Here is a 72,089-nt window from a genome sequence, read left to right as displayed (position 1 = left end):
TCCCAAAAATAAATCCGTGTAGCAAAGGGACTTGGTGCATGGTATACGCGCATATCGCATGGGTCAAAATATGTATATCGCATGGTATACTCTGAAGTAATGCTAAACCCCAACGTGCGAAGATGTGTCCAGGATAAGACTTCCCGATATAACTTGAGTTAGCACAACGCAAGTTACCCACTCTTCAACTCAGCAACAGGGATGGAAGTAAAACGCTGCACAAAATATAAGAAGAAGAAGAAGAAGAAAAATAGACCTAGAGATAGTCGCTGCTTGTGTGTTTTTAAAACATAATTTCGAGTCATATTTATAGGATGAGATACTTGCAAATCAAGTTAGGTTTTTTGTTTTCTTCAAAAACAAGTAAAACTCGTAAAAGGAATTTCCCACAAATAAAACTCTTAAAAAATAATTTTGGAATTAAATTCCTAAAGAAAAAATTCTCCCAAAAATAAATCCGTGTAGCAAAGGGACTTGGTGCATGGTATACGCGCATATCGCATGGGTCAAAATACGTATATCGCATGGTATACTCTGAAGTAATGCTAAACCCCAACGTGCGAAGATGTGTCCAGGATAAAACTGCCCGATATAACTTGAGTTAGCACAACGCAAGTTACCCACTCTTGAACTCAGCAACAGGGATGGAAGTAAAACGCCGCACAAAATATAAGAAGAAGAAGAAAAATAGACCTAGAGATAGTCGCTGCTTGTGTGTTTTTAAAACATAATTTCGAGTCATATTTATAGGATGAGATACTTGCAAATCAAGTTAGGTTTTTTGTTTTCTTCAAAAACAAGTAAAACTCGTAAAAGGAATTTCCCACAAATAAAAATCTTAAAAAATAATTTTGGAATTAAATTCCTAAAGAAAAAATTCTCCCAAAAATAAATCCGTGTAGCAAAGGGAATTGGTGCATGGTATACCCGCATATCGCATGGGTCAAAATATGTATATCGCATGGTATACTCTGAAGTAATCCTAAACCCCAACGTGCGAAGATGTGTCCAGGATAAGACTGCCCGATATAACTTGAGTTAGCACAACGCAAGTTACCCACTCTTGAACTCAGCAGCGGGGATGGAAGTAAAACACCGCACAAAATATAAGAAGAAGAAGAAAAATAGACCTAGAGATAGTCGCTGCTTGTGTGTTTTTAAAACATAATTTCGAGTCATATTTATAGGATGAGATACTTGCAAATCAAGTTAGGTTTTTTGTTTTCTTCAAAAACAAGTAAAACTCGTAAAAGGAATTTCCCACAAATAAAAATCTTAAAAAATAATTTTGGAATTAAATTCCTAAAGAAAAAATTCTCCCAAAAATAAATCCGTGTAGCAAAGGGAATTGGTGCATGGTATACCCGCATATCGCATGGGTCAAAATATGTATATCGCATGGTATACTCTGAAGTAATCCTAAACCCCAACGTGCGAAGATGTGTCCAGGATAAGACTGCCCGATATAACTTGAGTTAGCACAACGCAAGTTACCCACTCTTGAACTCAGCAGCGGGGATGGAAGTAAAACACCGCACAAAATATAAGAAGAAGAAGAAAAATAGACCTAGAGATAGTCGCTGCTTGTGTGTTTTTAAAACAGAATTTCGAGTCATATTTATAGGATGAGATACTTGCAAATCAAGTTAGGTTTTTTGTTTTCTTCAAAAACAAGTAAAACTCGTAAAAGGAATTTCCCACAAATAAAAATCTTAAAAAATAATTTTGGAATTAAATTCCTAAAGAAAAAATTCTCCCAAAAATAAATCCGTGTAGCAAAGGGACTTGGTGCATGGTATACGCGCATATCGCATGGGTCAAAATATGTATATCGCATGGTATACTCTGAAGTAATGCTAAACCCCAACGTGCGAAGATGTGTCCAGGATAAGACTGCCCGATATAACTTGAGTTAGCACAACGCAAGTTACCCACTCTTGAACTCAGCAACAGGGATGGAAGTAAAACGCCGCACAAAATATAAGAAGAAGAAGAAGAAAAATAGACCTAGAGATAGTCGCTGCTTGTGTGTTTTTAAAACAGAATTTCGAGTCATATTTATAGGATGAGATACTTGCAAATCAAGTTAGGTTTTTTGTTTTCTTCAAAAACAAGTAAAACTCGTAAAAGGAATTTCCCACAAATAAAACTCTTAAAAAATAATTTTGGAATTAAATTCCTAAAGAAAAAATTCTCCCAAAAATAAATCCGTGTAGCAAAGGGACTTGGTGCATGGTATACGCGCATATCGCATGGGTCAAAATATGTATATCGCATGGTATACTCTGAAGTAATGTTAAACCCCAACGTGCGAAGATGTGTCCAGGATAAGACTGCCCGATATAACTTGAGTTAGCACAACGCAAGTTACCCACTCTTGAACTCAGCAACAGGGATGGAAGTAAAACGCCGTACAAAATATAAGAAGAAGAAGAAGAAGAAATATAGACCTAGAGATAGTCGCTGCTTGTGTGTTTTTAAAACAGAATTTCGAGTCATATTTATAGGATGAGATACTTGCAAATTAAGTTAGGTTTTTTGTTTTCTTCAAAAACAAGTAAAACTCGTAAAAGGAATTTCCCACAAATAAAACTCTTAAAAAATAATTTTGGAATTAAATTCCTAAAGAAAAAATTCTCCCAAAAATAAATCCGTGTAGCAAAGGGACTTGGTGCATGGTATACGCGCATATCGCATGGGTCAAAATATGTATATCGCATGGTATACTCTGAAGTAATGCTAAACCCCAACGTGCGAAGATGTGTCCAGGATAAGACTGCCCGATATAACTTGAGTTAGCACAACGCAAGTTACCCACTCTTGAACTCAGCAACAGGGATGGAAGTAAAACGCCGCACAAAATATAAGAAGAAGAAGAAAAATAGACCTAGAGATAGTCGCTGCTTGTGTGTTTTAAAAACAGAATTTCGAGTCATATTTATAGGATGAGATACTTGCAAATCAAGTTAGGTTTTTTGTTTTCTTCAAAAACAAGTAAAACTCGTAAAAGGAATTTCCCACAAATAAAACTCTTAAAAAATAATTTTGGAATTAAATTCCTAAAGAAAAAATTCTCCCAAAAATAAATCCGTGTAGCAAAGGGACTTGGTGCATGGTATACGCGCATATCGCATGGGTCAAAATATGTATATCGCATGGTATACTCTGAAGTAATGCTAAACCCCAATGTGCGAAGATGTGTCCAGGATAAGACTGTCCGATATAACTTGAGTTAACACAACGCAAGTTTCCCACTCTTGAACTCAGCAACAGGGATGGAAGTAAAACGCCGCACAAAATATAAGAAGAAGAAGAAAAATAGACCTAGAGATAGTCGCTGCTTGTGTGTTTTTAAAACAGAATTTCGAGTCATATTTATAGGATGAGATACTTGCAAATCAAGTTAGGTTTTTTGTTTTCTTCAAAAACAAGTAAAACTCGTAAAAGGAATTTCCCACAAATAAAACTCTTAAAAAATAATTTTGGAATTAAATTCCTAAAGAAAAAATTCTCCCAAAAATAAATCCGTGTAGCAAAGGGACTTGGTGCATGGTATACGCGCATATCGCATGGGTCAAAATATGTATATCGCATGGTATACTCTGAAGTAATGCTAAACCCCAACGTGCGAAGATGTGTCCAGGATAAGACTTCCCGATATAACTTGAGTTAGCACAACGCAAGTTACCCACTCTTGAACTCAGCAAAAGGGATGGAAGTAAAACGCCGCACAAAATATAAGAAGAAGAAGAAAAATAGACCTAGAGATAGTCGCTGCTTGTGTGTTTTTAAAACATAATTTCGAGTCATATTTATAGGATGAGATACTTGCAAATCAAGTTAGGTTTTTTGTTTTCTTCAAAAACAAGTAAAACTCGTAAAAGGAATTTCCCACAAATAAAACTCTTAAAAAATAATTTTGGAATTAAATTCCTAAAGAAAAAATTCTCCCAAAAATAAATCCGTGTAGCAAAGGGACTTGGTGCATGGTATACGCGCATATCGCATGGGTCAAAATACGTATATCGCATGGTATACTCTGAAGTAATGCTAAACCCCAACGTGCGAAGATGTGTCCAGGATAAAACTGCCCGATATAACTTGAGTTAGCACAACGCAAGTTACCCACTCTTGAACTCAGCAACAGGGATGGAAGTAAAACGCCGCACAAAATATAAGAAGAAGAAGAAAAATAGACCTAGAGATAGTCGTTGCTTGTGTGTTTTTAAAACATAATTTCGAGTCATATTTATAGGATGAGATACTTGCAAATCAAGTTAGGTTTTTTGTTTTCTTCAAAAACAAGTAAAACTCGTAAAAGGAATTTCCCACAAATAAAACTCTTAAAAAATAATTTTGGAATTAAATTCCTAAAGAAAAAATTCTCCCAAAAATAAATCCGTGTAGCAAAGGGAATTGGTGCATGGTATACGCGCATATCGCATGGGTCAAAATATGTATATCGCATGGTATACTCTGAAGTAATCCTAAACCCCAACGTGCGAAGATGTGTCCAGGATAAGACTGCCCGATATAACTTGAGTTAGCACAACGCAAGTTACCCACTCTTGAACTCAGCAGCGGGGATGGAAGTAAAACACCGCACAAAATATAAGAAGAAGAAGAAGAAGAAGAAAAATAGACCTAGAGATAGTCGCTGCTTGTGTGTTTTTAAAACAGAATTTCGAGTCATATTTATAGGATGAGATACTTGCAAATCAAGTTAGGTTTTTTGTTTTCTTCAAAAACAAGTAAAACTCGTAAAAGGAATTTCCCACAAATAAAACTCTTAAAAAATAATTTTGGAATTAAATTCCTAAAGAAAAAATTCTCCCAAAAATAAATCCGTGTAGCAAAGGGACTTGGTGCATGGTATACGCGCATATCGCATGGGTCAAAATATGTATATCGCATGGTATACTCTGAAGTAATGCTAAACCCCAACGTGCGAAGATGTGTCCAGGATAAGACTGCCCGATATAACTTGAGTTAGCACAACGCAAGTTACCCACTCTTGAACTCAGCAACAGGGATGGAAGTAAAACGCCGCACAAAATATAAGAAGAAGAAGAAGAAGAAAAATAGACCTAGAGATAGTCGCTGCTTGTGTGTTTTTAAAACAGAATTTCGAGTCATATTTATAGGATGAGATACTTGCAAATCAAGTTAGGTTTTTTGTTTTCTTCAAAAACAAGTAAAACTCGTAAAAGGAATTTCCCACAAATAAAACTCTTAAAAAATAATTTTGGAATTAAATTCCTAAAGAAAAAATTCTCCCAAAAATAAATCCGTGTAGCAAAGGGACTTGGTGCATGGTATACGCGCATATCGCATGGGTCAAAATATGTATATCGCATGGTATACTCTGAAGTAATGCTAAACCCCAACGTGCGAAGATGTGTCCATGATAAGACTTCCCGATATAACTTGAGTTAGCACAACGCAAGTTACCCACTCTTGAACTCAGCAACAGGGATGGAAGTAAAACGCCGCACAAAATATAAGAAGAAGAAGAAAAATAGACCTAGAGATAGTCGCTGCTTGTGTGTTTTTAAAACATAATTTCGAGTCATATTTATAGGATGAGATACTTGCAAATCAAGTTAGGTTTTTTGTTTTCTTCAAAAACAAGTAAAACTCGTAAAAGGAATTTCCCACAAATAAAACTCTTAAAAAATAATTTTGGAATTAAATTCCTAAAGAAAAAATTATCCCAAAAATAAATCCGTGTAGCAAAGGGACTTGGTGCATGGTATACGCGCATATCGCATGGGTCAAAATACGTATATCGCATGGTATACTCTGAAGTAATGCTAAACCCCAACGTGCGAAGATGTGTCCAGGATAAAACTGCCCGATATAACTTGAGTTAGCACAACGCAAGTTACCCACTCTTGAACTCAGCAACAGGGATGGAAGTAAAACGCCGCACAAAATATAAGAAGAAGAAGAAGAAGAAAAATAGACCTAGAGATAGTCGCTGCTTGTGTGTTTTTAAAACATAATTTCGAGTCATATTTATAGGATGAGATACTTGCAAATCAAGTTAGGTTTTTTGTTTTCTTCAAAAACAAGTAAAACTCGTAAAAGGAATTTCCCACAAATAAAAATCTTAAAAAATAATTTTGGAATTAAATTCCTAAAGAAAAAATTCTCCCAAAAATAAATCCGTGTAGCAAAGGGACTTGGTGCATGGTATACGCGCATATCGCATGGGTCAAAATATGTATATCGCATGGTATACTCTGAAGTAATGCTAAACCCCAACGTGCGAAGATGTGTCCAGGATAAGACTGCCCGATATAACTTGAGTTAGCACAACGCAAGTTACCCACTCTTGAACTCAGCAACAGGGATGGAAGTAAAACGCCGCACAAAATATAAGAAGAAGAAGAAGAAGAAGAAAAATAGACCTAGAGATAGTCGCTGCTTGTGTGTTTTTAAAACAGAATTTCGAGTCATATTTATAGGATGAGATACTTGCAAATCAAGTTAGGTTTTTTGTTTTCTTCAAAAACAAGTAAAACTCGTAAAAGGAATTTCCCACAAATAAAACTCTTAAAAAATAATTTTGGAATTAAATTCCTAAAGAAAAAATTCTCCCAAAAATAAATCCGTGTAGCAAAGGGACTTGGTGCATGGTATACGCGCATATCGCATGGGTCAAAATATGTATATCGCATGGTATACTCTGAAGTAATGCTAAACCCCAACGTGCGAAGATGTGTCCAGGATAAGACTTCCCGATATAACTTGAGTTAGCACAACGCAAGTTACCCACTCTTCAACTCAGCAACAGGGATGGAAGTAAAACGCTGCACAAAATATAAGAAGAAGAAGAAGAAGAAAAATAGACCTAGAGATAGTCGCTGCTTGTGTGTTTTTAAAACATAATTTCGAGTCATATTTATAGGATGAGATACTTGCAAATCAAGTTAGGTTTTTTGTTTTCTTCAAAAACAAGTAAAACTCGTAAAAGGAATTTCCCACAAATAAAACTCTTAAAAAATAATTTTGGAATTAAATTCCTAAAGAAAAAATTCTCCCAAAAATAAATCCGTGTAGCAAAGGGACTTGGTGCATGGTATACGCGCATATCGCATGGGTCAAAATACGTATATCGCATGGTATACTCTGAAGTAATGCTAAACCCCAACGTGCGAAGATGTGTCCAGGATAAAACTGCCCGATATAACTTGAGTTAGCACAACGCAAGTTACCCACTCTTGAACTCAGCAACAGGGATGGAAGTAAAACGCCGCACAAAATATAAGAAGAAGAAGAAAAATAGACCTAGAGATAGTCGCTGCTTGTGTGTTTTTAAAACATAATTTCGAGTCATATTTATAGGATGAGATACTTGCAAATCAAGTTAGGTTTTTTGTTTTCTTCAAAAACAAGTAAAACTCGTAAAAGGAATTTCCCACAAATAAAACTCTTAAAAAATAATTTTGGAATTAAATTCCTAAAGAAAAAATTCTCCCAAAAATAAATCCGTGTAGCAAAGGGACTTGGTGCATGGTATACGCGCATATCGCATGGGTCAAAATATGTATATCGCATGGTATACTCTGAAGTAATGTTAAACCCCAACGTGCGAAGATGTGTCCAGGATAAGACTGCCCGATATAACTTGAGTTAGCACAACGCAAGTTACCCACTCTTGAACTCAGCAACAGGGATGGAAGTAAAACGCCGTACAAAATATAAGAAGAAGAAGAAGAAATATAGACCTAGAGATAGTCGCTGCTTGTGTGTTTTTAAAACAGAATTTCGAGTCATATTTATAGGATGAGATACTTGCAAATTAAGTTAGGTTTTTTGTTTTCTTCAAAAACAAGTAAAACTCGTAAAAGGAATTTCCCACAAATAAAACTCTTAAAAAATAATTTTGGAATTAAATTCCTAAAGAAAAAATTCTCCCAAAAATAAATCCGTGTAGCAAAGGGACTTGGTGCATGGTATACGCGCATATCGCATGGGTCAAAATATGTATATCGCATGGTATACTCTGAAGTAATGCTAAACCCCAACGTGCGAAGATGTGTCCAGGATAAGACTGCCCGATATAACTTGAGTTAGCACAACGCAAGTTACCCACTCTTGAACTCAGCAACAGGGATGGAAGTAAAACGCCGCACAAATATAAGAAGAAGAAGAAAAATAGACCTAGAGATAGTCGCTGCTTGTGTGTTTTAAAAACAGAATTTCGAGTCATATTTATAGGATGAGATACTTGCAAATCAAGTTAGGTTTTTTGTTTTCTTCAAAAACAAGTAAAACTCGTAAAAGGAATTTCCCACAAATAAAACTCTTAAAAAATAATTTTGGAATTAAATTCCTAAAGAAAAAATTCTCCCAAAAATAAATCCGTGTAGCAAAGGGACTTGGTGCATGGTATACGCGCATATCGCATGGGTCAAAATATGTATATCGCATGGTATACTCTGAAGTAATGCTAAACCCCAATGTGCGAAGATGTGTCCAGGATAAGACTGTCCGATATAACTTGAGTTAACACAACGCAAGTTTCCCACTCTTGAACTCAGCAACAGGGATGGAAGTAAAACGCCGCACAAAATATAAGAAGAAGAAGAAAAATAGACCTAGAGATAGTCGCTGCTTGTGTGTTTTTAAAACAGAATTTCGAGTCATATTTATAGGATGAGATACTTGCAAATCAAGTTAGGTTTTTTGTTTTCTTCAAAAACAAGTAAAACTCGTAAAAGGAATTTCCCACAAATAAAACTCTTAAAAAATAATTTTGGAATTAAATTCCTAAAGAAAAAATTCTCCCAAAAATAAATCCGTGTAGCAAAGGGACTTGGTGCATGGTATACGCGCATATCGCATGGGTCAAAATATGTATATCGCATGGTATACTCTGAAGTAATGCTAAACCCCAACGTGCGAAGATGTGTCCAGGATAAGACTTCCCGATATAACTTGAGTTAGCACAACGCAAGTTACCCACTCTTGAACTCAGCAACAGGGATGGAAGTAAAACGCTGCACAAAATATAAGAAGAAGAAGAAGAAGAAAAATAGACCTAGAGATAGTCGCTGCTTGTGTGTTTTTAAAACATAACTTCGAGTCATATTTATAGGATGAGATACTTGCAAATCAAGTTAGGTTTTTTGTTTTCTTCAAAAACAAGTAAAACTCGTAAAAGGAATTTCCCACAAATAAAACTCTTAAAAAATAATTTTGGAATTAAATTCCTAAAGAAAAAATTCTCCCAAAAATAAATCCGTGTAGCAAAGGGACTTGGTGCATGGTATACGCGCATATCGCATGGGTCAAAATACGTATATCGCATGGTATACTCTGAAGTAATGCTAAACCCCAACGTGCGAAGATGTGTCCAGGATAAAACTGCCCGATATAACTTGAGTTAGCACAACGCAAGTTACCCACTCTTGAACTCAGCAACAGGGATGGAAGTAAAACGCCGCACAAAATATAAGAAGAAGAAGAAAAATAGACCTAGAGATAGTCGCTGCTTGTGTGTTTTTAAAACATAATTTCGAGTCATATTTATAGGATGAGATACTTGCAAATCAAGTTAGGTTTTTTGTTTTCTTCAAAAGCAAGTAAAACTCGTAAAAGGAATTTCCCACAAATAAAAATCTTAAAAAATAATTTTGGAATTAAATTCCTAAAGAAAAAATTCTCCCAAAAATAAATCCGTGTAGCAAAGGGAATTGGTGCATGGTATACGCGCATATCGCATGGGTCAAAATATGTATATCGCATGGTATACTCTGAAGTAATCCTAAACCCCAACGTGCGAAGATGTGTCCAGGATAAGACTGCCCGATATAACTTGAGTTAGCACAACGCAAGTTACCCACTCTTGAACTCAGCAGCGGGGATGGAAGTAAAACACCGCACAAAATATAAGAAGAAGAAGAAGAAGAAAAATAGACCTAGAGATAGTCGCTGCTTGTGTGTTTTTAAAACAGAATTTTGAGTCATATTTATAGGATGAGATACTTGCAAATCAAGTTAGGTTTTTTGTTTTCTTCAAAAACAAGTAAAACTCGTAAAAGGAATTTCCCACAAATAAAACTCTTAAAAAATAATTTTGGAATTAAATTCCTAAAGAAAAAATTCTCCCAAAAATAAATCCGTGTAGCAAAGGGAATTGGTGCATGGTATACGCGCATATCGCATGGGTCAAAATATGTATATCGCATGGTATACTCTGAAGTAATGCTAAACCCCAACGTGCGAAGATGTGTCCAGGATAAGACTGCCCGATATAACTTGAGTTAGCACAACGCAAGTTACCCACTCTTGAACTCAGCAACAGGGATGGAAGTAAAACGCCGCACAAAATATAAGAAGAAGAAGAAGAAGAAAAATAGACCTAGAGATAGTCGCTGCTTGTGTGTTTTTAAAACAGAATTTCGAGTCATATTTATAGGATGAGATACTTGCAAATCAAGTTAGGTTTTTTGTTTTCTTCAAAAACAAGTAAAACTCGTAAAAGGAATTTCCCACAAATAAAACTCTTAAAAAATAATTTTGGAATTAAATTCCTAAAGAAAAAATTCTCCCAAAAATAAATCCGTGTAGCAAAGGGACTTGGTGCATGGTATACGCGCATATCGCATGGGTCAAAATATGTATATCGCATGGTATACTCTGAAGTAATGCTAAACCCCAACGTGCGAAGATGTGTCCATGATAAGACTTCCCGATATAACTTGAGTTAGCACAACGCAAGTTACCCACTCTTGAACTCAGCAACAGGGATGGAAGTAAAACGCCGCACAAAATATAAGAAGAAGAAGAAAAATAGACCTAGAGATAGTCGCTGCTTGTGTGTTTTTAAAACATAATTTCGAGTCATATTTATAGGATGAGATACTTGCAAATCAAGTTAGGTTTTTTGTTTTCTTCAAAAACAAGTAAAACTCGTAAAAGGAATTTCCCACAAATAAAACTCTTAAAAAATAATTTTGGAATTAAATTCCTAAAGAAAAAATTATCCCAAAAATAAATCCGTGTAGCAAAGGGACTTGGTGCATGGTATACGCGCATATCGCATGGGTCAAAATACGTATATCGCATGGTATACTCTGAAGTAATGCTAAACCCCAACGTGCGAAGATGTGTCCAGGATAAAACTGCCCGATATAACTTGAGTTAGCACAACGCAAGTTACCCACTCTTGAACTCAGCAACAGGGATGGAAGTAAAACGCCGCACAAAATATAAGAAGAAGAAGAAGAAGAAAAATAGACCTAGAGATAGTCGCTGCTTGTGTGTTTTTAAAACATAATTTCGAGTCATATTTATAGGATGAGATACTTGCAAATCAAGTTAGGTTTTTTGTTTTCTTCAAAAACAAGTAAAACTCGTAAAAGGAATTTCCCACAAATAAAAATCTTAAAAAATAATTTTGGAATTAAATTCCTAAAGAAAAAATTCTCCCAAAAATAAATCCGTGTAGCAAAGGGACTTGGTGCATGGTATACGCGCATATCGCATGGGTCAAAATATGTATATCGCATGGTATACTCTGAAGTAATGCTAAACCCCAACGTGCGAAGATGTGTCCAGGATAAGACTGCCCGATATAACTTGAGTTAGCACAACGCAAGTTACCCACTCTTGAACTCAGCAACAGGGATGGAAGTAAAACGCCGCACAAAATATAAGAAGAAGAAGAAGAAGAAGAAAAATAGACCTAGAGATAGTCGCTGCTTGTGTGTTTTTAAAACAGAATTTCGAGTCATATTTATAGGATGAGATACTTGCAAATCAAGTTAGGTTTTTTGTTTTCTTCAAAAACAAGTAAAACTCGTAAAAGGAATTTCCCACAAATAAAACTCTTAAAAAATAATTTTGGAATTAAATTCCTAAAGAAAAAATTCTCCCAAAAATAAATCCGTGTAGCAAAGGGACTTGGTGCATGGTATACGCGCATATCGCATGGGTCAAAATATGTATATCGCATGGTATACTCTGAAGTAATGCTAAACCCCAACGTGCGAAGATGTGTCCAGGATAAGACTTCCCGATATAACTTGAGTTAGCACAACGCAAGTTACCCACTCTTCAACTCAGCAACAGGGATGGAAGTAAAACGCTGCACAAAATATAAGAAGAAGAAGAAGAAGAAAAATAGACCTAGAGATAGTCGCTGCTTGTGTGTTTTTAAAACATAATTTCGAGTCATATTTATAGGATGAGATACTTGCAAATCAAGTTAGGTTTTTTGTTTTCTTCAAAAACAAGTAAAACTCGTAAAAGGAATTTCCCACAAATAAAACTCTTAAAAAATAATTTTGGAATTAAATTCCTAAAGAAAAAATTCTCCCAAAAATAAATCCGTGTAGCAAAGGGACTTGGTGCATGGTATACGCGCATATCGCATGGGTCAAAATACGTATATCGCATGGTATACTCTGAAGTAATGCTAAACCCCAACGTGCGAAGATGTGTCCAGGATAAAACTGCCCGATATAACTTGAGTTAGCACAACGCAAGTTACCCACTCTTGAACTCAGCAACAGGGATGGAAGTAAAACGCCGCACAAAATATAAGAAGAAGAAGAAAAATAGACCTAGAGATAGTCGCTGCTTGTGTGTTTTTAAAACATAATTTCGAGTCATATTTATAGGATGAGATACTTGCAAATCAAGTTAGGTTTTTTGTTTTCTTCAAAAACAAGTAAAACTCGTAAAAGGAATTTCCCACAAATAAAAATCTTAAAAAATAATTTTGGAATTAAATTCCTAAAGAAAAAATTCTCCCAAAAATAAATCCGTGTAGCAAAGGGAATTGGTGCATGGTATACCCGCATATCGCATGGGTCAAAATATGTATATCGCATGGTATACTCTGAAGTAATCCTAAACCCCAACGTGCGAAGATGTGTCCAGGATAAGACTGCCCGATATAACTTGAGTTAGCACAACGCAAGTTACCCACTCTTGAACTCAGCAGCGGGGATGGAAGTAAAACACCGCACAAAATATAAGAAGAAGAAGAAAAATAGACCTAGAGATAGTCGCTGCTTGTGTGTTTTTAAAACATAATTTCGAGTCATATTTATAGGATGAGATACTTGCAAATCAAGTTAGGTTTTTTGTTTTCTTCAAAAACAAGTAAAACTCGTAAAAGGAATTTCCCACAAATAAAAATCTTAAAAAATAATTTTGGAATTAAATTCCTAAAGAAAAAATTCTCCCAAAAATAAATCCGTGTAGCAAAGGGAATTGGTGCATGGTATACCCGCATATCGCATGGGTCAAAATATGTATATCGCATGGTATACTCTGAAGTAATCCTAAACCCCAACGTGCGAAGATGTGTCCAGGATAAGACTGCCCGATATAACTTGAGTTAGCACAACGCAAGTTACCCACTCTTGAACTCAGCAGCGGGGATGGAAGTAAAACACCGCACAAAATATATAATTTTGGAATTAAATTCCTAAAGAAAAAATTCTCCCAAAAATAAATCCGTGTAGCAAAGGGAATTGGTGCATGGTATACGCGCATATCGCATGGGTCAAAATATGTATATCGCATGGTATACTCTGAAGTAATCCTAAACCCCAACGTGCGAAGATGTGTCCAGGATAAGACTGCCCGATATAACTTGAGTTAGCACAACGCAAGTTACCCACTCTTGAACTCAGCAGCGGGGATGGAAGTAAAACACCGCACAAAATATAAGAAGAAGAAGAAGAAGAAAAATAGACCTAGAGATAGTCGCTGCTTGTGTGTTTTTAAAACATAATTTCGAGTCATATTTATAGGATGAGATACTTGCAAATCAAGTTAGGTTTTTTGTTTTCTTCAAAAACAAGTAAAACTCGTAAAAGGAATTTCCCACAAATAAAACTCTTAAAAAATAATTTTGGAATTAAATTCCTAAAGAAAAAATTCTCCCAAAAATAAATCCGTGTAGCAAAGGGACTTGGTGCATGGTATACGCGCATATTGCATGGGTCAAAATATGTATATCGCATGGTATACTCTGAAGTAATGCTAAACCCCAACGTGCGAAGATGTGTCCAGGATAAGACTGCCCGATATAACTTGAGTTAGCACAACGCAAGTTACCCACTCTTGAACTCAGCAACAGGGATGGAAGTAAAACGCCGCACAAAATATAAGAAGAAGAAGAAGAAGAAAAATAGACCTAGAGATAGTCGCTGCTTGTGTGTTTTTAAAACAGAATTTCGAGTCATATTTATAGGATGAGATACTTGCAAATCAAGTTAGGTTTTTTGTTTTCTTCAAAAACAAGTAAAACTCGTAAAAGGAATTTCCCACAAATAAAACTCTTAAAAAATAATTTTGGAATTAAATTCCTAAAGAAAAAATTCTCCCAAAAATAAATCCGTGTAGCAAAGGGACTTGGTGCATGGTATACGCGCATATCGCATGGGTCAAAATATGTATTTTTGCCCACCCGCTCCACCCACGTTTTACAATTCATACATAAGTGTATGATTATATAGTGGAGCTCCTCTTTAGTTTTCCACAATGTGGGACTAAAGGTTCCACTTCATTCACCCAAAAATGAGTGAGTATCCTTAGACCCTTAGGTCATTAGATCAAACCATACCAAGACCATAAAATCTTTTAATTAAAACTCATTTTCTCCAACAATCCCCCGCATGAATGAAATGTCGGAAAACGAAAAAATCAGAGTAAGGAAAATACCATTTAGGCAAAGGTGTCCATGAGGTCTTGAACCTTGCTTAGTGAGAAGTTACCGGAACTACTAGCTAAACAGTGAACGCGATGTCTTGAACTGCTAGCGTTTGGTGTAGTTCAAATAATATCCACGCATGATATCCTCCAAGTGTTGCTAAGTTCGTGCCGTTTTGTCCATTTTGGCCCTGGACATATCCTGTTTCTCAGAATGCTCTAAAGAATTGGCTCCATTCTCATAGGAAGCGACCCACTTCCTCATTCAGATAGGTGAGTTCCATCAAGAGTGTTTACTGCTACACCCCACTTCAATCTTAAATTGAAACTATAGAACTCATTAAGACTTAATTAAAAGTCATCCTCCACATGCAGTCACACTATCACATCAACACCATAGGGAAGGGACAGATAATGAAATTATCTGATAGTGTTTACCTTTAACTACCACAAATTAGTTGTCTCATTCGAAACCTTGATCTTGGAATCTCCAGTCAGCAAGGTTGAGTATCCTTAATTGGAGTTTTAACCTAAATTAGTTACACCGTGTTTACACCTATACTTAACTGTACATTAGTAAGGTGGACAAAACCTACATCCAAATCGTTAAAAAAAAAAGAAATTTTTTTCATTAAATTTAGGTTTTTTTTAGTTACACCGTGTTTACACCTATACTTAACCATTGTCTCTTTATAGACACATAAGTTTTTTTTTTGGCGTGGCCATTGCTTATCCTATGGACACACAATTATTTTTTTGGCCTGGCTATTGATTATCCTATAGACACGCAAAAAAAAATGGTGTGGCTATTGGTTACCTATAGACACACTAAGTATTTTTTGGCGTGGCCATTGATTACCCTATGGACACGCAATTATTTTTTGGCGTGGTTACTGGTTATTCTATAGACACGGAAAAAAAATAAATGGTGTGGCTTTTGGTAACCTATGGATACGCAATTTATTTTTGGCGTGGTAATTGATTCCCTAATGACACGCAATTTGTTTTCTGGCGTGGCCGTTAGCCTTCTATAGACACGCATAATATGATTTTTGTGTGGATGTATGTGATGTTTAGCCATAATTGATGCAATCTTATACCGTCCATGTGTTCTAGATTTGGTATAACATAACGGAACTTCGACCGTTCATATTTGAGGCATCTATCACCGTTCACATGTGTTAATCTGCACCGATAAAACGGATGGATATGCTAGAATTTCAAAGATACATCTTTCACCGAGACGTTCATTTTTTTATTATATTTTAAAAAGCTATGATGTTGCAAAATAAATTGATTCCTGTCCATGCACAGAAACCTGAAGATTATTTTTTCCCGAATATTCAATACTATCAACATTAACTACACCAAAAATCCAGAAAACATGACAGAAACCACTATAACAATGGTTAACTATGGTGATTTGAACATTAATAGCATAGCCTACATCTTCAGAATGATGGTAGTACGCTAAACACTAGACTTAGAAGCATTGATAGAGTTGGTAATAGCTTCAGTCCCCTACGAAGTAAACTGTAGTTCCAGCTCGCTAGCCCATAGTATGGCTGCAAGAAGAGCCATGGCTTCAACATGTTGAGAATCTCATGCTTTGCTTGGGATTATTTTGGCATATCAGAAGTTTCCCGCATTATCAAGAAGAGTTGTACATATTCTAATAGTACGATTAGAATCTATATAAGCATTAAAATAAATGAGGTGGATTCTGGTTACAAGGAGAAGTTCTCGGTTGAGGAATACTACCAGGGTTAACCAGAGACTGATGTTCATGTGTTAGTTCAAACTGAACAGACTATTGATGTTGAATAAAGTATAAGGTACTAATAGTAGTATTTGAATTAAGATTAAAAACCTTGACATGAGCCAACAATGAAAAATCAATTACATAGGGAAAACCATCACCTTCGTAAGCCTTGAATGGAGCAAGCGCAGCAGCATAAAGTTTAGTCTTGTGAAGAATCAAACTACAAAACAGAAATCTATACGCAGAATCAAATCAACGATATATGAATTCTACTAGAGTTAATAACAAAGACATCAATATAATCAGTAAGTATCAAAACATGTAAACGCATCCGCATCGAACAGAAGAAAGGGCGTGACTACTCCAGGTCTTGTTTACTGCAGATGCATGTCCTCACTCACACTGCAAGAGCTTCTCCAAACTGTCGCTAGGATGTCGCTTGCCCATGCAAAAGAGAAAAGTAAAACAAACTGTACAGTCTGTATTACTCAGAATTTTACTTTCTGGATCCACCAGTTTCATGGGTGCCTTTAGTGTTGTCTATAGTGCACTAATGATATTTCCTAAATCCAAAACGTATAGATTTGAAACTGCAAGTACCAAATTCATATATCTTTAGTAGATTGCATGATGAACAAGTAACAAGATGTCCAGTAATCAGTACTTATAATAACATAAGCAGAGTACCATATGTAAGCACATCAAGTTTCACCCATACTCTAACTAGCGTACCATGAAAAGTATCAGACGACGACCGAAGAAAATCAACTTTTTTCCTAGTTTCCATGTTGCTGCTTGTCAATGTACGCTTGCAACTGCCCCGCTTGCTGGAAATATAAGACCTACAGTTGCGCAATTTTTACTGTTAAGAGAGATTTTAAACTCTAAAATATGAACTTTAACAGTCTAGGTGGAGTGAAAGAATCGCTATCCATACTGGAAAAAAATTCATGCTTCAGCGAAAGATACCTAGATTTAAAGCAGAAGGCCGTCCAAGTCTTAATTTGAACATGGGATGGAATTGCACTTCCGTCTAAAATGGTGACTTGGAAGCTCTACAATCCGCAAAAAAAACGATAAATTGTTTATCAGACATTATAACATCAAATAATGGAATAAAGTGCTGGTCCTTATTGTTATTGACCAGATTATGTACCTCTAGTACTTTCCACTTTCATCCCCACCACAAATTTCAGGTCAGCTGCCTCAAACTTTTAAATGTACTCTGGATTCACATACACAATTTAAAACAATGTAAATGAGCATTGGAAAAGGAAATTTAGTAGCTAGGGCCACAAAATCTAGTACAATGAGTAAATGAAAATGAGCATTGAAAAGGGAAAATTAGTGCGCCACAAAATCTAGTGTAATGAGTAAATTTTTGGAAGGTAATTTGGCTATAGATATTCGCAATGGGTAGATATTTGCATGCTGGAATTAAGAGAACAGAAACAAAAACATTAAGTAACATGTGCAACTACACAGAGGCCAAAAGATACTATATAGAGAGACTCACTAAGTGGTACCAGTATTGATTTTAGGAAAACATAATGACTGTGATATTAGCCAACGCGATATCAGTGTGAATTACCAAGAACATTTCAAACCAGACTCCATGACCTAAGTTAGAACGAGTCTCAACACATAAGCAACATGGAAAGCCAATTCAATCTTTAAAATAGGTATCAACGCAAAATATGATGCCAAGGAAGAAACAAACTTACCAATTTCACTTAAATATAAAAGGGATGGATCTCTATACTCTAGCAATGCTTATCTTCAGGCTACCTGCATTTAAAATTCTAATACAATCAAAATCGGACAAGTAATTCACGATGATTTCAAATAATAAAAAAACTCTACAATACAATGAATCCCTGATTTCAAACTCTTAACCAAACAATTGACAATAACTTCAAACTCTTAACAGAAAAAGGAAAACAAACAATCATCTTTGCTTAATAGAACCCAATAAAAAAAAATTCCCTAAAAAACAATTTGCCGGAAGAAATCAGTTTTCACATAGATAATCTAATTGCACAATAGTAAAAAATCCCAAAATGTTGGTGTAGATCCAATGAAACACCAAGAGCAAAATACTAGCAGTTTTACATTTAAACATTAAAAGAGAAAGCCTCCATGTTTAGTAGTTTTCCTTCCATTTTAACCATTTTTTTTCTTCAAAATATGCAATTGAGATCAAGAGACGAAGAAAAAAACATTGATTGGCTGTATTGGAACGTCTAATTCTTACTCCAGAAAAAAAATACAAAACTTCTCTTTAGGAACATAAGTTGAGTAAAAATTGAGCTTACCACAAGCCATTGTGCTTGAGAACCCCGAAAATCTAATTCTTCGTGCTTCTCTGCTTTGGACTAATCTTCTCAATATCTGAAGAAAAAAAATACAAACGAACTCATTATATATCTAACAAAAGGAATATCTAAATGATGGAATACTACTAAATGATGGAATTCTACTGAGAGACAAACCAAAACAAAATAAAAGGAAAAAAAATAAACCCTAGAAAATCAATACAACCAGATGTACAAAAATATAGTAATCTAACTCAAAACTCAGATCATAAAACTGAAATTAGAACCAAACTCATGATTTAAACTTCATAAAATCAAATGAAAATTGCGAATTCTAGAAAAAAAATTACTTTATGTAAGAAATTAGACTCACATCATCAGCATAAACAAGGAATCTAGGGTCTTATAAACTCATCTTCTCGGACTTGTCAGCAAGATGTCGTGCAGAGATTAATTTTCTAAAGATTATGTCGAAAAAAACAATATTCTAGGGTTCAGTACGAAATCTAGAGTACTGAAGATTGGGTTTGGTTTCTGAGGATGGATTTAGTTTATGAGATATGGGTTTAGAAAAAATAACTTTGATTGATCAATGAAATAATTATGAGAGATTGAGAGAGAAGATCAACTGCCTAGTGTTACGGTTTAAGGTGAGGAAAATGAGGATTCTTCTGACTTCCGTTCGGGAAGTAGTTGTAGATTGACTTGGTTTTTTTTCTTTACATACAGAGCAGGCGGAGATCGTGGGAAAGAGATACGAAAGTAAAGCTACTGCTAGAGTTAGGGTAAGTTTCGAACGACAGAGATGCGGTTCTAAGTGTGGCACGCCTAAGCCCGTGCCCTCATGAAATTTCCAAAAATGAAGTTCTATAAGTCTATAAGACTATAACTAGATATATTTAGCACGGGTTATCATCCTTTTAGAATATCCTTAAAAATGTTTTTATGTTTTTTTTTAAAGAGATAGAGAAATTTGATGTTAGATAAATCTGGCTTAAATGAAAATTTGGTGGGGTCAAAACATAACCACGTGAATACAAATATTAAAAAAATACACATAATATTAATGCAGCTTTATGGTTTTGAACTTTTTAATCATTGTCTTTGTCTATTTGAATTTAAATTTTTCAATAAGGTTTCTGGTACCGATAGAGTGCAAACAAGTGTATGAAAATTAGAAGGTTTTTTAAGATAATCAAAGCATGTAAGACAACATCGACAACAACAAAACTAGTATTAAGGAGACATACGAGTAATGAGAATGAATCCAAAAGTTATAGATTTTGTTCTAAAAGCTTACCACCGTACTTAAAGTGTGTTACATATCCATAACATTTTAAAATAAGAAATCACGATGTATTGTTTTTAATTGAGTCCAATTTTTACTAGGTCATGGTTACATTCGTTAATTATCCACAACCACCTTACTAAGTCGTGGTTACATTCGTTAATTATCCACCACCACCAATTGAATCCAATTACATATTCACTTTCACTACTTATCCACCAATTCCATCTAATTCAGGTCCAAGTTTACTCAAATTTACCGGGTCATACTCATATATAACAATTACTCACTAATTGTGTCAAATTGAGACTCATCTTCACTAAATCATACACTAGCTACATCTAGTTGAGTCCAATGTTTCTCAATTTCACTAGATCGTAATAACTTTAGACAGTTATTCACCTACTGAATCAAATTTAGTCTAACTTTAATCAATATCACTAAATCATACTCACTTTCCCTAGTTACCCTACAATTACATCCAAGTTTCATATTCAACTTTACTAGTTAACTACGAATTTCATCTAGTTGAACCTATTTTACTCAATTTCACTAGATCATATACTCTTTCACCAATGATCAACCAATTACATTCAATTTTACTCAAAATTCCACTATATGGTACTCACTTCGAACGATTATACACTAGATGCATCTAATTGAGTCTCATTCTTTTAACATCACTAGATCACAATCACTTTCAACGATTATTCAACTATTGTATCAAATTTAGTCTAATTCTACTCAATATCACTATATCATACTCACTTTCAGTTATTATCCTAAAGATACTTCCAACTTTACTCAATTTTACTAGATCATTCTTGACTTTACTAGTTATCAACTAATCACACCTACTTGAACTTATTTTACTCGATTTTTTCACTAGATTATGTACATTTTCACCGATGATCAACCAATTGCACCCGATTTTACTTAATTTTACTATATGGTGCTCACTTCAAACGATTATACACTAGCTACATCTAGTTGAGTCCCATTTGTTTTTAGCTTTACTAGATCATAATCACTTTCAGCGATTATTCACCTATTGTATCAAATAATGTCTAAATTTTATTAATATCACTATATTATACTCACTTTCGGTTGTTATTATAAAATTAATTCGTCAATTTTACTAGATCATGCTTGACTATACTAGTTTCCCACTAATCACATCTAATTGAACTTATTTTACTCAATTTCACTAGATTATGTACACTTTCACCAATTGCACCCGATTTAATTTACTCAATTTCTTTATATGATACTCACTTCCAAGGATTATACTTATCTACATCTAGTTGGATCATTTTAAACTTCACTAGGTCACAGTCACTTTCAACATTTATTCACCTATTGTATTAAATTTAGTCTAGTTTTACTCAATATCACTACTAGATCATACTCACTTTCAATTATTATCCTAATAATATTTTCAGGTTCACTCGATTTTACTAGATCACACTTGACTCTACTAGTTATCCGTTAATTAAACTTATCCCTAGATTATATACACTTTCGCCAATTGTCAACCAATTGCACCCGAATTACTCAATTTCATTATATGATACTAACTTGCAACAAATATACACCAGCTACATAGAAGTTTACTCAAATTTACTAGATCATACTCAACTACACTAGTTATACACCAATTGCATCCGATTGAATTCAGTTTTACTCAATTTCACTAGGTCATATTCTCTTTCCCCGATGATCAACCAGTTGCATCCAATTTTACTCGATTTCACTTTATCATACTCCAGTAGTATCAAATTTTGTCCAATTTTACTCAATTTCACTATATCATACTTGTTTTCACTAATTATCCACAAATTCTATCAAAGTTTAGTGAATTTTACTATATCATAATAATTGTACTAGTTATTCGCAAATTATGTCCAGGATTACTCAATTTCACTAGATCATACTCAACTCACAAATTATATTCAAAGTTACTCAATTTTACTATATCATACTCAACTCTATTATTTTCCACTAATCACATCCAATTTTACTCTAGATCGCACTCACTTTTACTAATTCTACAAATCTTAAAATCAAGTTTACTCGTTTTTACTAACAATTCATACTTAAATCTACTAGGCATACCTACCTCCAATAAACATCCATTTTTATATAATTTCACTAGGTCATTCACACTTTCACTAATCATGCGCAAATTGCATCAAATCAAATCAAATTTTACTCAATTTCACAAGATCATACTCGCTTTCACTAATTCCTATCAAATTAATCCAAGTTTTACCAGATCATGCTCACTTTAACTTATTATTCACAAACTGTATCCAAGATTATTCAGTTGTTCACAAAAAGTTTAACACTTTTCTTTTAATTAGTAATATAAAAAAACTAAATACAGTACTTGTTTTTTAAATCATTTTAAACCGGCACCGAAAGAAAAATAAATACACATTTAAAATCCATTTTATTTTTTCGAGAAAGGTAAAATTTTTAAAGGTATAATTTCATTAAAAAGATGAAGATACCAAATCGGAAGAGATAGCTAATGCTACTAGTGAATTACAACTTGCTCATTATAGATTATGGTGCTTAAAGAGTATCCTTGAAACAAATTTGAATTAAAAGACCAACTAAACAAAGAATATTTTGAGGAAACAAATGCACGTTTAAATTTTGAGATGAACATATGCTTTTATGTAATCTTGCTGAAAGATGGAGATATGCATATTAGTTACACTTTTAAATTCCAAAAATAAAAATAATACACATTGTTATACCATATCTTTAATGCGAGATAGAAATCTTATTATTATCTTTTGTTTAATTCCCAAGATATTTTCGCATATATATATGTTGTTTTCTTCTGACAAATAAGGAAATATCACCGAATTCCTCGTATAACTTTTCGATATTATTGAACAACTTTTTTTTTCGTGCTAATCTATTTCTTGGTTTTGTAAATTCTCAAATCTTTCCAATTTTTCCCCAAAATAAAAAACGCAACCAACAAAACTTTCACCAATATTTAGCGCCTTTAATTCCCAACAAAAATTTCATGAAAAATCAAACACCAGGCCGAAGGGGTTATCAATAATTATCCAGCGACTAATTATCCGTGACCTGTAGTTCGGTATTGGACCTCTTTGTTTCTTTTCGTTCCAACCCTAACCTTTTTCTCCTTCTTTTTCTTCTCCATCTTTTGCATCTCTAAACCAGAAACTGAAAAAAATCAGAAAACTAAATCGAAAGTCAAACCTCTTTCCACGAAATCCAATCTCTCCTCCTTTTTCTTCTTCATTTTTTTGTTCAATTTGGATTTGATTAGATTTAATGTTCTTCGAAGATTATAGGGTTTTCAGGAAAAAAAATCCGATTTGGGGAAGATTGTTGTAAAGACTTTAGTGTTTTAAGTGAAATTGGGGATTATTATTTGAATCAGCTTTTGTACCATGAAACAAAATTGGTTGATCTAAGTCGATTCAAGTTGTTCTTTGTGATTTCAGTAATGTGGACGGTCTTACCAAGGTAAAATCGATTTATAATTTCTGTTTAAGTTCCCTTTTAAGCAGTTAACATTAGAAATCTTATTATTGATGAAGCTGTTCTTTTTATGGGTTTCTATGATACGGGATTCTTGAGATGTTCGTTGATTTTAATCCATTTAATAGATCTATCTCTTTCTATCTTTGATCGGATTTTAGTTTTTCTGCGTATGTAGTGTTGTTCTGTTTCAATCTGAGAAAATCTAAAATCCAAGGTTTCAATGGTTTTATCTAGAAATTTATCAAATTTACATTGATGATTATCATATTCACAGTTAAGGGTGGAAAGATGAAACTCAAGGCAATGCTTCCATCCTATATGTCTCATCTGATGTATCAATTTGGGAGAATCCCAAACCTTGGCCCCATCCTTTTTCAGGATGATGACATACAATCTTTCCCAAGACACAAAAAAAAGTAAGACCTTATATTTTGGTGGAAATTGGTTACTGTGATGATAAATAATTTGAGCTTCAGGTGATTGATTGTGTTTAAATGTTTAGTCGTCACCCTTGTGCTTGAATGTGATATTGTAACTGATACTAAAGTTCAAGAAACTGTAATTGTACTGAAACCAAAGAAAGATGCTGGAATTGCATCGAAACCAAAGTATGAAGTGGTTGATTAATCTGCAGCTCGGACTGTGCATGAACTTCATTAGAAGTGAGTTTTCTTCAATTCTATGAATGATGTTGTTGTGATTAGATAGAGGTTCACGTTTTGAGGTCTGCCAGTATATTATTTACATTTCGTTTCCGTTTAAACCATTTGAGTTCCTTTATAATCTTTGCCAACTGTTTTCCTTTTGGTGTTTAGCTTTTTAAATGACAGTAATTGGAACGTTTTCTTATACTTTGTGATCAGTAAATGGATATATGTTTGATGTTTATGTTATCCTAATATGCGGAGGTGATATCATCATCAACTTTCTAAAATAATACCATTATTTTGTTCGACACAACATAATCTATCTGTACGAAATAATTTCTATAATAGTAATCTTTACTGTTGCAACAGTTTATTTGTGCCCCAAAATCGTTTGTGCATTACAAACTTGCATTTTTTGTTGGACATGAAATTGACTTATTCTATGCTGCTGCTGGAAAATTAGGCTATTCTATATTATTTCAAGATAAGTTCATATTTCATGAAATTGAGTTATTCTATGCTGCAAAGAGTTTTACTAATTCATGGTTGGTGCCTTTGCTATTTCTTTTTCGTTTTATCAGAGTACTGGCTCAACTTCTTGCACGAGGAGAGAATTTCAAAACGGGATGAACAGGTTGCATGGGATAAATGAAGATCGACAGGATATTACGAGTTTGAAGGTGCTGTTATCACTTTGTTCCCTATGTTAATAACTCGGACAGAAAAGGTCTGTGCCGGAAGAACCTTGCAAATGTGACAAATTGGTTGACTATATTTTTGATCTTGTCCATTGTTATCTACTTTCAAGGGTTCTGCATCGTCCTTCCAGTCAGGTCAAAGAATGCTTCTGGACAACCTCTAACATGCACATCTTTCTTCCATCTACTCTTGTATCCAACCTTTACTTCACCTCCCAGGTTAGATAGAACACTCCAGTGAAGTTGGATTCAAATACTTAATGCCATCTTGTACTATTTTATATGCAGGTGATACAATACAAACTGTTGTGCGATGTTTCATCTTGTATTTATGTTGTCAGCTTGTGCTGTGTTCTGTAACACTTGGATCGAAGTTTCTGGATTCTCTGCTAGAGATTTTTCCAAAAAACAGCTTAGGGTATTGTTATACATTGCATTCTTTTACTTTACATTCTCTCTCCATAACGTATTCCGGTGATTGAGATCAATAGTTCTTCTTTGTGCTTAAATATGTGGCCGTTGCTTTCCTTCCATGCATTGAAATTTTGACTAACCTAGTATCTTGTCATACAAGATATTTGGATCCCAGCAGCACCTCACGTTTTTTTTTTTTTTTTTTTTTTTTTTTTTTTTTTTTTGAGAACTTTAGGAATCTGCTGTTACTAAAGTTGAATATCGTTTCTAACTTTGATTATGAAAGACAGATTCTTCTTCATAACACTATACTCATTACAAATTTGATGATGGTTTTGTTTCGATTATATGAAATTTTTTTTGTGATCTTTCAGCTGTTTAGGGTGAGGTTGATGGGAATCATTCTGCAACAAAAAGAATTTTGTATGCTTTACTTTTAATCTTATTGTTATGTTTTGAGAATATTTGTGTGCAGTTTTCTTTTTTACTTGGTTTAGGTTGTGCTTCCAGGAATTATGGACCTCTTTAACTATTTTTTCAAAGGTCCGAATATGTCTATGCTGATAAACACCTGGAAAATATTGAGAATTACATGTTCTGATGATTTACGGGGCTTGGGATGACACTTCTACCATATTCTGATGTACATGTTCGTATTTTGTAAACATTGAGTTTATACTTTTTTGGATACTTTTTCACCATTGGAAATTCGTATATTTACGATCAATTTTTATTTACTTTTTCAATTTCTTATGTTTAAGTGGGATTGTACCTTGTAAGAAACCTCGTCTATTAATAAAATTTGAAATTTATTTTGAATCAACAGTTCAAATATTGTTATGCTCTCTTCTTTGTAATGCAAGTTTTATGAAGACGCACATTTGTATGCTTCACTTCAGCTTAAATGTTCATGAAAAGTAGGAAGAATAGACTTGTATGCTTCACTTAAGCTTAGATGTTCATGAAAAACAAGAAGAAAGATAGACTGACTCAACGTATAGTATCATGTTTTTAAAATATCACATAAAAGATCTTTATATAGGCGTTCCCAGGGATAAACCTATTGACTATCGTTGTTAACCTATATAAGTTTCTTGTTGACTATCATTGTTAACCCATAAGTTTTTTCAAGGGGTAGAGCCTGATTTAGACTATCAACCATAAGTACGTCATTCGTAACGTGGCAATATATCCATAAGTTCATGGACCATCCCAAAATTATCTTTTGGACTTAGGGGCATGAGCACAGATTACTGCCCATGTATGTTGTAACTAGAACTGGTGTGTCCATAGTGTAAGAACTAGAAATGGCGTGTCCATAGATCTTACACTATGGACACACATACTTGCGTGTCCATAGATCATACACTATGGACAGACATACTAGCGTGTCCAATAAAACTAACATTTTAGCCACGCATAAAAAGTGGCGTGTCTATAAAACTTACTCTTTGGACACGCATCCTGGCGTGTCTAATAAAACGAATTTTTTAGCCACGCAAATAAAATGGCGAGTCTAAAAAACTTACACGTTGGACACGCATACTAGCCTGTCCAACAAAACTAACTTTTTAGCCACGCCTAAAGTGGCGTGACTATTTTTTTGGACACGCCAGAATTTCTTAGCGTGGCCATAAAGTGGTCTATAAACACGCCCATCAAAAACCTGAAAGTTAATGTGACTAAATGGTAATATTTGGACACGCCAATAACCCTGGCGTGGACGAAAGCACCCCAATGGACACGCCAATTAAACATGGCGTGGCTACAGGGTAGATTTCTACCCTATAGACACGCAAAAACCAAAAAGGCGTGATAGGGAAATTTATATTGGGCGTGGCTAAAGGCCATTTCTGTACTAGTGTCAGTATTGGTCGTTATTATTGTCTTTATCTTGAGTACCTTTTATTACTTAACCACGTTAGTTTAACTGAAAAATCTTTACTGCTTAGTATCGGATTCTCTGAGCTGTTTACATTACGTAGATTATGGGGAAAATAGTAGTCACAGTTTGCCGCTAGAATACAAGCTCCGTAAGTCCGAGTTATTATTATAATTTTTTTTTACAAACCCTTCTTTTGAAAAAGAGATCTTAGTCTAAAAACGATGGATATCACTTCCTAGTGATACGTTCATCTCTTTTTTACGTAAGTTCTTTGAGTTCTTAACCTCAAAAGACTTGCACTATTATAGATCTACAAAATTTTCCTCTCAAACGTGTTCAAAAACGTTAAACTTTTGTTTGTACGAGAAAAAGCCTTTTACGACAAAGTATCCTTTGGATCTGAGTATCTATGAACACTAGGGGATCTCAGTGAGAATTTAAGGAGAACAAACCTTTTAAAAAAACATTTACTAGCTTCAAATATTTAAGGATTTTACACCTTTTTGGGGTTTTTACCAACATTTATTACCGATTTTTCCGTGTAGGTGTCAGTCAAAAATTAAATACCCATATTTTCAAAACCTGTCTGGGTAGTTTTTTAAAAATCTGCTTAGCCGCTCTTTGTGTCAGAGCATTAATTGTTACTTTAACGAAGGCCCAAAAAAACAGAACTTATCATCTTACTCTGTTTTTCACGACAAAGCCGAAGATATGCAGAAACCAAGTGACATACCATCAAGTTCAAGACCTGTTGTTACCATAGGAAGGTCACAAAACCCGTCACATCAAAATCAAAGAACCGAAGCTGAGGACGGACAAAGCGAGATAGCAAGAATAACGGCGGCCAACCGACCACCTATTCCTGCTGAGGGGATGGGCAAACATCTAGAGTGCAACCACCTTACGGCATGTCGTTACCGGAGATCTCTCATGTTACGCAGCCTCCTACTACTAACGGAGGGTTACCCAGAACCGTAGCTCCTAACATACGAGGTTTGGGAAACGTAACACCAGTTCAGATCAATCCCGATGCTCCAGCAATAGAAGAATAAGAAGACTCTTAGGAACCGGATGAAAGTACTCCTTAGGGTGGCGGAATCAACAACGAAGAGAAAATGGCAGCGCATGCAGATGGCAGCTTTGTTATTTCACAACAAGGAGCATGAGGATGCGATGCACGGGATGTCTCAGGACCAGAACTTGAAAGATATGCTGGAGATACATATCGAAGGTTTCCAAACCCACTCTCCCTTAAAGAGGCGTGATAAATGATCCATGATCCATCTCCGGACAACGAAGGGGTGGTCTCAACCCACCCAAATCTCACCCACCAGGAGGATCTAGGAGAACAAGACACGATCCATATTAGATGGATCCCTCATACATGCCCTCTCAATATTACTACAATGAGACATTGTCCAAGGGTACTCACAACATGGGGATGGTCATGGAGCAAATGGAAAAGATGCAAAAATAAATCCTAGGGTTAAAGACTGGCCACACAGGCGCAATATTGTAGGAGGTACTTCAGAAGGCGACAACATCTCCGTTTTCCTGTCGCATTTTAAGGGAACCTATCCCTGCGAAATGCCCGGTACCTACGTTCCAGGGGTACAATGGTACCTCAGATCCCGCATTTTAGCTACGATACTATACTCATGTCCTTTCCTATTGGGAAAGAGATGAGGTAGTACTTTGTAGGTACTTTCCCGCAAGCTTAACAGGATCAGCGCTAGCATGGTATGACAACCTGCCGTCAAATTTAGTTGACTCGTTTGAGCAATTGCCAATCGTGTTCTTGGAGACGTACATGTACAACAAGACTACGAAGGCATAGTTAGATATGTTATTTGATTTAGCTATCGGATCCCGGGAAACGCTGATGCAATACACAGACAAGTGGAAGAAAACGTGTCAAGCAATTGCCAAAGTCAACCCAGAAATTAGCATTAATTGTTATAAGTATGTCCTTGATAAGACATCAGTTATCTTCGTGGAGCTCCACAATCGGACACTTGATTCCGAAGGGGAGCTTCGGGTCTTTCAAGACCGCTATATCAGACTTGAAGAGATCTAGAAGGACAATCCCAGAGAACAAACTAAAGCAACAGATTCTCCGCAACAAACCAACTCTCTGGAACCAATTCCGGAGCAACCTAAGAGGCAGAACAAAGTTGGGGGCAGAACCAACTCTAGGGACAAAAGATCGAAGTACTTAGATGGAAAAGGTAAATGATAAAAAATGGATTACTTTGCAGATAAGGTCTACACTAAGATCAACACAACATTATGTCACATCCTAAACAAGGAAGGATCTCAGGAGAAGCTACTCGAAGATATCCTCTGTTAGAGCATAGATTGGTTGAACCCACCAAGCATTGGTATGTCAAGTTTGGTCATCAAATTTTAGTGAATCAAAAATCAATTAAAGAGACATTTGATTATGTAACTAAAGACAACTTCGTATAGGTTAGACTAGAAAGATTAGAATAATGAGACATACAAGTATTACTCAAAGTCTTGAAGAATGTGAAGAAGTAACAAGCTACAATGAAGACATCATCCTTCCTCTTGAGGTTAGTAATATTTTGACTTGAGTTTATTCATTTCTAACATATCTTTCAAGTTGTGTTATATTAAAAACATAACTGCGAAGCTATGAACGCTTATACTCTAGTACTGAGACATGATCAGATGATCATAGTGTTAAGGAATTAGAATATGAAGTATAACGCTTATCTTTTGAACTTCGTATATAAGATATCGACATGTTCATATGAATGTATTGTGATTATGTGTATGGGTAAAGGTGAAGATTTCGTCCTAGGAAACAATGTTCACATTTGTTTAAAGGAAGTACATTCACGAACTTGTTTTATGAATCGAAAGGGAAATCGCTAGGCTTATTGGTATTGTTATTCAGTGCATATATTTGGATTACCAATATGAGTGAGTTAGTAGCACCGCTCATAACTTTTTATGTATCCTGGTAAAACTAGTCACAGTGCCTGACATATATATTGGTATGACATTTATTAGTGTAACCGATCCTAAGTAATCACCTAAGATGGTATGATCGATATTTTTAATTGGTGTAACCGATCCTAGTAATTGGTATGAACAATCACAAAGGAGTTGTGTAATCGATCATTGTAATTGGCGTAACCGGTCCTAGTAATTGGTGTAACCGATCCTAATGACTTGTGTAACCGATCACAAGTAATATCATGAGAACATGGTAACCGGTCCTGGTAATTGACGTGACCGATCCTGGTAACTGATGTAGCCGGTCCCAGTAACCATATTAAGGTAGAACTGATCCTTGTGTTTTGTAGAATCGTAAACTCATGATTAGTATATTGATATTTGATCAATCACATATTTTTTCCTGGAATACAGACGAACCATTCTAAACTTGTCTGGAAGTGTGGTATAATCGATTCCAAGACGGTAAATATGAAAGAGGATTTACAAAGAAAAGATGTCGACATACTTTGAACATGTTCAGTAATTAACTCTTATCTTTTATTGTTCAAAGATATTCCTTAATTACTCAAGGAAATACCGGACCGAAATAAATTAAGAATCTTTTAATTAAGTTTTATATGCTTTTAAGTACCAAAAATTAAATGCATATCTTTGGAAAATAAAATTTTGTAATGTGCATTTACTAATTGGAGTTCTAGTGAGATTTCAGAAATATTGGACAAAGCATTTCCAGGAATTATGAAAAGCGTTTTGGGCATTTATTGCATATCTTAAGAATAATTCGGTTTTGGAAATTCCTTGGTGTCCAAACATCCTGGTCTATAAATACCCAAGTTTGCATTTCGAGCAAACTATCCTAAGAGCCAGGCAAACTTCAACTTTTTGGTGTTTCTGGTGGAGCCGTCTATTCGGAGAGGAAAGTACCCTATTTAGGAGAAATCTCTTACGACGCTCGTTTAAAGACTTTTATCGGATCAAGAAGCGATCTACGAGTACAGTTGGTGGGAAACTAGATAATTGCAGTTTATTTTAATTTTCTATTGATTTGATTGACTAACGATTGTTGAACTTCGATTGCACCTAGTTTGTTTATTCTTGAGAATCTTCTCTTCTGATATAAGATTCACTCAAACTAGATCAAAGTGCAGACGAGATCTTTAGAACGGTTTTAAAATCTAAAGATGTCTTGTGATAATCCATTGTTAACAGACTCCGTTTTGTGCATGATTGATCACAAGAGATTCAAGTGGTGTTGTGCAAGTGTTTATTGAAGATTAAATAAGATTTGAAGACAACGAAGATTTCTGATTTGGTTTTTATATCTTTGGGTGTGCAAAAATCTTGATCGGCTGGGATCCAAATATAATCGGATTTACTCGATTGACTAGTTGTGTAAGATCAGCATCACCTTATAGTTTCTTGTTTGATTCTATATTGATTGATTGTAAATCTAAACTCTGTTACTTCGGTAGTTGTTAGATAGATTGATACAACCAGGCAAAGGAGTTTGTTGGTTAAACAGAGGATCCTTTGCTTATGACTTGAGATATCTTCATCTGAAAGAATCAAGAGAGTTGTTACCAAACAGATTTGTTGTTCCTTTACTGTTTGCAATACGATAAAAAGGAATTGTTTCAGTGCATGCACTTATTGAATGTCGGAACCACAAGGATACTGAAGAACCTATGGGAACTATAGGTTTAGTTGCTTAGTCTGAACTATACAAAGTTTGTTAGATTTTTTATAGCGGCTTAATTATGAGAGTATTCAATTCTGGACTAGGTCACGAGGTTTTTCTGCATTTGCGGTTTCCTCGTTAACAAAATCTTGCTGTGTCATTTACTTTTATTTTACGTAATTATAATTGTTGTTATTATAATTTAAAGTAAATTACACAAACATTAACTGCGTATTACTTGATAGTGATCCTATAGAGTTTGTCTCGATCTCGTATCCATAGACGATCACACAAAGTGTGAATACCGATTTGTAGTATTCTCTCGACTTTGTCCATAGAAAATCACTTTCGATAAGAGGACTTATAGGTGGATAATTTAAAGCTTGTGGTGTATTTGGGTACCCTCGTTTTTTCAATTGGTATCAGAGCAGGAAAACACGAAAATATCACTACACCAAATTTGCGGATTAGTAACAGAGATGAGCCGTTTCTAAAACAGGTTGTAACAGTCGTCTTCTGTTTCAAAAGTGGGTGTTACATTTTCTTGTAACCGCTTTGTCACTACACCAAATTCCCGGATTCGTAACAAGAATTCGTTACGACTATTTTTCCGTTACAAAATTCCCGTTACAAATTGCCGTTACAAAAAAAGCGTAACAGGCTTTATCCGTTACTAAGTTTTCTTAATTTGTAACAGAAACTAGCCTTTACGAAAGTTTTTATAGGCGTGCGAGTCACACGCTTGGTCACACTTGGAGTTCTTGGGCGTGCGAGTCACATGCGCCAAAGATTTTTTCACCCCACACCAAATCACTTGGAGGATGTTTCTCCCCTTATCCTTTTCTCCCCTAATACTCGTTTCAACCACAAGAATCATTTTCTTTCTCCTTGCCCATCTACTCGAAAAAGTCTTTTTCTCTTCCATATCCTTTTAGGGTTTTCGATTTCACAGATCATCTATTAATCGAGTTCAGGTTTCCAACTTCACAGATCAAGATCTATTAATCATCATTCTAAACTCTTTTCTTCCATTCCGGTTCGTGCGACTGCTGTAAGAAGAAACCGATGGTGATATTCTCAGCTGATATAAGATGAATCTGTTGTTGCCATTTGATTCAAGTCAAGAATGGGTATGAACCAGTGTTAGCGTTGGTGGCGAGAAAGATGCAAAGAAAGAGATGGATCTGTTATATTGGTTCGATTTGGTAAGGGTTTCAAATAATCATAGCATGGGTTGTTAGAATGACAAAGAAGATGGCAGGAATTCAAATGACTTCGGTGTTGTTGAATCTGAGATTGGCAGTCGGAATCGAATAGATTGCAGAATCAATTAATCCGGTGATGAATAATGAAGAACAAAAATGGGATATGAGATGGAGAAGATGATTATGGTGTTGTTTATGCTACCAGCGAGATTTGTGGCAATCTTGGTTTGTGGTGGTTGCTGTCATGGAGGCAATGGTGATGGATTCAGGTTGTAAATGACAGAGTGGTGATGCTGTTGGTGTTTGCCAAGAAGATTATCTCGAATATCTTCTTTCACCATCTGTTTTTCACGGCTAAAAAACCAACTAATTTTCCATGGGATCCAAGACCTGTAAGAGCATTAGAATCATCTAGGAAACCGAAGAGCATAGTAGTAGCGATTAAGGTAAATTGCTTATATTGTTTATATCGTTTATTTTGGCTGTAAAATTGATGTCGACTTCTAGGGTTTTGAATGTAAATTGGATATTAGGGATTTTGATTGAAAGGGTTTTTGGCTGTAAAATTGATGCCCAACATCTAGGGTTTTTGATTGTTTCACAGCAAGGGTTCATATCAAAATAAATTTTGTTTGGAATTTGATTGTAAAGCATGGAAAACCTCACGTCCTGAAGTAGTTTCAAACTCAATTTTGTATTTGTTATTTTGATAAATTTTGATTAGGGTTTTTGTTTATGATTCTGAGTTTAATTTGTATATTTTCATGATAATTTGTATTAGAGGTTATCAATGATTTATCAAATTGATTGCCTTTATGTTTCACTTTTGTGAAATACCCTGATGTTGTAAGGAAACACAATTTAACATATCCTGTTGCCCAATTTTTAGGCCTCTGTTGGTCCATATGTGAAGATGACTCTATGTGTGACATATCAAGCTTTGGTTGTGATAACAGATGTTTAATTGCAATAACCCAAATTGTTAAACAATACAGTAGCAATGGTTCCAGAGGCTCCGGGGATGTTGGGAAATCTAATGGGAATGGTTCAAAAAGTAAATTTAGGTGGTGTTTAGGTAATCTTGTCGTGGATTAGAATTTCTAGAGTCAGAAATAAAATCGATTAGGTACCATGCGGATAACTTTGGCTTTATGAGATATAGCCAACTGAAATAATGGGTTATGACGGGGTAAATAGACTCTAGAGTGTGTGGTGATCTTCAGATCTTGCACATTCTTAGCAATAGATTATAGAATCATAACAGCCAAGTTGATTTTTTTTCATACTGGACCACAAAGATACTACTAGTTCTTTAAGGTTTTTATAGTTTGGTTAGTTAATTATTGTGATTTGTTAGAAGATCGGATTAGAAAAGAGTATCTGAATCTCTTTTTGATTAAAATAATGTGATTCTAGTTTGATTGCAGCACTGGCTTCACTGAATTATCTTGAGGCCTTGTCATGTAAATATGCCAATAGGGTAGTTGATGATTTCGTCATTGGATATTAATCTTCATATTGATCAATTGATGTTATAATTGTGTTATTAATGTTTATCTCATGATATGCTTAAAGGGTTTTGACAGGATTATTTAGCTGTGAGATAAAGAGAAGACTCATGGAGAATGAGTCTGATGGTGGTATTTATATGATGTTGAAGGTGCAGCTGTTATAGTTAGAAGTGAAGAGAGTAAATGTTGGTTTAATTATATGTATGCTTAGGATTGACTGAATTTGATTGCACATTATAAGCAGGGAAGAGCTACAGAATGGAAGTCAGACTGGTGCAGCTGAACTGAATGGCTTGAGTCAGAGTGCAGGTTAACTGAAGATGCCAATGAGCTGTTACTGGTTTGCTTTGGTGGTATGAATTGCAGGCATAAATGCAGATGGAAATGAGTGTTGCAGCTACAAATGGGTGCAAATGAATTGAAGTTGGTGGTTCTTATGGTGATGTGGAAGGCGGAGATCCGTAAAGCTCTACCCTATCCAGTTTGGACAAATCAATAATTTTGAAATCTGAGCTGCTGACTCTCAGGTTTGGCGCTTTATCTCTATTGTGCAAGAAGTTTTAAAATCCTGATTATTTCTGCTATACCTGACCAATATGGAGATCTGGGCATGATTACTTTTGCTGCTGTGTTGCATTAGTATGCTTGGCTTTTAACATACTGTAATTATACCCTTATATTTGTATTTTTTTCCTGAATTATTTCTGCCGGGGTCAAATAGTTCTGCGCCATCCAATATAGTTACCTGATTTCGTTCTCCCTTATATTTTGTGTTCCAGAAGCTTGCTTTTATCCAACAAGCAATATTGAGGCGGCTTCAAGATGATGATCTTAGTGTTGTTCAAGAAGCTTTATCTCTGGATGGGTTGACAAGGGTCATTAGCATGCCTGATCTTCTTGAGGCATTACGTGATATTCTTCGTAGATGTGCTGAAATAACAAGTGAGTATTATCGTTTGATCTTAGTGTTGTGATAGAATAAAATGAGGTTGCATCCTCTTAATGTGATTTCAGTTTTGCTCATTATAGGCATTTTCTTTCATTGCTATGTCTCCTCTCAATATAAACTTATTATGCGTGTTGGAGCATCTTATTGCTGAATTCACAGCATTCTGGTGTTGTTACTTATTATGCTAACTCCTTGTGCGTGTGTGTGTGTATGTGGCGGGAACACACAGTGATTTAATAGAAGCATGATCATTTCTTGGATGATCTCCAATTAAATAATTTATGGCCTGAACTCAAGCGGTACAGTCTCTTCATGTCATCCCATATCTAATTTCTTGGTGTTGTTACTTCTTCTCTGTTCTATTATTAAGTTTATTTCAACCTTTCATGAAAAGTCAAGGGTACTTTTGCATGGCGAAGCAACTCCATGATGTGGGTTCTTTTAATTCATTTGCAGTAGTGTAATTAGTCTTCATTTTTGAATGCATGCTTTAGGTTTCTTATTATGTATTTTCCATTCCAGGAGCATCTGTTGTTAAGATGATGCAGTTCCATGGATCTGTTTATGTATGCTTCTGGTGTATATTTATGCTCTTCATTTTTATGAATTCTGAAATATTTTGTTTCAGGGCCAACTGAGAAGGATCAATTTGACGTCCAGGGAGGCGTATCTTATAATATTGTGGAGTTCATTACAGACATATGGCCTGAAGTAAGTCACTGTCATCCTACGGAATGTCAGTTGTGCAGTTATTCAATCCTTCTTACATTTTTAGTCATTTTCAAGAAACTATACTTCACTGTCTTAACATGGTTTTTTTGGTTTGCTTCATATTACTATTTTACATTCTCCCCTGTTAGTTTTCGGTTATGGTGGAATTTGTGGCCTTGTGCAAAATACCATGTTGAGAGCCTGTGACCTCTCTGTATGTTCAGTTTTTTATGCTTGTAAATTTCATAAATTTGGTACCCTTTCTTATAGATTTTATGGTTTGTTTCGTGTAGTATGGGTTGGCCATTATGAACTTAAAGCGAGGGATTATGAAGAACTTGATGAAGAATTCTTGGCGATTACTGTTTGGGAAGTATCTGCAAGCTTTGAGTAAGTTACTATGTAGTGTATGAGCTGAACTTATAAGTAAAAATGATTTGGAACTTAATGTGATTTTGAGTTCTTTTTTGATATGAATTGATTGAACGTGATTTTATGAATATATTGATGGAAGAAACTATTGTTGAGTGTCGACGATGGATAATGTGAAGTGTATGCAGTTGGAATTCCGGCATACTTCAGGCCGACAATGAACTGCCGGTCAATATGGATCTGGTCAAAATTGGTTGTTATTGACTGTTTTTGACCAAGGTCAAGGTTGACAGGCAGTAATTTTTTTACTGTTACAAAAAAGTTCGTCACGGCTTAAAAGCGTTACGACGCTGGCGTTACAAATAAAATTCGAAACGGCCATTAGCTGTTACCACGTGGAAAATTCATATCGGCACAGACGTATTACGAGGGCATTTACAACCCAAATTCGTAACGGCCACAAATCCTTTACGAAAATTTGTAATACCCTCTTTTGCAACAAGAAGTATCCGTTACAACCCATTTTAGTAACGGCTTACTACTTTTACGGATCCTATAATTTGGTTTAGTGTGTAGCCGTTACGAACTCTAGTTGTAATGGCTCTAGTAACAGCTCTTAGCCGTTACTAATTTTCCAAGTGGTAATAGCTAGCGGCCTTTGCGAATTTTTTTGTAATAACGATGTCGTAACGGGCCATAGTCGTTACTATGTGGCAAATTAGTAACAGGCGCAAGCCGTTACTAATGTGAAACAGTTGATATTCGTTACGAATGTTTTCGTAACATTAAAAAACTTACTGCCAGTCAACGTTAACCTGGTCCAAATTGGTTAATGTCGACCAATTTTGACCAGGTCAATATTATTGGCAGTCTATTTTCTGCTGGAAAAAAGCCGCAATTCCTACACCTATCCATCCATCATCCACACTCTACTCTATCAATCTATCTTTCACACTACAATAGTTTCATCATTCATTCAATTCATATAACATCCATTCAATCCATATAACATTCAATCAATTCATATCAGAAAAAGGAAATAAATTCTTCTAAGTACAATATCTTTTTGTTGCTAAGTATCAAGTTCTTAAGTATCTTCTAACATAAACCACTATAAGCAACACTATTTACAAACTTACAAAGATAACATGATCTTATCTTTCTTTCCTGCATCGTGGAGACGTGTATTAGCATTGTAACCCACATTCTTTCTTCCGACTGCAAAATCAAAGCAGACCTACAGTCAGAAAACCAAGCAGTGGAGATTGGATAGTCTGGCCCCATCCATCCCTGCAGTTAAGTGTTAGACAATGCAGAAACATTACTTCAGGAACTATCAAATCTCTAAAAGATACATATAAACTGCGGGTAAGCAAAGAGATGCATGATATAGAGAAAACCAATCTGCACTACCAAAAGAATATGCACAAACAAATAAGACTGCAAACATTACCATTAAAATCACTCAATTACTTGTTTAGATTCTTTTGAGGATCCTCACCTATGGCTATCCAGTTTGGTTGCATTTTTGGATGAAGCAGAAAGAGCTTGTTTTCGGCAACTTCAGCTGCATCCATAATCTTGCCTGCATCCACAACCCTGCATGTATTCACTGATGAGTACACTCTTATTTGTACCTGCTTGCCAAGGTGAGTATTAATTCTTGCATACCATATGATGAAGAATCAAAAAAATAAACAATTCAGATAAAAAGCAGAACAAGTTTTCAGCTATTGGTTAAACTTCTGGTAATCTTAGGCATGATTAGGAAGCCTCCTAACATGTTTTCTTCATATATATTCAAGTTAATGTACAAAGAAACAATGCTCTAAATCTAAAAAACAAATATTAAAATATATTAGATGTTATTAGAACTGTGTACAAATGCCAAGACGATTAAACTTTTCTATCTCCTTACCTATATAGAATGTGTTGTAATATCCCTGTACATCTTAGCCAAACCAAAGCCAACAACGTACACCTACATGGAAAGCAAAGGCATGCAATGCATCAAAAACTTATCTTGAGCATTTGTTGGAGAATGGACAAAAGTATTTACAAAGTAAAGACACAAACCTGATTTGCACGCCTTCGAAGCCCCATGAGGAGATTATCTGGCTTAATATCTCGATGTAGAAAAGATTTGGCGAGTACGAATTCAACACGATTGACCTGCCACACATACAAGAAAAAAAATGAAAAAAAGAGGTATTAAGAATAAGAATAGACAATGAGTGATCTTTCAATACCCACCATCTGGTCTGCAAGCATCATAACAGACTTTAAAGAGATTTTCTTACTGCAGAAGTTGAATAGACTTTCAAGATTAGGTCCAATTAAATCCATCACGAGAAAATTATAGTCCGCTTCAATACCAAACCATCTCACGTTTGGAAGTCCAGTCATAGCGGAAACAAACATATATTGATAACCTTGAAAATGAAGGAATAACAGTAAGTAGAAAAATAGAGAGATAATAAGCCTCATTTCTTTTTCCTTATAAGAGTCTGTATAAGTTGATTCAGTCATTTGGATATTACCACATTAATTTTATTTAACTACCAGGTAGATGAGCAAAGGCATACTAAGGATATTAAAATGGACAATGCTGCATAAATTGAACAAATAAAATTAATACAGTATTAGTCCTTTACATGATATATGCAAGTCCACAGTATACCTGACACTCAGAAATTATAATATCATCACATAGTTATTGCTAGACCAATATAAGGACACAGGGTAGTGGTGCATTTCCAAGACCATCTGGGTTCACAACTGGGGCTTCAGCTCCAAAGGTCGAGGCAATGGTACCTATCAAATAATAAGACCAATGAGCCATATCACCCACCACGTCCTTACAAGGTCCTTATATACTTCCTACCTACTTTTATATATGTATGGACCGACATTACGGCAAGGTTCACTTAAGCAATAAAACAAAGAGCAATAAAAAGTAGCTCCAAAGGTCGAGGCAATGGTACTTATGAAAGAGTAAGACCAGTGAGCCATATCACCCACCACGTCCTTACAAGGTCCTTGTATATTTCCTACATGCTTCTATATATGTATGTACCGACATTACGACAAGGTTCACTTAAGTAATAAAACAAAGAGAAACAGTAGTAATGCCATAGGATAGCCTGGCCTAATCCGACAAGAAACTTTTTGCAAACCTCCAATTCACTTAGAGATAACATGAATTCTCTTGTATATGAAATCACTGCCTTCGTCATGTATCCCATTAAGATACCAAGTCATTACTCAAACTAAGCAGTAGATACTCAACAATCAATCATAAAGAGTAAGGAAGCATAAGTAATAGTTACCTCGAAGCTTTCTCTACAACCAAGCACTGACCTTCCGTACATGGAAAAATGACATGAAGGTAATTTCTGCACATGGAAAAATGAATGCCTGCACACAACCAAATTAAAGACTAAATTCTCATGAACACAGTCTTATCACCAGTGTTAGGTGTTCAATGAGCTGCAACCCTGTAATTCCATGGATGCAACTTAAAACAAGAAACATTTTTATTAAATGGTTGCAGCTTAAAACAAAAAATGGTAAGGAAAAGGTTGTACCAATTTAGAAAGAAACCTGTAGTAAATGTAATGTCCGCTTCTACACCGTTCTCAGTAGAACCACCGTTTCCTTATCCTTCATATCCTCCATCCATCTCACAGCAGAAACTCCACAATTCCATACTTTCCCTGCATTTAAATATAACTTTGATCTTGGTAAGACAACCACTTATATAAACTCAAACACACAAACAAAACCATGGACATCTTATAAATTCAAGCATCTTATCATATAAATGTTACTACTCAAGCAGCTTACTACACCATGAACTACTCTCGCACTTCTTCTTCACATCTATAAAATCAAAACCAAAAACATCAAATCAACAATCCATTTTATAAAAAACACAGTTAAATAAGTATTAGAATTGAATGGAAACGAAACTATCAATATACCTGCAGCCTCCATTCAGCTTCAACAGCAACATCCATTTAGAGCACCATTCGGCAGCTTCAATCACTTCCCTGTATCTAGTTGCAATCCCAGCTGCAACTCATTCTGCTATTCCCGGAAATTCACATCCAAACAACCACCATTATGCAACTCATTCTGCTATCATATAATACAACATCACTACTCTTTGACCTAGAAATCCTTCCTTATGACCTCAAACTGCATCACCAGAACCAAGCACCCATTTCAGCTACCTCCTTCCATCCTTCCTGCAATTTCAATTCACCACCTAACTCAGCTGCAAATACTCAAACAAGCACCCATTTCAGCTATACCTCCTTCCACCATCACAGCAAACAATACATTAAATCATCAAAAGAGTTGGCAGGCAACATTAGCTTCTAACTCCCCTCTTATTCTGCAACAACAACAAGAACAATAGTTACAACTAAAACACACATAGTCATATATCAACAAACAAAAGACTAATTTTTTTACAAAAAAGAAAATCTCATATGTTGAATCCTTAGTTGCACATATTTTTTCTTCAACTCCTTCTTCTTCTACATGTTAACTCCTCTCTCATCGGTAACAATATAATCAATCGAATTCTATCACCATCTTCAATTGTTTCTTTTGTAATCCTGAACACAGAAAACCCTGGTACCTAAATTGGGGAAACGAGTAAACCAAAATTCCCTGTGAAATCCAAAAAAGAACCCTAAACATCCATCCATACTTAAATTAAGAACAAACCACTCAAACATTATTCAATTTATAAATTAATTACACGCAAACCAGAACTAATCTGAGAAACCCTAAATCAACTTACCATTTCTGCCAAGTTGAATCCACACTTGATTTAACAGCACCGCCATGAATCACCTGCATTCTCAACAGATCCATCATCTTCTCATGATTTCTTCACTTCAAGAATAAACCCTAACCCTAACTCTCTCCCTGATTTATCACCTCACGCAATGAACCTAAAACTCCTACTTGTTCTCCTTCGTACTTCAATAATTACACCATCACCCTCGTCATCTATACAGATTCATTCATCAGCAATCAACGATCTCTGTGATGAAACTAGGGTTTCATCGCCTGAGAGGAGAGGAGAAAGCAGGAGCAGAAGAGAGAAAAGAAAAAAATGAAAATGAATCCCGATCTGTCGAACTGCTGAGATATCCTCAAAAGCACTCATGTGAATCGCACACCAATGGAGGAAATATCCTCTGGTATAACTCATCATGGGTGGAAAACATAATTCCATGCATGTGAATGGCACACACACATTCCAAAGGTGTTACGACCCAAGTGTGACCAAGCGTGTGACTCGCACGCCTATAAAAAATTTCGTAACGGCTTAGCCTTGTTAGAAAAATTTTCAAAATTAGACCGACTGCTGCCTGTTACGAAATTTTCGTAACGTCCATTTGTAACGGGAATTTTATAACGACCATAAAGTCGTTACGAATGGCTGTTACTAATCCGAGAATTTTGTGTAGTGTATCTAACAATCTGTGTTTGGTGCGATCCAACCTATAAGAAATGAACTCGAGTTCACATGAATCGATTTCTGTTAACATACTACCAAGATTTGATGGAACAAACTACCTATGGTGGAAATATGCTATGAGATCTTTTCTTCAATCAAGAGACTTTGATACTTGGTTATTAGTCGTCGATGGTTATAATCGTCTGAAACTAGAGAATTCGGTAACTGAGTTTAAACGCTTAATAGATTATTCAAATGAACAAAAGGCTTTTGCAAAGCAGAATTCAGATGGTTTGAATGCTATTATACATGTTGTAAGTCGTGATCTACAACATCATGTATCAACATGCGAAACTTCAAAGGAAGCTTTGGATAATCTTCAGATTGTATTCGATGGAAACTCATCAGAGAAAGAAGCTAGACTTCAAACTCTTACGTCAGATTGGGAAAACCTTCGAATGAATGACAACGACACTTTTAAAGAGTTTCATATTAAACTCTTTGAGATAGTTAATGCTTCTTCTCACTTGGAGAGACTATTTCTGAAAAAGATATAGTGTGCAAAATTCTCAGATAATTTCCATCTTGATATGATTATAAGAAGCATGCAATCATTGAAGCTAACGAACTTTCCTATTTATCAAGAAGTTTTCTTGTTGGAAAACTAAACATATTTGATCAGGAGTACTTGTCTAAATAAAAGGACAATTTGGCCTGTAAAGCCATCAAAAATCCGCCAACTCAATGTCCGAAAGACTCCCAAGATCGGGAAGATTTAAATGCTGAAGATTAAATTGAACTAAATCATCATTTGTCTCTTATTACTCAACAATCCAAGAAATTATTGAGACACCGAAACAGAGAATCTTTTTTGTCAAAAAGAAATCGTATTTCTACACATAAAAGTGAAAATACTTGGAATGATGATGATATTATTCATCAATGTTACAAATGTAGGGGCTTTGGTCACATTTCTCCAGACTTTCCAACTAAGGATGTTCAGTGGATAAGAAGTGCATATAGTGCCACTCTTGACTATTGCCCTGACGAGGATAATCAAGATTGTATGTTAGATCACATTGCAACTATTGCAGAAGTCTGTGACTCTGAAATTCTTTCAACATTAGATACTCAAGAAGAGCTCCCTCCTACGATTTTCAAACAAAATTTCTCTTTTGAAGATATGATAACTCAGTTTCTTGAATCCAAAATCAATGGAATTAAGTCATCGCTTGATCATTTCAGATGAAATTATCTGAATCGTAAAATAAAGTTTAACAAGCGTCTTGTGAAAATCGAGACCTCTCAATGTTTCGAGAAAGAATAAATATCTAAACTCATTTTTGACATTAAGGGCTGTCAAGATGAAATCAGAAAGTTAAAAGCAGAGAATCTGAAATTGAGAGATAAACTTAACTGCTCTGGAAAATTATCACTTGATATGAATATATCAAAACGCAAGGAAGCAGGGTTGAATAAATCGGTAAAACCTAAGACCTGTAACAAGAATACTCCTGGGACTTGTTTTGGATACAAGCAATGGCACTATCAAAAACAATTACCTGGTCTTAAACAAAGAGAGAAACTTTGTAAACTCAAACATTCAAGATCTAAGTCTAGATAAAAATAACTTCTGAATATTAACGTTAAAAAAACATCAAGATCTTATTCTAAACTTGAGAAATGAACCTAACAGTTCTGAAAAAGAAGGGGTCTAACAACCTCACCCAATATTTCTCTTAGCAATCTGTATGGACTAACTCCAATATAATTTTAAGAGAATCAACTAGATAGTCAGACTTAATCTTAATAAAAAGCATATCAAGGAGTTATATCTCAATTTATCGATTCAATACTTACTCAAGCAATCTGCGAGTCTAATTGAATACAAGAGAAATTAACTTGAACGGTACCAAAGACCAATGTTCAAGGATCAATCAATTTCAATCAAGAACCAAAGGTTAGATTTGCCAATTGATCGATTCAACGCACAACCTGTGATATTTCAATTATATAACAAAATATAATGCGAAATAATACAGACACCAGAAGTTTTGTTAACGAGTAAACCACAAATACAGAAAAACCCTGGGACCTAGTCCATATTGAACACATATTGTATTAAGCCGCTCCAGACACTAGCCTACTAAAAACTAACTTCAGTCTGGACTGTAGTTGAACCCCAATCAATCTCACACTGATCCAAGGTACAGTTTCGCTCCTTGCGTCTCTAATTCCAGCAGGATACTACGTACTTGATTCCCTTAGCTGATATCACCCACAACTAAGAGTTGGTACGACCCAAAGTCGGAGACATGAATAAAAAAATCAGTATCACACAGAAAAGTCTACAAGAATAGATAAATCTGTCTCCCACATAAATACCTACGAGTTTTGTTCAGTCTTTTGATAAATCAATGTGAACATGAACCAATTGATATACCAGATTTATATTCCCGAAGAACAACCTAGAAATATCAATCAACTTACAATAATCTTAATCGACTAGCGAAACAAGATATTGTGGAATCACAAACGATGAGACGGAGATGTTTGTGACTACTTTCATATCTTTCCTATCGAAGAAGTTAATCTCAAGCCAATCTTACGATTGCAGTCAATTACGATAGAAACAACAAGATCATATCACGTAACTACTGAGAAAATAGTTAGGTTTGGCTTCACAATCCCAATGAAGTCTTCATGTCGTTAACCTACAGGGTCTCGGTAGAAACCTAAGGTTAAAGGAGAATAAACTCTAGCTTATACAACTAGTATCACACAGGATATGTGGGGATTAGGTTTCCCAGTTGCTAGAGTTCTCCTTTATATAGTCTCCAAATCAGGATTTGCAATCTAAGTTACCTTAGTAACAAAGCATTCAATATTCACCGTTAGATGAAAACCTGATTAGATTCAAGCTAATGTCTTTCAATCGTTAGATCGAACTTAGCTTGTTATATACAAATGAAATGCACGTTTATTTAGGTTTGTGTAACCGTACCTAAATGTGTACACCTAGTTGGTTCAACAGTAGTTAGCCAAATGGTTAGGCATATGAGCACTTTCATATCAACCTTATTCATCTTCACCGTAACTAGTTCAAATGACTCAAAAGAACTAGTTAGAGAGTTGTTCAATTGCTTAGATCTCATAGAAGTATATAAGACACAATCGAAGCGAAAACGATTTTGATTCACTCGAATCAATTCATGAACATTATAACTACGGTTTGCAAATATGCATTCCTTAGTTTATATATGTCTTAGTTCACGAATAAACCGTTTTTTGGAAAATAACCCACTCAAGTATGCATACCGGTATGCATACTTAAGTATCTGGTTTGAGTTTCTTTTCAGTTCACAAACTCCAGCAGAAATTCACGAGATGTGAACTTCCGGCAGTACGCGTACGGGTACATGGATTTAGCTTCCGGACATCCTGAACTAGTGAAGTACGCATACTCTAGTTCAAGGATTTTGGAATTACACAAGTATGAGTTCACATACAATGTTAATATCCATTCAAGGTTATATATTATAAACTCCCATTTCAATCGTTGAAACATTCTTAGAGGATGTTAAATAGAGGTTATTCACACAATATTTTTCAATCAAAGAGATTTTCAAGATATTGAAATAATCAACATGACTTTCGTCACTTGTAAAGATGAACTTGTCCAAAGCGAAAGCTTACCAACACATATTTCGAGAAATAGATAAGAGAGATAAACTCTGCTCGAAATAGCAAATGTATATAATCGAAGTCTATATAGCAATACAACTTTTGTCTCAAGATAGGAGATATAGTAGAAAGAATTTTGAGTGATAGATAAGTTCAAGTCTCCATATACCTTTTAGTCGATGAACGTCGTGGAGCCTAGAGTTCAACTAAACTTTTTATCCTAGTCCGAGACTTAGCTATAAGTAGACTAGAAATCAAGAATTATAGTTTTGGCAACTAAACTTCACAAACAAGCTTGAGATATCAATGCTTGCGAGTTCGACCGAGCAGTGCTCTAAAAATCTCCCCTTTTGTCAATTTTACTGACAAAACTATCAATACATATGGAATACAAAATAAACAAACTTTGCAGCTTCTCTTCCACATGCATGATCTTCTTGGTTCTTCAACATTACTCGAAATCTTCGTCACTTCCAAGTACTCCAATGATCCCAAAGATATTCAATGCATCATCATCGTTGTTGAAGATACATAGCCATAACAATGAGAAAACAAAAGCTCTCAATCATTGTTACACAGTGTCATAGTATTATTACACAATATCAAAATTCAATTGTATCACAACTTTGACAACAATACTATGGTGATATGTATGACCCCCTCTTAGTCAATACTTCATCTCACATGAAAACTACTCACCTTACATAATGATTCGAAAACCATATGTATTTGTAGTGTGAACTACACATTAATTCTCCCCCTTTTAGTCAATAAAATTGGCAAAGCTACGACAACTAGTGGGATCCTAATGAAATTTCCATAGAGACACTTCATGACCAAAAGAAAGCACATATCAACTTTTTAGATGCAATCATATAGCCAAACTAAATGCATTCATCAAGGAGTTTATAAAGATACAAGATAACCCCTATAATATTCCGCAGCCGCACTCCCCACAAAGATTTGGCAATTAAATACAAGTTCAATTAAGAACTATCCCCCATAAAATGTCATTCCCGAAAGAACAACAAGAGCGACCTTACTTTCACAAGAAAAGAAGGATTTATTTGGACAACAAAAAATCACATAAGAATATGAATTTGTATCCAATATACTCAACTAAATTAACCAGAAGGGAACCCATGATTAATTTAATCGTAAATGCTCAACATAAGAGAACTTACAGAGCCGCACAATATATACATATATGTGGATCATGGAAGATCAATACTGCGGAATAAATAAAGATTCATTCTATCTTTAATCACTATTTGCACAATGACATAAAAGGCTTAACTTTTGTTTGTCAAAAGTTCGGATCCAATTAATAATCGGTTTATCCTTGTGATAGATTAGATTGATTAATTGAGTAGATCGGCATCAACACAATTCTTTGTGATTAATAGTGTTGTTGGCTTAATCTTAAACGATTACTTCGGTAATTCAACATAAGATAGATCTAAGGACCTGACGAAGGAGTTTATGTTAAGAGCCTTTGTCCAATTCATACTACTTGGTTGAATAGAGTTGATACCAAACATACTTGTTGTTCCTTTACTGTTTGGAATACGAACCAAAGGAATTGTTCCAAGTACGTGACTTATTCATAGGTCGGAGGCGTGGGAATACAGACGGAACTAGGTGAACTATAGGTTTAGTTGCTTGGTCTCAACTATACGAAGTTAGATCTAATTTTGTGTAGCGACTTAATCCTGAGAGTATTTAATTCTGGACAAGGTACCGGGGTTTTTCTGCATTTGCGGTTTCCTCGTTAACAAAATCTTGTTGTGTCATTTACTTTATATTTCCGCATTATAATTGTTCAATTATAATTAAAGTAAATCACACAAACGTTAATTCTTGTTTACTTGATAAGTGAATCCTATTGTGTTTCGTTAAGTCCAAACCTTTTTATCAAGTAACATACTTCGTTGTTGTATTGTCTCGATCTCGTATACATAGACGATCACACGCAATGTGAAGCAATTAGTTGTACTGTCTCGACTCAGTCCATAGACAATCATTTTCAGGAAAGGACTTATAGGTAGGAATTTTTTTAGCTTGAGGTATATTTTGGTACCCTCGCCTTTTCAGCGGTAGTAAACCCACGGGACCAAGCACCTATCACACGAAGAGGGGTAGGTCTCCAACGCTTATCATGATCAAGACGCATACGATCAGTCAAAGGAAATAAGAGCTTATCATAGTAAAGGATTGTGTTCAGCCACGTCTTATCAATCTCCTCCATCAAACAAAGGGTATTATCCTCTCTGATTTTCTTAGCCGTGACATGAATGCGGCATGGACCAACGCGCCAAGGAAGAAGGTTACTCTTCCAAATGGCATCAACATATGTAGCGTTGGAGTTGGAAGGAGTAAAATCCTCTTGCTTACACCTTCCAGGAACAAAAGGATCATAATAATTCAGAGTAGTCTTACCCTTCATACGTTACCAACACTCACGAAGGGCACGCCAGAAATTACATATGGCGGATCAAATTGGTGGAGTTACCAGCTCCGCAACTCAGGGTGATGAGAATTTTGCTACTGAAGTTGTTGAAGAGAATTATGCTCAAGTTACTATTTCTCCAGAAATGGAGGGAACCGGTCCAGAGATATAAGAAGCTATGATGGAAGGAACTGCTCTTGCTCTATCGATGGAAGAGATTACTCCATAAATAGGAGAAGCTGATGAGAATCACATAGTCGTGCATATATACTCTACTGCAAGGATTACTTTTGTTCCTCCATTCGGTGAGTTACTCCCGTATCATGAGCGAGTCGGTGGATTTAGCGTTCCCATTGCATATGCAGGCATGTATGAAAAAATATGGAAGAGATATGGTCATATTTTCGTTACTACAGACTAAAAAAGAAGTTATTTCTCGAATAATCAAGTAAAACCAGAGATGTTGGCTTTACTGACATTTAACCACGATCTCCTGCTATTCTGAGGGTTGAACCAAGTGTTAATCCAATCAGTAAAACCAGAGATATTTCTGAAGATCGGATGATGTTGACCAAAGAGGTTTCTCCATACTTTAGAAGCAAAAGGAAAAGATATTCGAGTATGAGTAATGTCCTCCTTAGCACTGTTGCAGATAGTGCAAGTGGAATCAATATAGTTAAGGATGGTGCAGTTCTAGCATTGGTAGGCAGAATAATATGAGCACACTTCCATATGAACATTTGTATGGAGGGAGAAGTATCAAGCTTTCATATCTTACTCCATGCTGGATTATGATTGTCATTTTTATATTTTTCATGGATCTTCCTGTCATATAGGGATTTGGAAGAGAAGATACCATTATCAGTTAGGCTCTAAATAATTGAGTATTCCTCCTATATTTTTATATAATAGTATTCTGGATACCATCTTGGTCTTATGCAGAGAACCATAGACTAATGATTCTCATATCCCAATCTCCTTTATTGCTCATAAGCTGATTGACAATGATAAGAGAGCCAGGGCACTGATGAGGTTTTTCAGGTATTTCATCCTTTTTATCAATCCATATATCTTCCCATATTCTGAAAAAAAAATTCATTACCAATTTTCCATTTATAATACTTTTATATGTTAGTAATGCCTTCCAGAATTCCTTTCCATATCCAATAATCAGTTCTTTAGGTTTGGTATTCATTTTGATGATGTGTTCATTGATGAAATGATTGGCTTTCATAGTTGTAGACCAGATAGACTCGGGTTCAGAAATGAGTCTCCTTTGTAATCATGGAAATATTTCCATGTTCCTGAATCCTAGGCCACCCAGATACTTAGGTTTGCATACACTGTACCATGTTATGTAAAAGAAACCTTTTTGGTTTTGGGGGGTCCTTTTTCCAGAGGATTTTTTTTGAATTTTATCTATTTCCTGACAGGTCTTCTTGGGTATCTTGAAGCTGTCCATCTGATAAATGCTTGAAGTAGAAGTGACATTGGAAATCATATTAGCTCTTCCATTTGGGGATAATTTTTGACTCTTACATCCAGCCAGTCCGAATTTTAGCTTCTCAATGCAGGGTTCGAAAGCCTAAATCTTTCTTTTAGAAGTGAAGATAGGAGAACCTAAGTAATTGTCAGTGGGGTTTATTTGTTGAACTTTCATGTAACTGCTGATATTGTTGGCAATGGCAGGATCAATGATTTTGCTGAAAAATACTAGACTTGGAGAAGTTGATCAATTGTCCTAAAGAAACACTGAATTTGCTTAAGATTTTCACCAGATTAGTGCAGTCATGCATATTGGCTTTGTAGAAGACTATGCAGTCATCAGCAAAAAGTAAGTGGTTAATAGTAGGGGCATCGTTACAAATTTTAGTACCATGAATGAGACACAGTTGTTCAACATACATAAGACTTCTAGACAGGGATTCCATGCAGAATAAGAAAATATAGGGAGATATGGGGTATCCTTGTCTTAAACCCCTGGAAGGATGAAAGAATTTACCAGGAGCACCATTGACAAGAACAACAAGATTAGTAGTGATATGCAGTTTTGTATAAGGTTGCACCATTTCTCACTAAATCCCATTGTTTTTATAATAGCCAGAAGGAATTTCCAATCAAACCTATCAAAGGCCTTAGCCATATCAATTTTTATTCCCATAAGGCCTTTATCACTTTTTTGCCATATCTTGTATCCATATGGTGAATAATTTCATGAGCAATGGATATGTTATTAGAGATTTGTCTCCCATGAATAAAACCAGATTGAAAGGGAGATATGAGTTTAGGGAGAAGAAGTTTTATTCTATGAGCAATGAGATTAGATATGAGTTTATATGTGGTATTACATAGAGAAATAGGCTTGAAGTGAGTAGGCGTAGTAGGGGATTCAATTATGAGAGAGATGAAGGTGGAATTCATTTCAGTTAGGATAAATCCAGAAGTGAAGAAGTTTTGAACCATATTAGTTAAGTCCTCTCCAACAATATCCCAGCTAGCTTGGGAAAAATTTGGTGGGAAGCCATTTGGACCTAGGATTTTTCTCCTTCCATGTTGAAGAGAACTTTTTATTTATTTCCTAAACATCAGGAGTAGATAAGATATGATCATTTTCAGTAGATGTTATGGAAGAGGGAATGAGAATGATAATGTCAGGTTTGATGGTTATTGGTTCAGCAGTAGCCATTTTTTCAAAGTGGTCTATAAAGCAGTTGGAGATGACAGTGTTGTCAGTTATTCAATCTCCCTTATCATCCTGGATAGCATCAATATTGTTTCTTCTCATCCCTTTTCTAGCATAATCATGAGTTATATCCCCTATCTTGATAGCCTGGTCTCTACATTTTGTTTTCCACAAGCTCTCTTGAATGTTGTACCAATGAGTGATGTTGTATTTTGTTTCTCTGATAGCAGCTCCTCTGGGGATATCAAAAGTATTCTTAGTTATCAAATCTAGCTTAGCATTGCATTCTTGTAAGTTATTTTTGATGTTTCCATAAACCTCCGTATCCCATATTTTCATTATGGCCTTCACCTCTTTCAACTTCCTAGCAATAGTAAAAGCTGAAGATCATGAGTGATGTTTTCTCCAACATTCATCAATGATTTCCTTGCAATCATTGTGTCGACCAGGGACCAAAGAACTTGATAAATGAGATTAGATATGTATTTATAGGTGGTATTACAGAGACAAATAGGCTTGAAGTGAGCAGGCGTAAAAGGGGATTCAATTATGAGAGAGACGAAGGTAAAATTTATTTCAGTCCAGAAGTTAAGAAGTTTTGAACCATATTAGCTAAGTCCTCTCCAATAATATCTTAGTTGGCTTGGGAGAAGTTTTGCGGAAAGCCATTTGGACCTGGGGATTTGTCACCTTCCATGCTAAAGAGAACTTTTTTTTATTTCCTGAACCTCAGGAATAAATAAGATATGATCATTTTTAGTAGAGGTTATCGAAGATGGAATGAGGTTGATGATGTCAGGGTTGATGGGGGATTGGTCCAGCAATATCCATTTTTTCAAAGTGGGCTATAAAGCAGTTGGAGATGGTAGTGTTGTCCGTTGTCCAATCTCCCTTATCATCCTGGATATCATCAATATTGTTTATTCCCATCCTTTTTATAGTAGAATCATGAAAAAAAATTATGTTTCTATCCCCTAGCTTGATAGACTGGTCTCTACCATTTGTTTTCCAGAAGCTCTCTTGAATATTGTACTAATGAGTGATGTTGTCTTTTGTTTCTCTGATAGCAGCTCCTCTAGAGATATCAAAAACATTCTTAGTTATCTAGTCCATCTTAGCCATGCATTCTTCTAAGTTATTTTTGATGTTGCCATAAACCTCCTTATTCCATATTTTTATTATGGCCTTCACCTCTTTCAACTTCTTAGCAATAGTAAAAGTTGAAGATCCTGAGTGATGTTGTCTCCAACATTTATCAATGACTTCCTTGCGATCCTTGTGTGCCAACCAAATATAAAAGAACTTTAAGGGTATAAAACGAGGTTTCCAATAAGGATTAGAATTTAAGAGGATTGGGTTATGATCAAAGATAATAGCAGAATATTGGAAATAACGGTGTTGGGAAACAAGGTTAGCCAATTGTCATTAGATAGAAATATATCCAACCTTTGTTCAGTGAGAGCATCACCAATTTTTATATTAGTCCATGTGAAAAGACAAGCGGTGTAGCCAATATCAGTTAGATTCAAGTCATCAATTTTGTTGTTGAATATATCGTCTTCAGTTTAATTTATAGGATGATTACTAAACTTTTCATGCATATGTAAAACAATGTTAATGCCACCCATTATAAGTTAAGGTATATTATGACTAATGGCGGTGTTTTCTATCATTTTCTAAGATTTGATTTTATCAGTAGTAATATAAGGGATACCATAATATCATGTGAACATTCAAGTGGCACCACTGGTTGGTGTTATTTGGACACTTATATCTTACTAATATAAAGAAAAGAGGTAATTGTTTGGTGAATCCTTTTCACATGACTAAAATAACCCTACGAATTTTTGTTCCTCCTTTTTAAGTTTGGTAAAAAAGGAAATGTTTATAGGTTAGTTCTGTAAAAACGCAACATAAAGAATCCGAGTTCGACTCCTGCTATCCACATTTTCGCTTTTGTTTTTTCCTTTCCTATTTCATCTTTCTTTTCGTGAAACAGCGACAGAATTTCTTTCTTCATCTTCAGAAGAAAGAACAACTGATATCGCCATGAGAAACGTTATTCATCTTCTTCGTTCTTCTAGATTAACCTAGCGCCTCACTGAAACAACACAAAGCAAAACGAAGATACGGGTTTTTTCCCCTCTCGCCAATCATCCATGACAAAGGTGGTAGCAGATGAACAAAAAAAAACGACTAAACTTCGAAGAAATTTCTCAAGTAAGTGTCAGACATGATTTAGGGCCAATTTATGGCTGAAAATTTCTTTTTACTGTTCAATTTCAAATTCTAGGGTTAGCTTAGGGCCAATTTGTGGCTGAAAATTCTTTTGATTGTGTAATTTCGAGTTCTAGGGTTAGTTTTGGGGCCAATTTTAGCTTAAAATTCCTTTGGATAGTATAATTTCAATTCATCCTTTGCTTTCACCTGTTACTTTCCCAGCCTCATTTTGTAGTCTTGATGTTTTGAATGGAACAAATGTTTGAATTGGGTTTCTGGGTTACAGTATGAACAACAGTAGTGACATCCAATTTTTGAATTGGTTGTTTGCATAATTAGCAGTTTTAGCAACATCACGGTGGTGTTTCTAGGGTTGTGGATTCTCTATTACAATATATGAACAAAAAGACTAGGCAAGTTTGGGTTCAGAATGATAATTTCAAATTGGTTTACATTCGTAATCTGAAATTCGATTAGTCATTCCCCTTAGAAACTTAGTTACAATATGTATCTTGGATTACGAATGGTTTTCGTTCTTATGTTTTATTGATCAAATGACGGATGTCTCTTACAAGTATAGAATGGTTGTAAGATGTTATAATTGGGTTCAGGCATGTTCGTTCTGCCATCTCGCATGAAACTGTATGATTAGCTAAATGTATGCTGTAGAAAAGAAAATATTATTTTAGCGCAAAGCTTTTTCTCTTTGATGTTAACCTAAGCTTCTTTGTGGCCTATACAAATCTACATCTAGAGAGAGCGTGACTTGGAACAACTTCAACAACAGTAATTATTTAGTTTTATTAGCTTTGTGATTTTGTTGTTATTGGGAGTTGCTAGATTATCTGATGTATCGTGTTATTTTTGTTGTTTCGGCAGTGTCACAGGAACACATTGTGTTACATCATTGGAAGTACTACTCTATCCGGTACTCACTGTTCCATAATAATGCACGAACACGAAGGAGCTGGACACTGATGGTTTTCTATCCATTGTTTTTGTTAGTGGCAAGTATAGAGAAAAAAAGAAGAATACTCTCTTTGTGGGATGACGAAATGAGAAGAGAACGTGGAATAATAGATTATCCTCTGAAACCCAAGATGCTGGCGCATGAGCTATAATGTATAAATTTCCAAGTGAATTCATTGGAGCTAGAACAACTACAGGGAAAGAAATAAATCGATGTGCCGACTGAAGTTGTAGGCTCCAGTGGGCTCAAGAGCTGGACTTAGCCTGTTCATATTGTGTAAGCATTTTTTTTTGCTGTAGCAACGTTCTTAGTTACTGGCATGATAGATAAGTATGAACGGTAAATATATGTTCTCTTAACCATTCTCTTAAGCATGTTCGAATTTTGGACCTGCATATATGGAGAAGGATCCTATATTTTGGATAGTTATAGCTTAGGATTGTATGTATACAAGAAGTGTGGCCAAGATTTGGATTTAGAGTGGTTTTCTCCTCTGGGCTCATTTGAGCTTATCAAATTCTCACTGTGCAAAGCAGGATATCTATTACCGGAAGCTCAAAACCCATGTGTCCCATCGTTTTAATTTCAGCAAGCAACTAATCCTAACGGCATGTTGTGAGGTCACTTGATATAGTACCAGGCTTTCCATGCTTCTGCTGTAAAACAGAAAACCAACACATACTCCATTTTTGTATATTAGACCTTCATTTACTGTGAGGGAATAACTTAATGTCTTGAAGTCGAAATTATTCACATTTAATGATGCACATGGCTTTAAAAGGAATTTTTGATTGCAAAAGTATTACAATCACTTTTGCAGAAATGAAGGGATTGCAATACTAGGTTAATGGATATTTTGTTGAATGGTATATGGTATATGTATGGCGTCGGAAAAACTATGACCGAAAATGTTAGGAAGTGCAATTTTATTTGGGACGGAATGGCACTATGACCGAAAATGTTAGGAAGTGCAATTTATTTTGGACGGAATGGCAGGCGCAACGCGCATGCGTGTTATACTAGTGATTATTAGAGAAATCCTATATATCAAGCTGAATTTACTTTTCCAAGCTAAGGCTAGACCTCCAGTGGATCCTTTAATACCATGAGGTTCTACAAACCAGAAATTGGTAACTCCATTTTTTTCTAAAATCATTTTTAGATTGGCAGATTTTTGCTTGGTTACTGAAAATGTGAGGATATCCAAATATACCTCAAGTTAAAACTTTTCCTACTTATAAGTCCTTTCTCCGAATGTGATTGTCTATGGACTGAGTCGAGACAATACAACTAATCGGTTTACACCTTGTGTGATTGTCTATGGATACGACGAAGTATGTTTACTTGATACAAAGGTTCGAACTTAACGAAACACAATAGGATTGCTTATCAAGTAAATAAGAATTAACGTTTGTGTAATTTACTTTAATTATAATAAAATAATTATAATGCGGAAAATAAAAGTAAATGACACAGCAAGATTTTGTTAATGAGGAAACCGCAAATGCAGAAAAACCCCGGAACCTAGTCCAGAATTGAATACTCTCAGGATTAAGCCGCTACACAAAATTACACTTAACTTCGTCTAGTTGAGACCTAGTAACTAACCCTGTAGTTCACCTAGTTCCGTCTGTATTCTCACGCCTACGACTTATGAATAAGTCACGTACTTGGAACAATCACTTTGATTTGTATTTCAAACAATAAAGGAACAACAAATCTGTTTGGTATCAACTCTATTCAGCCAAGTGATATGAGTCAGACAAAGGCTCTTCCATTTATCTTAACATAAACTCCTTCGTGGGGTCTAGATCTATCTTATGTTCAATCACCCGAAGGTAATCGTTTAAGATTAAGCCAACAACACCTTTAATCCGAAGAATCGTTTTGATGCCGATCTACTCAATTAATCAATCCAATCTACCACAAGGATAAACTGATTATTAATTGAATCCTCTTTTCTCAAACAAGTATTGTGCACACCAAAGATTATAAAACCCAAGTCAGATCTTCAATATCTTCTTAAATCTTCAATAAAACCTGCACACAATCACTTGAATCTCTTGTGATCAATCACGCACAAAACGGAGTCTGTATTATCACAAGATCGTCTTAGAACTAACAACAGTCTAAAGATCCTTGTCGAAACTCTGAACTAGTTTGAGTGAATCTTATATCAGAAGAGAAGATTCTCAAAAATAAAAAAACTGGGTGCAATCAGATTTCAACCACCGTTAGTTAATCAAATCAATCGAAAACAAAGATAAACCGCAATTATCTAGTTCCCACCAACGGGTCGCGCTAGAGCTTCTCAATCCCAAAGACGACTTTAAATTGAGCGGCCGTAAGAGATTTCACTTAATTAGATTACTCTCCTCTCCGATAGGCGGCTACACTAGTAACAAAGACAAAAGAGGAAGTCTATTGTTACGAAGGATTAGTTTGCTAGAAAGCAAAACTTCGTGTATTTATAGATAAGGAAGTTTGGACACCAAGGAATTTCCAAAATCGAAAATATTCTCAAGATATTCATAAAAGCACAGATTCGGTTTTCATAATTCCTGGAAATGCCCTGTCCAAAAATAACGATCGAACTCTCTCGGAAAATATAATTAGTAAATGCGCATTACTAATTATGGAATTTCCCTACAAAATGAAATTAATAACCTTAATTAAAAGATTCTTAACTTACTTATGTTTCGATCCTGGGATTCTCTTTACTTAGCCGTTAAGGAATATCTTTGAACAATTATAGAAATAAACATTCACAGTACGTATTCAAAGTTTGTCGAATCTTTACTTTGTAAGTTCTCTTTCACACTTACAACCTTGAAACCGATTTGCCACACTTCCAAACAAGTTAAGAATTGGTTCATCTGACTTTCAAGAACTATGTGATTGATCAAAGTAACATTAAATCACAATCATGGGTTTACGGTTCTACCAAAACAAGTTTCGGTTCTACCTCCATTTGAGTACTACGCATAGTCACACTAGATTCCCAAAGATTCGGTTTACTAGGTACTAGGATCGGTTCCCCACATATATATGGTATCTAACTTGTATGTGTTGCACATGTCCATATGATCGGTTCCCCTTTCTGCTATAAACCTTGTTGCACCCCATACAAGGATCGGTTCACCTTTGATGTACTACACCCCTTACTAGGATCGGTTCCCTTTCCCCTACAAGGATCAGACATACAAAATCCAATCATACCAAAGATGATTACTTAAGATTGGTTTTACTAATAAAAGTTATACCAATACATAAGTCAGGCCTTTGTGAATAGTTCTACCAAGAAAACAAAAAGTTGTGAGAGGTTATGCTCTATCACACATATTGGTTGTTCATAAGATATGCAATATATAAAAAAACCAATAACACTTGGAAATTTCCTTTTCGGTTCACAAAAAAAGTTTATGAACTTACTTCCTTAGACCATATGTAAACATTGTTCCCTAGGATGAAATCCTCACCTCATACCCATACATAATCACAATAGCATTCAAATGATTATGGCGATGCCTTATCTACAAAGTTTAATGGTTAAGCAATAAATCTCGCATTGTATTCCTTAATACTATGTCTATCTAGAGTTCAAATATGCTTCGCAGTTATGTTTTCAATATGCACGACTTGAAAGATACTTTAGGGAATGAAACAGTTCAAGTCCAATATCATTAACCTCAAGTGGAAGGATGATTGTTGTCGTTGTAGCTCCTTGCTTCTTCACATCTTCAAGACTTCGCAATACTTGTAATGTCTCATATCCTAATACTTTCAAGCTAACTTATACGAAGTTTAACTCTAGTACATAATCAAGCGACTCTTAACATGAGTTTTGATTCACTAAAATATGACAACCAAAATTGATATACCAACGCTTTGTGGGTTCAACCGAGCCATTCTCTAACAGTTACAGATAAAAAAAATATGTCAAGGTTTATCTTATTTAGCATGTCATTGAGATATCTTCTGGTGTTGGATTTACCTTTTCCTTGAAAGTTTCAAGTTATGACTGTGAAAAACTGTCCGAAATAAGATACTCTAGGATATGAGAGAATACTGATAGTGTATCATAACATGTAATTATAAAAATTAAAATTTATGTACATTTATATGATAATAGCAATGTTGTTCAAATTGGAGAGAAGAAGGAGCCCTCAAGGTTGCTAGTAGTCTCAGTGTAGTTTTCCTGCATGTATTCCTCCTGCTTCCCCTCATCAGAGTACCCAAATCTTGGAGAGTAGTCTTTAGCTTTCTTAGAGATAGTGGGAGTGTAGTCCATGTTGTCTTGAATTCTGCTTTTCTTTTTGATTTCAACAGTTGGGTGATCATAAGGCCGGTCATATGGGTTCTTGGATGTATTAGATGTCTTTTCAATTCTCCTTGTTTTCCAAGAGTTTCTTTTTTTTTGGCTTTGAGAATATCATTTTTTGGCTAGCTTGTATTTCAGCTAGAGAAGGTAGGTCAAAAAAAAGGATTCGGGACATTGATGGAGACTTTTGGGAAGATAGTGTAAATGGAATCAATATAGTTGAGGATGCTGGAAGTTCTAGCATTGGTTGGCAGTTCCATATGAACATTTGTATGGAGGGAGAAGTATCAAGCTTCCATATCTGACTCCATGCTGGATTATGATTGTCATTTTTATATTTTTCATGGATCTTCCTGTCATATAGAGATTTGGCAGAGAAGATACCATTATCAGTTAGGCTCCAAATAATTGAGTCTTCCTCCTATCCTTTCATAATAGTATTCTGGATAGCAGCTTGATATTATGCAGAGAACCATAGACTAATGATTCTCATATCTCAATCTCCTTTATTGCTCATAAGTTTATTGATAGTGATAAGAGAGCTAGGGCACTGATGAGGTTTTCCAAGTATTTCATCCTTTTTATCAGTCTATTTATCTTCCCATATTCTGATCAATTTTCCATTACCAATTTTCCATTTATAGTATTTTTGTATGTTAGTAATGCTTTCCATAATTCCTTTACATATCCAAAAATCGGTTCTTTTAGGTTTGGTATTCATTTTGATGATGTGCTCATTGTTGAAATGATTGGATTTCACAGTTGTAGACCAGAGAGAGTCGGGTTTAGAAATGAGTCTCCAAGAATTTTTTGTAATCATGGAAAGATTTCCATGTTCATGAATCCTAGGCCACCCATCTCCTTAGGTTTGCATACACTATCCCATGTTATGTAAAAGAGACCTTTTGTTTTTTAGGGTCCTTTTCCAGAGGAATTTTTTTGAATATTATTTATTACTTGATTGACAGGTCATCTTGGGTATCTTGAAGCAGTTCATCTGATAAATACTTGAAGTATAAGTGACACTGGAAATCATAGTAGCTCCTCCATTTGGGGATAAGTTTTCACTCTTTCAGCCAGCCAGTCTAAATTTTAGCTTCTCAATACAGGGTTTGAAAGCCTAAATCTTTATTTAGAAGTGAAGATAGGAGAACCTAGTTAGTAATTTTCAGTGGGGTTTGTTTGTTGAACTTTCATGTAACTGCTGATATTGTTGGCAAAGACATGATCAATGTTTTTGCTGAAAAAAATACCATAATTGGAGAAGTTGATCAATTGTCCTGAAGAAACACCAAATTTGCTGAAGATCTTCACCAGATTAGTGCAGTCATGCATATTGTCTTTGTAGAAGACCATGCAGTCGTTAACAAAAACTAAGTAGTTAATAAGAGGGGCATCGTTGCAAATTTTAGTACCATGAATGAGACCTAGTTTTTCATCATACATAATACTTCTAGACAGGGCTTCCATGCAGAATAAGAAAAGATAGGGAGATAGGGAGTCTCCTTGTCTTAAACCCCTGGAAGGATGGAAGAATTTACCAGGAGCACCATTGACAAGAACAACAAGATCAATAGTAGATATGCACTTGTGTATAAGGTTGCACCATTTCTCACTAAATCCCTTTTTTTTTTCCATAATAGCCAGAAGGAATTTCCAATCAACCCTATCAAAGGCCTTAGCCATTTCAATTTTTATTCCCATTAGGCCTTTATCACTTTTTTTTTTGCCATATCTTGATGTTAGAGCACTCCTTAGTCGAACTCGCAAGCGTTGCTATCTCAAGCTTGTTGTCAAATTTAGTTTCTAAAACTATAAGTCTTGATTTCTAGTCTACTCATAGCTAAGTCTCGGATTAGGATAGAAAGTGTAGTTGAGATCTAGACTCCATGGCGATCATCATACAAGACAAAGATCTACTCAAGGAACTGGTGGAGCTTCAACGACTAAAAGATATGTGGTGACTTGAACTTGTCTATCACTCAAAAGTCTATCTACTTTATCTCTTATCTTGAGACAAAAGTCGTATTGCTATATAGACTATGCTTATACACATTTGCTATTTCGAGCCGAGTTTATCTCGCTTATCTTTTTCTCGAAATATGTGTTGGTAAGTGTCATGTACCTGAGTACGATGGCAAGGTTTGGTGGATAGAATGAGGATAAACCTCTCTTGATTCTCACGAATCAAGCCTATTATCTAGTTCAATGAAGAACATAGCCTAAGAACAAAGTTCTATTTGATTAGTAATTTGCTTAGGGTTTCATTATAGAGACTTGAGAATATATAACTCACTTACTCTCTAAAATATCTAAAGCCTACTAACCCGCCACGTGGTTACATCTAAGCCATCCTTACAATTGATAAACGCACCCACTCTTTTAGTTAAATACTACCACCAACAACTAATACTAGATACTAACACTTATATGATATAGGAACTCCAACACAATACTGGGTGCATGATATTCCACTCCTCTTTAAAACATCATTGTCCTCAAGGATGAAAGTTAAATGATCCACTGCCAAAGTTGGAGAGTCACGCATCATAAGACTAGAACGGCAGTCCCCCAACGCCGTTGAAAACCATGTGAGGCCCATAGACACCTGCATAACAAGCCCAACCGTCCTCCTCCATGCATGTACCACCTGGATCGCTGACAGATGTGGGCACTCCCCCTCCAAACGGACAATCAAATGAAATGCATGCGTACTTGGTGTTTCAAAATAAAGTGGCCCCATGTTCGCAAGGATCACTGTTGTGTATGCATTAATAGAACCACCAACAAATTCAATCTTAACCTTAGATACTATGAGATGACGTCGCTGCTGCACCACTTTGTGAGACTCCAGAATCAAACATACTTGGCGGAAACGTGATGACAAAAATGATAGTAGAAGTCTCGGTAAGAATTGAACTTGGAGTAGACCCTTTTTGAGATTTCCATTTGTGCAGACAAAATACCAAAACAAGGATGAGTTCCCACATTTTGGATCTCTATAAAGAACCCATTGATGTCCGTGTCCCATATCATGGAGATCAACAACTGGAATGGGATATTTGCGTTAATAGTTGGGACAAAGATTCCTATTCTCAGATAACTCCATACAAAGGTTTCATGTCTTTGATCAACCCATTTGTGTGCCTTCTCAATCTCAGAATCTTGGAGGACCAAAATGACCGCTGAACTCAAGGCTGCAGTATCCCACTGAAGCATGGTACCTAACAGTTAAAAGTTCTGGAGTACAATCGAATGGACAGCACCAGAACTCGTGTTATGGAAACTCCATAAACTTGGCAGACACAGATTTCTCATCGAAAGAGTTGCTGCAATTTGACTATGGGTCACAGCTTTGCAGAACAAGGTGCTCTTACAATGTATGTCAAGGCACACCCCTGAGAGAAAATTATTATATACCCAATTAAAATTTCTCACAATCCACAACCCAGGTGGAACCAATCTGAACTTCCACGTCAAGTATCCTACCCATAACAACATTTTAAGAATCTGAAATACCCTGACGAAGATCTTAGTTCCCATGAGAATACCCACTGGCATTAAACAACTCCAAATGCTGAGTTCACTATGCAGAGATCTCTAAATGAAATGTACAACTGTCAATGTAAGTCCCTCTGGAATCATCAACCCCCAAAATGCTTCAGGAGTAAGTAATTTGGAGTGCTGAAAATGATCAATTTGTGAAAGAGATAAGCGAGTTCTAACAACTGTGTGAACTAATAATAGGAGCACGGAAAAATTTAGAAGCTCTTGCAAAATAATCTGGGGAACATCACACATCTTTCTAGCACGAAGAGAAAGAAACACAAGCTTACAGTTAAGCCTCTTTGAGAGAATCTGTGATTCACCAGCATATTGTCTTGCCACCACATAAAATTTTAGCGAATTTCGTGAACCATTTCCCAGCTGCAATATTAGAGGATTACAGAAACTCCATCTACTGAGATGTAGTTGATCAACTAACTCTATCACAGTACCAGCTGCAGTGGTACCTGTCACTTGAAGTATAAATCCCGACAATAAAACTGTACCACACTGCAACCTTTCATCCCAGAACTTGCAAGCAACACCAGTCTCAACCCCTTTCACGAACAGAAAGAATAACAACTATATAATGTCATATTAGTTTCAATTACTTGAAATCGCTTTGACGAAACATAACTTGTGAATAACAACTATATAACGTCCTCTAAGAATGTTTAAACGATTGAAATGAGAGTTTAAAATATAAACTTGAAAGGATATAAACATTGTGGGATAACTCATACATGTGTAAGTCCTTATTCCTTGAACCAAAGTATGCGTACTTTGTTGATCAGAAAAACCGGAAGTAAAGTCCGCGTACCAGTACGCGAACTGTCGGAGGTTCACATCCCGTGAATTTCTGCTGGAATTTGTGAACTAAAAGCAAACTCATTCCGGGTACTTAAGTCCACGAACCAATACACGTACTTATGTGGGTTAGTTTCTAAAAAACGGTTATTCATGAACTTAACTTATATAAACTAAGGAGTGCATACTTGCAAACCGTGGCTATAAAGTTCATGAATCAAAATATTTTTTTCTTCGATTGTGTCTTGTATACTTTTATAAAATCTAAGAAATTGAAGAACTCTCTAACTAGTTCTCTTGAGTCATTTGAACTAGTTATGGTTAAGATGAATGAGGTTGATATGAAAGTGCTCATATGGTCAACCATTTGGTTAACTACTGTTGAACCAACTAAGTGTAAATGTTTGGGTACGGTTACACAAACCTAAATAAACGTGCATTTTATTTGTGTGTAACAAGCTAAGTTAGATATAACGGTTGAAAGATATTAGCTTGAATTTAATAAGGTTTTCATCTAACGGTGAATATTGAATGCTTTGTTACCATGGTAACTTAGATTGCAACCCTTGATTTGAGGGACATATAAAGGAGAACTCTAGCAACTGGGAAACATAATCACCACACCTCATGTGTGATACTAGTTGTATTAGCTAGAGTCGATTCTCCTTTAACCTTAGGTTTTAACAAGACCCTGTAGGTTAACGACTTGAAGACTTAATTGGGATTGAGAAGCCAGACCCAACTATTTTCTTTGTAGTTGCGTGATCTGATCTTGTTGTTTCTATCGTGTTTGAGTACAATCGTAAGATTGTATTAAGATTGATTTCTCCGATAGGCCAGATATAAAAGTAGTCACAAACATCTTCGTCTCATTGTTTGTGATTCCACAATAACTTGTTTCGCTAGTCGATTAAGTTTATTGTGAGGTGATTGATAATACTAGGATGTTCTTCAGGAATATAATTCCGGTTTATCAATTGGTTCTTGTTCACCTTGATTTATCAAAAGACGGAACAAAACTCGTAGGTATTTCTGTGGGAGATAGATTTATCCATTACCGTAGACTTTTCTGTGTGATACAGATTTGTTTATTAAAGTCTTCGACTTTGGGTCGTAGCAACTCTTAGTTGTGGGTGAGATCATCTAAGGGAATCAAGTGCGTAGTATCCTGCTGGGATCAGAGACGTAAGGAGCGCAGCTTTACCTTGGATCAATGTGAGATTGATTGGGGTTCAACTACAGCTTTACCTTGGATCAATGTTAGTTTGTAGTAGGCTAGTGTTTGTAGCGGCTTAATACAATGTGTGTTCAATCTGCACTAGGTCCCTGGGTTTTTCTGCATTTGCGGTTTCCTCGTTAACAAAACTTCTGGTGTCTGTGTTATTTCTTTTCCGCATTATATTTTGTTACATAATTGAAATATCACAGGTTGTGCATTGTATCGATCAATTTTGAAATACAACCTTTGGTTGTTGATTGGAAATTGATTGATCATTGGATATTGGTTTTTGGTACCATCCCAGTTTATATCTCTTATATTCAATCAGGCTCGCAGATTTCTATTTGCTGATTGCAGATTGAATTAGAGATTGAGATATTTAACTCCCTGATATATCTTCCTTAATATTGAGTCTAACTGTCTAGTTGATTCTCTAAAAGTATATTGGAGTTAGTCCATACAGATTTCTAATCAAAATATTGGGTGTGGTTGTTAGACCCCCGCTTTTTCAATTGGTATCAGAGCAGGGCAAACACGTTTGAAGACTTCATAAGTCTGTGTTTGTAGCGATCTGACTCTATGGACATAAATTCTATCTCCATAAACGTACTTCCAGTCTTCGATGGCTCAAACTACCTTTGGTGATAAATTGATATGCATGCTTTTCTTCAAGCTCGTGATTTTCAAACATAGGCACGTGTTGTTAATGGCTATACTCCCCTTGTTGATACAGATGATGTGTCTATACCTAAGGATATTGGTACATATATGATGAGTGCTAAAAAGTGCATATTTCTATATATTTTTCTTGGCATTTAACTCATCTTTTGTGCATTAATTCTACATTTTATCCCATATTCTGTATTTTCATTGTTTTCAAGAATAAATATTTTTATTAATTAACTTTGCATTTTTAGGTTGTAAATAAAGTTTGGATGAATTACGGAGCAAAAAGAGCAGAAAACTGGTGGAAGCCAAGAGGAATCACACAAGGAAGCCGCGAAGAATGTTGTGCGCAAGACCAAAAGGCTATAACTGGGCTTGAAGAGGAAGAATTGTTCTTAAAGAAGATATGGGCTTGGCATACCCAATGCCCAAAACCCTCACCCGAACCCAGTTCCAATATCCATACCCCCCTTCATCTTCAGCTGTCAGATTGGATCACATCTGAATCCAATGGTCGCAGCATCGCCAGTACATCAAAGTCTGAAGCTCCTGTCAAACACTACAACACCTAACTCCATCTTGAGCCGTCAGTTTCGTTGTATCAGGCATCCGACGGTCGATACCAGCCTCTTCACTTGTAGCCGTTAGATCAATCTATCATTTCCGAATCCCACGGCTCATCCTTGCTGTTCATCCAATTTGTTGAAACCGCCTCACACCCTAGTACCAACCACCTATACCCTCACCGAACCAAACACTCCCTAATCTTTTCTCCATCGAACCCATCTTCTCCCCCACTCCGTTGCAGAGAACCACCATCGCCTTCACCACCAACTCCACCAACTCCACTGCCTCAACCACCACAACTCCCACCAAAAGCCATCATGGCTTCTAACAACCACAACCCAGCATCACAATCATCCCTATCTCCACTTTTATCAACCTAATCCGTTGTTCTCTAGCGCTGTGAACGATTAGGTCGAAGACAGTGGAGTAGGAATTGAGTATGGATGATTCGACACTACATCTCACATCACAGGAGCATGGGAAAAGCAGGAGAAGACGAGAAGGAAGCATGGGTGAAGAGTTATAATTGATTTCGGTGATTAGGTAAACTTTTTTGGAAAACCCTAGTTTTCTAATTTTTGGTATTTTTTGGGGGAAACTTGCATGTATAAATTGGGGTCTTGGGTGTTGATTTTGGGCATGCCTGGACTAGCCAGTGCACCACTAAGAGGACTGGACTAGCCAGTTCCTCAATTGTTCATGTTCTGTTTTTGTTTTACTTTCAAATTCAGATTTATTTTCACATATTCATCATGTTTTAATTTATCACTTGCTAAGGTTGAGATGAAGCTTCCATGCTAATGCTAGTTGGTTAATGTGTTGACAATGTTCTTGTGTTCTGAAACTGTGTAGGACAGTTATAATTTAAGCATTTCATCACATTGCTCTCACGTTGTATGTCAAGAATACATTGTAGTTAGGATAACCCTGTGATTTATGGTGCTGCAGCTCATGATTAATGTTTATTGTTCAAACCTTAGACTAGTTGTGCTCTAATCAGACAGTTAGTGCTATGGAAGAACATTTTAGCTGTAATTAGATTATCCTTTAGGAAGGTTTAATCATCTAAGTGGCTTATCTGCGGGTAGTTGCAGTGTGAGAGCCCCAATTACTACTAGGACTAGACTTAACTTAGTGACCCTAAATCCTTATATTAAAACCACCTCTTTGATAAGCAACAGGCTTGAACCTCCACTGCTATCTAGATAGTTAGCTGAGGCTAGAATCTCACTAATATCTAAACAAGGGGCAAGAACATGAGTTAGCATTGAAAATTGACTTAGCATAGGTGATGAGTGCTAAAAAGTGCATATTTCTATATATTTTTCTTGGCATTTAACTCATCCTTTGTGCATTAATTCTACATTTTATCCCATATTCTGTATTTTCATTGTTTTCAAGAATAAATATTTTTATTAATTAATTTTGCATTTTTAGGTAATAAATAAAGTTAGATGAATTGCGGAGCGGAAAATAGAAGAAAAGTAGTGAAAAGCCGGGAGGAATTACGCAAGGAAGCCGCGAAGAATGTTGTGCACAAGACCAAAAGGTTAGAACTGGGCTTGAAGAGGAAGAATTGTTCTTAAAGAAGATATGGGCTTGGCATATCCAAGGCCCAAAACCCTCACCCAGATCCATTTCCTATATCCATACCCGTTTCCCTTTCTAGCCGTCAGATAGGACACATCTAAATCTAATGGTCGCAACATCGCCAGTACATCAAAGTCTGAAGCTCCTGTCTAACACTACAGCACCTAACTCCATCTTGCGCCGTTAATTTCGTTGTATTATACAATCCAACGGTCGCTACAAGCTCTTCACGTGTAGCCGTTAGATCGATCTATCAATTCCACATCCAACGGCCGAGCTTCGCAAATCATCAAACTTGTTGTATCCGATCAACACCCAAACACCAAATTCCCTATACCCGAACCAAACACACCTTACCCAAATTTCCCATCGACTTATTCTTATCTTTCCCCTCACCTCCGTCTGCAACTCCATCACCACCACGCCCTGCCACTGCCACAACCACCTTCTCCACCTTCCATAGCCACCATCACTAGTCTACAACAACCCATCTCCTTTCCTATCATTTCCCTACCACTCTACCCACCTAATTCATCGATTTCCCCTCTTTTCTCTCTAAAACCCTAGATGAGAAAATCAATGAATTAGATCGAGTTAGAAACGTAATTGGAAGGCATGGAGAGGAGCAGGAGAGTCATAAGAAGAATGGGTCGACGTACAGAAGCCATTATCAAAGATTAGGTAAACTGAATTTCAATTTTCAGAAACCCTAATTTACTGTTTTGGGGGGTTTTGCTTGTAAAGTGTAATTGAGTATAAATAGATGCTTTGGGATGTTGTAATAGGTATGCCTGGATTAGCCAGTGTGTCCAGAACTGTGAGTTCTGTAAAAAATTCCATTTTATGCTCTGTTTTTATCCTTTGTTCTTCACTGTTTTGCTATCCATGTTTTTCCATGTTCTGTGTATTGTTCAGTTTCTCCATTTGATGTAATGTGCTGTTGCTATCCATGTTATGTTTCATGTCTCCTGTTATGTTATGTTTCTGTAATATTTGTATCATGTTCTGTACTGTTTCTGTTATGTATGTTCTGAATCCCAAATGCTAGGACTGGATGAAATTATGAACCAGCTGAGATAGTCTTCATCATGTGCAGCTCATGTTCAGTGTTGCTAAGCCCTTAGACTAGTTGTGCTTTAATCATACAATTAGCACTTTGGTAATTATCTTAGATGTGAGTAGAATATCCCTTAGGTTAATGGTGGATTCAACATCCTAGTGTTCTTTCATCACTCTTGTTTACTGTCTCCCTTCATTGTTGTTTTCTCAATAGTTCATTGTTAGTTTACTGTTATGTTTAGTGTTTAATGTTTAGTTCCTCAAATGTTAAGTTTGTACACTGTTAGTATTGGAAGTTTAGGTTAAAATTCATGTAAATTGAGCTGATTGAGAAATGGAGGAATTTAGTGTCCACTGTTGCTTGTGATTGATTGTGCTGTTAAAAGACAGTCAATGCTAGGAGTAAAACAGTTGGACAAGCTTCTTCTCCTTCCATTCCATTTATGTATGCCCTGGAACATAGGCAGGCTAGAACCTCCACCTAGCTCCATTAGGGACAAGGATTTAACCAAAAAACAGCCACTGCCTAGCATCTTTCCTGTTCTTCTTTGTTATCTATCTGTTTTTGTGGCTTCTTATCACTGTTTTTATAGCTGTTTTGTGCCCTGTTCTTCCTTTGCCTTTGGCCCTTGGCCATTGCCTTTGATTTATCACTGCTATGCCATTGTAAATTTGCATCCTTTTGCCTGTGTTGCTTCCATGTATATACCATTTTCACTTTTTCTTTGTACATGTCATTGTAAATGCCATCCTTGGCCATGTGTGACTTAGTGCCCTGTCTGCCTAGAGCCTGATTTACCTTGTCTGCTGCTGCTCCAAACAGTTAGCTTAGAACCAAAGGCTAAAAGCCCAGGTTCAAAGTTCAGTCACTAAAGGCCTAAGGCCCAGCCAAAGTTCAGGTTAAGGCCTAAGGCCCAGTTCAGTTCAGTTCATTTCAAAGACTACTGAAGCCCAGATTCATTACAAAGCCCAGTTCAGTCTTGCGTTAATCTAGAAGCCCATTGACACTCAAAGCCCAGTGCACTTCAAAGGCCAAGCCTAGTGCACTTCAAGACCAACTGAGCCCAGGCTCAGTTCACTTCATTGTCAAACAAGCCTATAATCCAAAGGTACCCTAAGCCCAAAGCCCTAAAGGCTTCATAGTTAACCAACAACAATTTAGGAGCCCAAAATAGCTAGAAAACTCCAAAACACTCCCAGTCTCTGTGGATCGACCCGTACTTGCACGAGCTACAACTGACGACCGTGCACTTGCGGTATTACTGTAGGCCCGTTTTTATTGCGCTTAATTTTCACACATCTCCGGGCCCACCAATAGGTTAGAGGTGGAATCAAAAGCCTTAGTGATTAAGCCTAAAGTCACTGCCCTTGGCTCACTGCCTTGGTTTGTTTGTCATTGTTTCATTGTTTCTTTGTTTCTTTCCCTCAATGCCTCACTGCCACTGTTACCTTTGCTTCACTGTCACTAGCTCAGAACTAGATAGGAAACTTCAACTCACACACACCTTGTCTTTGTGGATCGACCCTGCTTTCCCTGTTCTATACACTAGACCTTGTGCACTTGCAGGTATCACATTGTGGCTCTTTTACAGAGCTACCAAGTTTTTGGCGCCGTTGCCGGGGATTTGGTAGCTATGTAGTTGATTTTTTTTCTTTATCTTGCTGTTATGTATCATCTTGCATATTGCATATTGCATCTGTAGCTGTAACTTAGTCTTCCATGTGTTAGTTTAGTCTTCCATGTAAATTAGTTGTGCATCATTGTTAACTTAGTTGTGCATCATTGTTAACTTAGTTCTGCATCATCTTAGCATCTGTAATTCTTGCATATTGCATATGCATCTTGCATTTGCGTCTGCATCATTAGCTGCATTAACTGCCATCATAACTTGCATTCCTGTATCCTAGCTTTGTAGTGTTAGATGTAGTAGCATCTTGCATCTGTAGTTTTTCTTCTTTGCATTCTTGCATACTCTGTAGCATACCCAACTGCATCTGCATCTGTGCATCATTAGCTTTGCATCTGCATCACCCTGTAACATATCAATTTAGACATTCCTGCATTGTAAAACTTGTCCTGCATTCTGCAATCAGCTTCATCATGTCCAAGTGTGACTGTAGCCATTCATCTGGTTGCAACTGATTCTTTTGGAATCTGCAACTTTAGCTTAGCTGTTGTCTCCTGTCATTATTCTTTTGGACCTGTGAGGACTAATTCTTCTCTTCTAAGACACCAGGTACAAGCTTGTGGTGCTGCTGCTGAACTGCCTGCTGCTATTGCTGCTCCCTGCTGCTGCTGCTGAGTCCCTGCTGCTGTTGCCCTTCTGCTGTTGTTGAGTTGCTGGTCTGAGCTTGTTGCTGAGAACCAAGCCCAACTGGGCTGTGCAACCAAAATCAGAGCAGCTGGGCTGTGCTTAAAGAGTAAGCCTAAACCCATTAAGAGAACCCAAATTGTGGGCTTCCATTTTCTATTGGGTTTGTAATTTGAACTGAACTGTGGGCTTGACCCAACAAAAATTTGAAAAACGTTTTTAAGCCCAAGCGGGCCTCGTATTTTGGCTAACTGAGAGCCAAAAAATCAAATACCCAGCTGGGCCTCGTGCATTTCTGGGCCTGGTTCACTGAACTCGTTAGTTGGGCCGTGTACTCAAATCTCTAGGCCGTTCGCTGGGCTTGTCCCACAGAAAATTTGAACCAGTTAGCTGGGCCTCATCCCATTAAAACCAAAAGGAGTTTTCAAAACCCATAAAAACCAAATGTTTCCCATCAAAAACCAAATGTTTTTCATTCCCATCAAAACCAAAATTTTCCCATAAAAAACCAAAATTTTGAAAACCCATTAAAACCAAATAGTGGGCTTTGTGTCTTTTCAATATGGGCCAACCTCGTGCTCTCCATGAATACATGTATCCCACAATAAAAATTCCATTATCATGTATTTTCTTACCTCAAACCAATAACCCTTTTAAACTAAATGCAAGCATGATACAAATACTTCCTATATTTCGAGGGTTCGATTCTGAGAACCCCTATACTCATGTAAGAGAGTTTGAACAAATTTGTCGGACTATGCAACCTGATCATATGTCCGAAGACTCTCTGAAATTGCGTTTGTTTACATTTTCTCTAAAGGAAAGGGCCAAAACATGGTTTTACGGTTTGAGACCAAAATCAATCAACACTTGGGACCAACTCACAGATCTATTTTTCAAAAAATTCTTTCCACATCATAGGACCACCGCTATTCGTCAAAGTATCAATTGTTTTGTCCAATTGGACGAGGAAACTGTTTTTCACTATTTTGAACGTTTTAATGATTTGTTGAGCGAATGTCCACACCATGGATTTGAGAAGTGGAGACTTGTCGTCATCCTCTATGAGGGACTAGACTTTAAATCTAGAACCATGGTTGAGTCTATGTGTAATGGTAAATTTCTTGACAAATCTGTGGATGATGCATGGAAATTTTTAGCTGAAATTGCAGAGAAAACCCATCAATGGGAATCTGTTAGGGAAACAGGGACAACGCCACATGGTATGAGTCACCCTCATGAGTTAGAGTCTTATTCTTGTGATAGCTCCGACCTTAGGATTGAAAATTATCCTAGATTGCAAAATCCCTATCATGATGATGATGATGTTATGTTAGAAGAACATGTCTATACTGAAAATGTTATGGAACCTTTGGGTTCAAATACATTAGGCTTCTCTACCTCGACCTTCATGAATGATGTTTCTTCTAGTATTCCATATACATGTGATGTTGATACTGATTTTGAGCATGTGCATCTGTCCTATGAAAATGACTTAGGTAATATAGAATATTATGTTGACACTAATATGCATGAAAATATAATTGATGTGTCTGATTCTCTACCTGGGTCACGTTGTGATGTTTCCACTGATTTGCCGATGCATGAGAATAATTCTTCTGATGATGTTGATGATTCTGATTTGTGTGAGCATGGTGAGCATGTTGTGACACTTGTAGAATAGTTAGGAGATGTTTATTTGATTAATAATGATGTGCCTATCGTCCTACATAAGTCACAATCTGATGGCCTTCCACCCAACCTAGATTTGGTTTGTACCGATATTGTCAAACCAATTTTTATGAGAATACCCAACCTAGGTTTGGAACTGTGTGCTTCCCAAGTCCTTTTGGACTATTTTGCATCTAAGTATAATATCTTTGA

General features: G+C 36.0%; 1 protein-coding gene and 2 long non-coding RNA genes across 5 annotated transcripts; 1 reads left to right on the top strand and 2 right to left on the bottom strand.

The window, feature by feature from the left end:
• Nucleotides 1-16,498: 16,498 nt before the first annotated feature.
• On the bottom strand, nucleotides 16,499-19,572 carry LOC113346187. Of its 2 annotated transcripts, none has more exons than XR_003358443.1 (7): nucleotides 19,130-19,572; nucleotides 18,757-18,832; nucleotides 18,166-18,229; nucleotides 17,598-17,666; nucleotides 17,411-17,496; nucleotides 17,174-17,283; nucleotides 16,499-16,661 (listed from the first exon to the last, which is right to left on the bottom strand). It is a non-coding gene; the product is annotated as an uncharacterized LOC113346187 (long non-coding RNA). The 2 variants fall into 2 exon arrangements; XR_003358442.1 differs by having other exon boundaries at nucleotides 16,499-17,031; nucleotides 19,130-19,565.
• Nucleotides 19,573-37,707: 18,135 nt separating this feature from the next.
• Nucleotides 37,708-41,707, bottom strand: LOC113346182. 2 transcript variants are annotated; one of them, XR_003358441.1, is made up of 10 exons: nucleotides 41,447-41,707; nucleotides 40,617-41,032; nucleotides 40,485-40,515; nucleotides 40,237-40,349; nucleotides 39,963-40,050; nucleotides 38,887-39,065; nucleotides 38,710-38,805; nucleotides 38,552-38,614; nucleotides 38,135-38,232; nucleotides 37,708-37,851 (listed from the first exon to the last, which is right to left on the bottom strand). XR_003358441.1 is itself a non-coding variant. In XM_026589758.1 (6 exons), the coding sequence occupies exons 3-6, from the start codon at nucleotides 38,814-38,816 to the stop codon at nucleotides 37,769-37,771; spliced, it is 351 nt and encodes a 116-aa protein (XP_026445543.1). In that variant the 5' UTR covers nucleotides 38,817-39,065; nucleotides 39,963-40,050; nucleotides 40,237-40,466; the 3' UTR covers nucleotides 37,708-37,768. The 2 variants fall into 2 exon arrangements, 1 of the variants encoding a protein (XP_026445543.1); XM_026589758.1 differs by lacking the exons at nucleotides 40,485-40,515; nucleotides 40,617-41,032; nucleotides 41,447-41,707 and having other exon boundaries at nucleotides 38,710-39,065; nucleotides 40,237-40,466.
• An 11,198-nt stretch (nucleotides 41,708-52,905) lies between these two features.
• On the top strand, nucleotides 52,906-54,596 carry LOC113346188. The gene is made up of 2 exons (XR_003358444.1): nucleotides 52,906-53,148; nucleotides 54,028-54,596. It is a non-coding gene; the product is annotated as an uncharacterized LOC113346188 (long non-coding RNA).
• The last annotated feature ends 17,493 nt before the right edge of the window (nucleotides 54,597-72,089 follow it).

The sequence above is a fragment of the Papaver somniferum genome, unplaced genomic scaffold, assembly GCF_003573695.1.
Source record: "Papaver somniferum cultivar HN1 unplaced genomic scaffold, ASM357369v1 unplaced-scaffold_98, whole genome shotgun sequence".
Taxonomy (NCBI): domain Eukaryota; kingdom Viridiplantae; phylum Streptophyta; class Magnoliopsida; order Ranunculales; family Papaveraceae; genus Papaver; species Papaver somniferum.
Note: the sequence above shows the minus strand (reverse complement) of the source record. Positions and strands in the feature narration are given on the sequence as shown.

Coding starts and splice junctions, on each gene's coding strand:
- LOC113346182 (XM_026589758.1), bottom strand. CDS start 38,816: ATGTGTGGCAGGTCAATCGTGTTGAATTCGTACTCGCCAAATCTTTTC. Junction 38,233..38,551: donor TTACAACACATTCTATATAG/GTAAGGAGATAG, acceptor GAATACATGCAG/GGTTGTGGATGCAGGCAAGA. Junction 37,852..38,134: donor ACCAAACTGGATAGCCATAG/GTGAGGATCCTC, acceptor TTGATTTTGCAG/TCGGAAGAAAGAATGTGGGT.